The sequence below is a fragment of the Somniosus microcephalus genome, chromosome 13 (genome assembly GCF_052327205.1).
Source record: "Somniosus microcephalus isolate GS21.2 chromosome 13, FLI_Smic_1.0, whole genome shotgun sequence".
Taxonomy (NCBI): Eukaryota; Metazoa; Chordata; class Chondrichthyes; order Squaliformes; family Somniosidae; genus Somniosus; species Somniosus microcephalus.
The window spans coordinates 2,553,080-2,620,201 of record NC_140999.1 but is presented as its reverse complement, the minus strand read 5'-3'; the positions used below and the strand labels follow the sequence as shown (position 1 = coordinate 2,620,201).

The 67,122-nt window shown below is 54.3% G+C and overlaps 3 protein-coding genes across 5 annotated transcripts in view; all 3 read right to left on the bottom strand.

The window, feature by feature from the left end:
• Window positions 1-8,258: 8,258 nt before the first annotated feature.
• Window positions 8,259-23,065, bottom strand: LOC147107968 (C3 and PZP-like alpha-2-macroglobulin domain-containing protein 8). The gene is made up of 6 exons (XM_086005977.1): window positions 22,555-23,065; window positions 21,677-21,828; window positions 21,508-21,530; window positions 13,575-13,740; window positions 11,312-11,364; window positions 8,259-8,300 (listed from the first exon to the last, which is right to left on the bottom strand). The coding sequence occupies exons 1-6, from the start codon at window positions 22,635-22,637 to the stop codon at window positions 8,259-8,261; spliced, it is 519 nt and encodes a 172-aa protein (XP_085862103.1). The 5' UTR covers window positions 22,638-23,065.
• A 20,403-nt stretch (window positions 23,066-43,468) lies between these two features.
• Window positions 43,469-55,687, bottom strand: LOC147107967 (SAC3 domain-containing protein 1-like). Of its 3 annotated transcripts, none has more exons than XM_086004337.1 (3): window positions 55,631-55,687; window positions 53,954-54,584; window positions 43,469-44,795 (listed from the first exon to the last, which is right to left on the bottom strand). In XM_086004337.1, the coding sequence occupies exons 2-3, from the start codon at window positions 54,537-54,539 to the stop codon at window positions 44,317-44,319; spliced, it is 1,065 nt and encodes a 354-aa protein (XP_085860463.1). In that variant the 5' UTR covers window positions 54,540-54,584; window positions 55,631-55,687; the 3' UTR covers window positions 43,469-44,316. The 3 variants fall into 3 exon arrangements, with proteins under 3 accessions (XP_085860463.1, XP_085860464.1, XP_085860462.1); XM_086004338.1 differs by having other exon boundaries at window positions 55,602-55,685; XM_086004336.1 differs by lacking the exon at window positions 55,631-55,687 and adding an exon at window positions 55,341-55,593.
• Window positions 55,688-62,594: 6,907 nt separating this feature from the next.
• The window catches only part of LOC147107966 (uncharacterized), a 14,601-nt gene continuing 10,073 nt past the window's right edge, over window positions 62,595-67,122 (bottom strand). Inside the window, 3 exon segments of the mRNA XM_086004335.1 lie at window positions 62,595-62,712; window positions 62,715-62,994; window positions 62,996-65,730. Of these exon segments, the coding sequence (XP_085860461.1) occupies window positions 62,690-62,712; window positions 62,715-62,994; window positions 62,996-65,730 (3,038 nt within the window). The 3' untranslated portion in view covers window positions 62,595-62,689.

Genomic DNA, 67,122 nt, shown 5'->3' with positions numbered 1-67,122 from the left:
CTGTGATTCCCCCGCACGGTGATGGGACTCGGGTCTGTGATTCCCCCACACGATGATGGGACGGGGGTCTGTGTCTGTGATTCCCCCGCACGGTGATGGGACGGGGGTCTGTGTCTGTGATTCCCCCGCACGGTGATGGGACTCGTGTCTGTGATTCCCCCACACGATGATGGGACGGGGGTCTGTGTCTGTGATTCCCCCGCACTGTGATGGGACGGGGGTCTGTGTCTGTGATTCCCCCGCACGGTGATGGGACTCGGGTCTGTGATTCCCCCGCACTGTGATGGGACGGGGGTCTGTGTCTGTGATTCCCCCGCACGGTGATGGGACTCGGGTCTGTGATTCCCCCGCACGGTGATGGGACGGGGGTCTGTGTCTGTGATTCCCCCGCACGGTGATGGGACTCGGGTCTGTGTCTGTGATTCCCCCGCACGGTGATGGGACTCGGGTCTGTGATTCCCCCACACGATGATGGGACTCGGGTCTGTGATTCCCCCGCACTGTGATGGGACTCGGGTCTGTGATTCCCCCGCACTGTGATGGGACTCGGGTCTGTGATTCCCCCACACGATGATGGGACTCGGGTCTGTGATTCCCCCGCACTGTGATGGGACTCGGGTCTGTGATTCCCCCGCACTGTGATGGGACGTGGGTCTGTGTCTGTGATTCCCCCACACGGTGATGGGACTCGGGTCTGTGATTCCCCTGCACGGTGATGGGACTCGGGTCTGTGATTCCCCCGCACGGTGATGGGACGGGGGTCTGCGATTCCCCCGCACGGTGATGGGACGGGGGTCTGTGATTCCCCCGCACGGTGATGGGACGGGGGTCTGCGATTCCCCCGCACGGTGATGGGACTCGGGTCTGTGATTCCCCCGCACGGTGATGGGACGGGGGTCTGCGATTCCCCCGCACGGTGATGGGACTCGGGTCTGTGATTCCCCCGCACGGTGATGGGACTCGGGTCTGTGATTCCCCCGCACGGTGATGGGACTCGGGTCTGTGATTCCCCCGCACGGTGATGGGACGCGGGTCTGTGATTCCCCCACACGGTGATGGGACTCGGGTCTGTGATTCCCCCGCACGGTGATGGGACTCGGGTCTGTGATTCCCCCGCACGGTGATGGGACGGGGGTCTGTGATTCCCCCGCACTGTGATGGGACTCGGGTCTGTGATTCCCCCGCACGGTGATGGGACGGGGGTCTGTGATTCCCCCGCACGGTGATGGGACTCGGGTCTGTGATTCCCCCGCACGGTGATGGGACTCGGGTCTGTGATTCCCCCGCACTGTGATGGGACGGGGGTCTGTGTCTGTGATTCCCCCGCACTGTGATGGGACTCGGGTCTGTGATTCCCCCGCACTGTGATGGGACGGGGGTCTGTGTCTGTGATTCCCCCACACGGTGATGGGACTCGGGTCTGTGATTCCCCCGCACGGTGATGGGACTCGGGTCTGTGATTCCCCCGCACGATGATGGGACTCGGGTCTGTGATTCCCCCACACGGTGATGGGACGGGGGTCTGTGATTCCCCCGCACGGTGATGGGACTCGGGTCTGTGATTCCCCCACACGGTGATGGGACGGGGGTCTGTGATTCCCCCGCACGATGATGGGACTCGGGTCTGTGATTCCCCCACACGGTGATGGGACTCGGGTCTGTGATTCCCCCGCACGGTGATGGGACGCGGGTCTGTGATTCCCCCACACGGTGATGGGACTCGGGTCTGTGATTCCCCCGCACGGTGATGGGACTCGGGTCTGTGATTCCCCCACACGGTGATGGGACTCGGGTCTGTGATTCCCCCGCACTGTGATGGGACGGGGGTCTGTGTCTGTGATTCCCCCGCACGGTGATGGGACTCGGGTCTGTGATTCCCCCACACGGTGATGGGACTCGGGTCTGTGATTCCCCCACACGATGATGGGACGCGGGTCTGTGTCTGTGATTCCCCCGCACGATGATGGGACTCGGGTCTGTGATTCCCCCGCACGATGATGGGACGCGGGTCTGTGTCTGTGATTCCCCCACACGGTGATGGGACTCGGGTCTGTGATTCCCCCACACGGTGATGGGACTCGGGTCTGTGATTCCCCCGCACGGTGATGGGACTCGGGTCTGTGATTCCCCTGCACTGTGATGGGACTCGGGTCTGTGATTCCCCCACACGGTGATGGGACTCGGGTCTGTGATTCCCCCGCACGATGATGGGACTCGGGTCTGTGATTCCCCTGCACGATGATGGGACTCGGGTCTGTGATTCCCCCGCACGATGATGGGACTCGGGTCTGTGATTCCCCCACACGATGATGGGACGGGGGTCTGTGATTCCCCCACACGGTGATGGGACTCGGGTCTGTGATTCCCCCGCACGATGATGGGACTCGGGTCTGTGATTCCCCCGCACGATGATGGGACTCGGGTCTGTGATTCCCCTGCACTGTGATGGGACTCGGGTCTGTGATTCCCCCGCACGATGATGGGACGGGGGTCTGTGATTCCCCCGCACGATGATGGGACTCGGGTCTGTGATTCCCCTGCACTGTGATGGGACTCGGGTCTGTGATTCCCCCACACGGTGATGGGACTCGGGTCTGTGATTCCCCCGCACGATGATGGGACTCGGGTCTGTGATTCCCCCACACGATGATGGGACGGGGGTCTGTGATTCCCCCGCACGATGATGGGACTCGGGTCTGTGATTCCCCTGCACTGTGATGGGACTCGGGTCTGTGATTCCCCCGCACGGTGATGGGACGCGGGTCTGTGATTCCCCCGCACGATGATGGGACTCGGGTCTGTGATTCCCCTGCACGATGATGGGACTCGGGTCTGTGATTCCCCCACACGATGATGGGACGGGGGTCTGTGATTCCCCCGCACGATGATGGGACTCGGGTCTGTGATTCCCCCACACGATGATGGGACGGGGGTCTGTGATTCCCCCGCACGATGATGGGACTCGGGTCTGTGATTCCCCCACACGGTGATGGGACTCGGGTCTGTGATTCCCCCGCACGGTGATGGGACTCGGGTCTGTGATTCCCCCGCACGGTGATGGGACGGGGGTCTGTGATTCCCCCGCACTGTGATGGGACTCGGGTCTGTGATTCCCCCGCACGGTGATGGGACGGGGGTCTGTGATTCCCCCGCACGGTGATGGGACTCGGGTCTGTGATTCCCCCGCACGGTGATGGGACTCGGGTCTGTGATTCCCCCGCACTGTGATGGGACGGGGGTCTGTGTCTGTGATTCCCCCGCACTGTGATGGGACTCGGGTCTGTGATTCCCCCGCACTGTGATGGGACGGGGGTCTGTGTCTGTGATTCCCCCACACGGTGATGGGACTCGGGTCTGTGATTCCCCCGCACGGTGATGGGACTCGGGTCTGTGATTCCCCCGCACGATGATGGGACTCGGGACTCGGCTCTGTGATTCCCCCACACGGTGATGGGACGGGGGTCTGTGATTCCCCCGCACGGTGATGGGACTCGGGTCTGTGATTCCCCCACACGGTGATGGGACGGGGGTCTGTGATTCCCCCGCACGATGATGGGACTCGGGTCTGTGATTCCCCCACACGGTGATGGGACTCGGGTCTGTGATTCCCCCGCACGGTGATGGGACTCGGGTCTGTGATTCCCCCACACGGTGATGGGACTCGGGTCTGTGATTCCCCCGCACGGTGATGGGACTCGGGTCTGTGATTCCCCCACACGGTGATGGGACTCGGGTCTGTGATTCCCCCGCACTGTGATGGGACGGGGGTCTGTGTCTGTGATTCCCCCGCACGGTGATGGGACTCGGGTCTGTGATTCCCCCACACGGTGATGGGACTCGGGTCTGTGATTCCCCCACACGATGATGGGACGCGGGTCTGTGTCTGTGATTCCCCCGCACGATGATGGGACTCGGGTCTGTGATTCCCCCACACGGTGATGGGACTCGGGTCTGTGATTCCCCCACACGATGATGGGACGCGGGTCTGTGTCTGTGATTCCCCCACACGGTGATGGGACTCGGGTCTGTGATTCCCCCACACGGTGATGGGACTCGGGTCTGTGATTCCCCCGCACGGTGATGGGACTCGGGTCTGTGATTCCCCTGCACTGTGATGGGACTCGGGTCTGTGATTCCCCCACACGGTGATGGGACTCGGGTCTGTGATTCCCCCGCACGATGATGGGACTCGGGTCTGTGATTCCCCTGCACGATGATGGGACTCGGGTCTGTGATTCCCCCGCACGATGATGGGACTCGGGTCTGTGATTCCCCCACACGATGATGGGACGGGGGTCTGTGATTCCCCCACACGGTGATGGGACTCGGGTCTGTGATTCCCCCGCACGATGATGGGACTCGGGTCTGTGATTCCCCCGCACGATGATGGGACTCGGGTCTGTGATTCCCCTGCACTGTGATGGGACTCGGGTCTGTGATTCCCCCGCACGATGATGGGACGGGGGTCTGTGATTCCCCCGCACGATGATGGGACTCGGGTCTGTGATTCCCCTGCACTGTGATGGGACTCGGGTCTGTGATTCCCCCACACGGTGATGGGACTCGGGTCTGTGATTCCCCCGCACGATGATGGGACTCGGGTCTGTGATTCCCCCACACGATGATGGGACGGGGGTCTGTGATTCCCCCGCACGATGATGGGACTCGGGTCTGTGATTCCCCTGCACTGTGATGGGACTCGGGTCTGTGATTCCCCCGCACGGTGATGGGACGCGGGTCTGTGATTCCCCCGCACGATGATGGGACTCGGGTCTGTGATTCCCCTGCACGATGATGGGACTCGGGTCTGTGATTCCCCCACACGATGATGGGACGGGGGTCTGTGATTCCCCCGCACGATGATGGGACTCGGGTCTGTGATTCCCCCACACGATGATGGGACGGGGGTCTGTGATTCCCCCGCACGATGATGGGACTCGGGTCTGTGATTCCCCCGCACGATGATGGGACTCGGGTCTGTGATTCCCCCACACGGTGATGGGACTCGGGTCTGTGATTCCCCCACACGATGATGGGACGCGGGTCTGTGATTCCCCCGCACGATGATGGGACTCGGGTCTGTGATTCCCCCACACGATGATGGGACGGGGGTCTGTGTCTGTGATTCCCCCGCACGATGATGGGACTCGGGTCTGTGATTCCCCCACACGGTGATGGGACGGGGGTCTGTGATTCCCCCACACGATGATGGGACGCGGGTCTGTGATTCCCCCGCACGATGATGGGACGCGGGTCTGTGATTCCCCCGCACGATGATGGGACTCGGGTCTGTGATTCCCCCGCACGATGATGGGACGCGGGTCTGTGATTCCCCCGCACGATGATGGGACGCGGGTCTGTGATTCCCCCACACGGTGATGGGACTCGGGTCTGTGATTCCCCCGCACGGTGATGGGACGCGGGTCTGTGATTCCCCCGCACGATGATGGGACGCGGGTCTGTGATTCCCCCGCACGATGATGGGACGCGGGTCTGTGATTCCCCCGCACGATGATGGGACTCGGGTCTGTGATTCCCCCGCACGATGATGGGACGCGGGTCTGTGATTCCCCCGCACGATGATGGGACGGGGGTCTGTGATTCCCCCACACGGTGATGGGACTCGGGTTTGTACCTTCGATTCCCCCGCACGGTGAGTTTCTGATTTGAATCATGGTGCTATGAACTGTAACCAATTTTAACCGTGCACTTCCTGAGAGAGAGAGAGAGAGAGAGAGAGAGAGAGAGAGAGAGAGAGAGAGAGAGAGAGAGAAAGACTGCAACCTGTAGATCGAGGGAGAGATGGAGCTCCAAGTGGAAGAGATTGTGGCATGTGCAGAGTCCTGGGTCACAGTCTGGATATTGTTGGTCTCCAGTAACCGTTTACTGCCGTGTGACAGACCCGAGTGTGGGTGGGAGACACGTGATTCAGAGGCAGCAGCAAAATGGCTGGTGTCCGTCCTTAGTAGCAGAATCATTCATTATCTAACTGTGGCACACTGAGGCCGAGCGAGAGAACAAAAGAGAAAGATATAGAGAGAGAGAGAAAAGCAAGTGTGTGGGAGACAGAAAGAGGGATGGACAGACTGTGGGAGAGAGAGGGAGGGATGGACAGACTGTGGGAGAGAGAGAGGGGGATGGACAGACTGTGGGAGAGAGAGAGAGAGCGATGGACAGACTGTGGGAGAGAGAGAGAGGGATGGACAGACTGTGGGAGAGAGAGAGAGAGGGATGGACAGACTGTGGGAGAGGGAGGGATGGACAGACTGTGGGAGAGAGAGAGGGGGATGGACAGACTGTGGGAGAGAGAGAGAGAGCGATGGACAGACTGTGGGAGAGAGAGGGATGGACAGACTGTGGGAGAGAGAGAGAGAGAGGGATGGACAGACTGTGGGAGAGAGAGAGAGAGAGATGGACAGACTGTGGGAGAGAGAGAGATGGACAGACTGTGGGAGAGGGAGAGAGCGATGGACAGACTGTGGGAGAGAGAGAGAGGGATGGACAGACTGTGGGAGAGAGAGAGAGAGATGGACAGACTGTGGGAGACAGAGAGAGCGATGGACAGACTGTGGGAGAGAGAGAGATGGACAGACTGTGGGAGAGAGAGAGCGATGGACAGACTGTGGGAGAGAGAGAGAGAGGGATGGACAGACTGTGGGAGAGAGAGAGAGGGATGGACAGACTGTCGGACAGAGAGAGAGAGATGGACAGACTGTGGGAGACAGAGAGAGCGATGGACAGACTGTGGGAGAGAGAGAGAGAGAGATGGACAGACTGTGGGAGAGAGAGAGAGAGAGATGGACAGACTGTGGGAGACAGAGAGAGAGGGATGGACAGACTGTGGGACAGAGAGAGCGAGATGGACAGACTGTGGGAGACAGAGAGAGCGATGGACAGACTGTGGGAGACAGAGAGAGAGAGGGATGGACAGACTGTGGGAGAGAGAGAGAGGGATGGACAGACTGTGGGAGACAGAGAGAGCGATGGACAGACTGTGGGAGAGAGAGAGAGAGATGGACAGACTGTGGGAGAGAGAGAGAGAGAGAGATGGGCAGACTGTGGGAGAGAGAGAGATGGACAGACTGTGGGAGACAGAGAGAGAGAGGGATGGACAGACTGTGGGACAGAGAGAGCGAGATGGACAGACTGTGGGAGACAGAGAGAGAGAGAGGGATGGACAGACTATGGGAGAGAGAGAGAGAGGGATGGACAGACTGTGGGAGACAGAGAGAGCGATGGACAGACTGTGGGAGAGAGAGAGAGAGAGATGGACAGACTGTGGGAGAGAGAGGGATGGACAGACTGTGGGAGAGAGAGAGAGGGATGGACAGACTGTGGGAGAGAGAGAGAGCGATGGACAGACTGTGGGAGACAGAGAGAGGGGGATGGACAGACTGTGGGAGAGAGAGAGAGCGATGGACAGACTGTGGGAGAGAGAGAGAGCGATGGACAGACTGTGGGAGACAGAGAGAGGGGGATGGACAGACTGTGGGAGAGAGAGAGAGCGATGGACAGACTGTGGGAGACAGAGAGAGGGATGGACAGACTGTGGGAGACAGAGAGAGAGAGAGAGATAAGGGTCACAGAGACAGAGAAATAGTAGAAAGAAAGACTTGCCTTTCTATAGCGCCTTTCACGACCACCGAACGTCTCAAAGCGCTTTACAGCCAATGAAGTACTTTTTGAAGTGTGGTCACTGTTGTAATGTGGGAAACGCAGCAGCCAATTTGTGCACAGCAAGCTCCCACAGATAGCAATGTGATAATGACCAGATAATCTGTTTTTGTTATAAAGGCTGAGGGATAAATATTGGCCCAGGACACCGGGGAGAACGCCCCCTGCCCTTCTTCGAAATAGTGCCACGGGATCTTTTACGTCTACCTAAGAGGGCAGACGTCTCATCCTCGGTTTAACGTCTCATCTGAAAGACGGCACCTCCAACAGTGCAGCACTCCCTCAGCACCGCACTGGGAGTGTCAGCCTGGCTTTAGGTGCTCAAGTTTCTGGAGTGGGACTTGAACCCACAATCTTCTGACTCAGAGGTGAGTGTGCTGCCCACTGAGCCACAGCGGACTAATAAAAATATGGAATAATGAGAGCAACGCAGAGCGTGAGTGTGACAGAGAGGGAAAGCAAGACAGAATGACAGTGGGAGACAGATTCCCGCTAAATGACAATACAGCCCCTTTAAGAGGATCGTAAACATCACCAGTGTGACTCGGGGCCGGGCGAGTGTTCGCGTGTTGCTGGTCAGATTATCAGTAGTAACCCGGGTAACTCACCACAATGTAAGCCTCGACCTGCAAGAGAGGACAATATCTGAATCAGGATTATTGCTGAACGAGTCGCTTCAGTGACACCCTCTGTTTACGGAGAGGATCAGTCCCCGCTATCAAACCTCACAGTATCAACGCCCGAACCCGTGGGGCCCACAGGCCCATTCTATGGTGCGCGGAGGCTGCAGTCCATCCCCGTGTTCCCATTAATTCCCATATACTCAACTTACTGATCCTAACGGATCGTATTTCTCCAACCATGAGGCAACAGCCCTTTCCAAACCCCCAGCCCACAAAATGCAAACAGGTTCAGCCAGTGAGTGAGAAACAAAGACAAACAGAACCGATTGACTTTAATATCCAGGTTTTCTTTTCATTTCTGCCCTTCCTCTCCTCACCGTCTCTCGGCTCAGTAAAAGTGGCCGTGAATCTGTCGGATTGTCGCAAAAACCCATCTGGTTCACTGATGTCCTTTCGGGGAGGAAACCCGCCGTCCTTACCCGGGCTGGGCCTGCAGGTGACTCCAGTCCCACACCACCGCGGTTGAACTGCCCTCTGAAGTGGCCGAGCGAGTCGCTCAGTTGTATCAAACCTGCTACAAAGATCAGCACACGGACTGCAGCGGTTCAAGAAGGCGGCTCACCGCCACCATCTCGGGCCAATTAGGGTCGGGCAGTAAATGCCGGCCTCGCCCACTGTCATTCTGTCTCGCTTTCCCTCCCTGTCACACTCACGCCCACATCCCAAGGATGGAAAAAAAAAATCAATACTGCATTTGTTGAGCTTTATGACACCAAATTATCAACAAGTATAATGTCAATGACCACAAACCTAACCAGAAATGAAGCGTTCTATATTTATAAAAATCCTTAGCCAAGACAGGAATGCCGAAACCGTCGCCAAAACTTGCATTCTGTAAGAAACCAGATGATAAGTTGGAATGCAGCTTGGAGTGGAGCCAAGACAAACCCGGCTTCACAGCTGGAGGTGGGCCCGGAGCGGTCTGTCAGAAGCCAGCGGTTTAACCGGAAGCGCCTGGTCCCACTCCTGACAAGTCCAGGACCTCAATTAGCCTCCCGGATATTCAGTGCACATCCCCAGGGTGAAGCAGCTTGAGCTTGTTCCAAAGGCCCCATTCCACAATCCGAGACAGGGAATGTCTCCCCTCGGCCTGACCCTACAACACGGAACAGCTCCCGCTGACCCCATGGATTCAGGGACTCGCTGGATGAGTCAGACAGCTCGGGACTGCCCCAGATCCAACGAACCTCAGCTCTCCTGCAACAGGGAGCGGGGAAATCAGCCAGGGTTCTGTGGCGGAACAGGCTTGAGGGGCTGAATGGCCTGCTGCTCCGCCTATGTTCCTGCTCCTAATCGCCATCCAATGACCCACACTGGAAGGAGTGTGTGAGAGAGAGAATGTTCAGTGAGACAGGGCGAGAGAGAGAGGGGCGAGAGAGAGAGAGAGGGGGCGAGAGAGAGAGAGGGGGGCGAGAGAGAGAGAGAGGGGGCGAGAGAGAGAGAGAGGGCGAGAGAGAGAGAGAGGGCGAGAGAGAGAGAGGGCGAGAGAGAGGGGGCGAGAGAGAGGGGGCGAGAGAGAGGGGGCGAGAGAGAGGGGGCGAGAGAGAGGGGGCGAGAGAGAGGGGGCGAGAGAGAGGGGGCGAGAGAGAGGGGGCGAGAGAGAGAGAGGGGGCGAGAGAGAGAGAGGGGGCGAGAGAGAGAGAGGGGGCGAGAGAGAGAGAGGGGGCGAGAGAGAGAGAGGGGGCGAGAGAGAGAGAGGGGGCGAGAGAGAGAGAGGGGGCGAGAGAGAGAGAGGGGGCGAGAGAGAGAGAGGGGGCGAGAGAGAGAGAGGGGGCGAGAGAGAGAGAGGGGGCGAGAGAGAGAGAGGGGCGAGAGAGAGAGAGGGCGAGAGAGAGGGGGCGAGAGAGAGGGGGCGAGAGAGAGAGGGGGCGAGAGAGAGAGAGGGGGCGAGAGAGAGAGAGGGGGCGAGAGAGAGAGAGGGGGCGAGAGAGAGAGAGGGGGCGAGAGAGAGAGAGGGGGCGAGAGAGAGAGAGGGGGCGAGAGAGAGAGAGGGGGCGAGAGAGAGAGAGGGGGCGAGAGAGAGAGAGGGGGCGAGAGAGAGAGAGGGGGCGAGAGAGAGAGAGGGGGCGAGAGAGAGAGAGGGGGCGAGAGAGAGAGAGGGGGCGAGAGAGAGAGAGGGGGCGAGAGAGAGAGAGGGGGCGAGAGAGAGAGAGGGGGCGAGAGAGAGAGAGGGGGCGAGAGAGAGAGAGGGGGCGAGAGAGAGAGAGGGGGCGAGAGAGAGAGAGGGGGCGAGAGAGAGAGAGGGGGCGAGAGAGAGAGAGGGGGCGAGAGAGAGAGGGGGCGAGAGAGAGAGGGGGCGAGAGAGAGAGGGGGCGAGAGAGAGAGGGGGCGAGAGAGAGAGAGGGGGCGAGAGAGAGAGAGGGGGCGAGAGAGAGAGAGGGGGCGAGAGAGAGAGAGGGGGCGAGAGAGAGAGAGGGGGCGAGAGAGAGAGAGGGGGCGAGAGAGAGAGAGGGGGCGAGAGAGAGAGAGGGGGCGAGAGAGAGAGAGGGGGCGAGAGAGAGAGAGGGGGCGAGAGAGAGAGAGGGGGCGAGAGAGAGAGGGGAGATCCAACAAAATTAAATGATGAGCAGTCCTGGGTCACGGGAAGTGTCCCAGCACACAGCGATCTACGGGAAGTGTCCCAGCACACAGTGATCTACGGGAAGTGTCCCAGCACACAGCGATCTACGGGAACTGTCCCAGTACACAGCGATCTACGGGAAGTGTCCCAGCACACAGCGATCTACAGGAACTGTCCCAGCACACAGTGGGCAGTAGGGATCAGGAGCAGGAATCCTGGCATTTTTCCTAATCCCTTATCCAGGGCACTGAAGCGAACGACTGACCCCCAATTGTTGCTGTGTCTGCGATTGGTCAGAGAGGCCAGTTCGATTAGTCACTTTGTTTTTATTGATTTAAATCATTGAACTGCGTGACACCAGAAACTGGCAGAGACAGAGAGCGGGAAATCTTACCTTCTGATTGGTGGGTCGCAGGTCAGGGGTGACGGTGAACACATTTATCAGCACTGTGAGTGGAACAGAGGGAAAAGGCAACAGTGAAAGAAAGTGCAGGTTTCATCTTCGCTTTTACTTATATTTAATAACCCGTGATTCGATTAAATACTCACCCACACATTCTGTGTTTCTATCGTTCTGTGCGGGGCCCAGACTGAATGCAGTACTCCAGACAGGCTCCTCCAGCCCTACAACCCCCCCCCCCCCCCCCCCCCCCGAGATCTCCACGCTCCTCCAATTCTGGCCTCTTGTCCATCCCCCACTCCCTTCGCCCCACCATTGGCGGCCGTGCCTTCAGCCACCGGGGCCCCGAGCTCTGGAATTCCCGCCCTAAACCTCTCCGCCTCTCTCTCCTCCTTTAAGACGCTCCTTAAAACCAACCTCCTTGACGCAGCTCTGCCCTAATATCTCATAATGTTGCTCGGTGTCAAATTTTGTTTGATAATCGCTCCTGTGAAGCCCCTTGGGACATTTCACTACATTAAAAGGTGCTATATAAATGCAAGTTGTTGTTGTTCCATCATGCCAAAATCGACTGGAGTCGGGAGTGAGACAGGAACATGAGATGTGTGTCCCTGTACGCGGCTCCCATCAGCTCTGCTTTTTTTGCTTATTATCTTCAATCTGTGTCCTCTGGTTACCGACCCTCCTGCCACTGGACACAGTTTCTCCTTATTTACTCCATCAAAACCCCTCATGATTTTGAACGCCTCGATTAAATCTCCCCTTAACCTTCTCTGCTCTAAGGAGAACAACCCCAGCTTCTCCAGTCTCTCCACGTAACTGAAGTCCCTCATCCCTGGGATCATTCTAGTAAACCTCGTCCGCACCCTCTCCCAGGCCTTGACATCCTTCCTAAAGTGCGGTGCCCAGAATCGGACACAATACTCCAGCTGAGGCCGAACCAGTGTTTTATAAAAGTTTAACATAACTTCCTTGCTTTTGTACTCTGTTCCTCTATTAATAAAGCCTTACTTTAACAGCCTCCTCAACTCGTCCCGCCACCTTCAAAGACTGGTGTACGCCCACCCCCAGTCTCTCTGTTCCTGCACCCCCTTTCACATTGTAGCCTATAGTTTATGTTGCCTCTCCTCGTTCATCCTACCAAAATGTATCACTTCACACTTTCTCTGTAGAGAGAAAGAAATGAGAAAAAAAAGGTAACGATTGATAGGGAGAGGGAAATAAAGAAGGAAACAAAAGGAAGAGAGAGAAGGAAAGAGAAAAAGGGAAAAGAAAGACAGAAAGTAAAAGAATGAAAGAACGAGAAAGAATTAAAGAAAAAGAGATAAAGAAAAGAAAGTGATAGTGAAAGCAGAGCGAGAGTGCGAGCGTGTGTTTATCCAGCACTTTAACATGGGGCAGATTTAGTCTTCACGGACTGAACCTGAACTACGGGAACAGACACACCTATCCTCAGTTTAATGTCTCATTCGAAAGATGGGCCCTCCAACAGTGCAGCGCTCCCTCAGTACTGCCCCTCCGACAGTGCGGCGCTCCCTCGGTACTGCCTCTCCGACAGTGCGGCGCTCCCTCAGTACTGCCCCTCCGGCAGTGCGGCGCTCCCTCAGTACTGCCCCTCCGACAATGCAGCGCTCCCTCAGTACTGCCCCTCCGACAGTGCGGCGCTCTCTCAGTACTGCTCCTCCGACAGTGCGGCGCTCCCTCAGTACTGCCCCTCCAACAGTGCAGTGCTCCCTTGGTACTGCCCCTCCGACAGTGCGCCGCTCCCTCGGTACTGCCCCTCCGACAGTGCGGTGCTCCCTCAGTACTGCCCCTCCGACAGTGCAGCGCTCCCTCAGTACTGCCCCTCCGACAGTGCAGCGCTCCCTCAGTACTGCCCCTCCGACAGTGCAGCGCTCCCTCGGTACTGCCCCTCTGACAGTGCGGCGCTCCCTCAGTACTGTCCCTCCGACAGTGTGGTGCTCCCTCAGTACTGCCCCTCCGACAGTGCGGCGCTCTCTCAGTACTGCCCCTCCGACAGTGCAGCGCTCCCTCAGTACTGCCCCTCCGACAGTGCGGTGCTCGCTCAGTACAGCATTGGGGAGTGTCAGCCTGGAGGGAGACTTGAACCCATGACTTTCTGACTTACAGGAGAGAGAGCTATGACCGAGTTAATGTGTGGGTAATGAGGGCCACTTCTCTCTGTATGATTAATACACAGGGATGTGCCGTCAGCCCATGTAGTGGGTAATGTCCAGGTGGGTGGAGTAAGGTGTACCTTTTTGCTTCGGTTTGTAGACAGGTTTGTCCGTCTGGATAAACACAGACGACCCCTTGGAGTCGATGGTAACGGTTGTGAAATTGTGGAAGATGTAGCCATCGTCGGTGAGATGCCGATTGCCCCAAACCTTTAACTGAGCCTGTCCACTGAAACCCGGAGGCACCTGGGAGACAAAGGAGAGAGATTAGAAGAGGGAAGGAGATTGATGACCACATTACAGCCCCGCAGACCCCCCCAGATCCCCCGACCCCTCCCCGACACCCTGACCCCTCCCCCGACATCGATACTTCCCCTCGACATCGATTCTCACTGGGATAGTGGTGAGGATGTGACGTTCTCTGTGATCGAATTCTCTCCTGCCTCTCACTGACTGGGCTTGTACCTGGACAGTGGCCACCGCAGAGATCTCAGAGAGTGACCAGCAATCGCGGGACTTTGCCCCGGCGAGTGTCGGCGCCTTCAGGAGACGAGGAGGAGGGAGGGACAGCGGAAGAGGAAAATAAACTTGAAAGAAAACAAAAATGCCAGGGCAACTACCTTTGTTTCTACGTTAGGCTTAATTCTAACAGTCCGGCTCCCATCTTCAAATTAAACAGTAAGTGGATCGACGAGCTGAATCACAACCCAAAACGTTGTATTCCTGGCCGATCCCCCGTGGAACTGTCCTCGAATCGCACACTGCAGGTGACGTGAGGTTTAAGGGCAGTGGGATCATTGGGCCAGGGTAGTATCATAGAATCTTACAGCACAGAAGGAAACCATTCAGCCCATCGTGCCTGTGAAAGATTCTCTCCATCGTAGTCCCACAGCTTTTTCCCCATAAACCTGCAACTTAGTCCTCTCCAAGTACCTGTCCAATTGTCTTTTGAAGGCTGGTGCACTGGTGTAATTCTGTCCCCATTCAAAAGTCCTTATTTTTAAATAATACTCTGATTTTATATTATTTATATCAAATGGCAAAATTTGTGGCAAGTTGGGAAGTGTTGGTTGCAGCAAGAGTTTCTCTGTTACAGGCTGAGGAGCCAAGACTAGCAAATCTGAGGCGCTTCAGCGCCACCACTGGCGGGAGGGTGTAATTGCAGCGTGACATGTTTACGTAGAAAGTTTCCATTGTAAATATATTTGTAGGAATTTATAATGGAAAAAGTCGACAGGAAGTGTGTGTAGACACAGATTTTTAATATACTGTTTAGAGATTAAGGGTCAATTTCTTATTTCACCTAGGGATCCATTTAGACCTGTGCAGCAAATTGCAGCAGTGCTGAGGAACTGGCGCTTAGCCACCAGAGAGAGACCAGCCATTTACTGGCTCACTGGGAACCTCTGTTGGCAGAAGCCAGTACTGCAGCATCACGCCACTAGGAAAATCTCTGCAAATGACCAGAACAGTTTAACTGTCGGATCCTGGGTCAGAATTACAGTTCAGAACTTCGCCTAAAAACATTTATTTTCTTAAATGCAAAATAATCCTTTTGAAAAAGTACAATGCAAAACTATTCATAATGTTCTCGCGGCTGTAGAATTTTGATGGGTGGATGTTGGTATAATCCTGGAACCAGGAACAGGTCAACGAGAGAAAGAGAGGAGAGGAAGTACAGGAGGTAGAAACTACAGGAGGGAAGGAAGGAAAGAGGGGAGGAAGAAAGGAAAAGAAAGAAAGAACTTGCATTTCCATAGCGCCTTTCACAACCTCAGGACGTCCCAAAGCGCTTTACAGTCAATGAAGTACTTTTGAAGTGTGGTCACTGTTGTAATGTAGGAAACGTGGCAGCCAATTTGCGCACAGCAAGCTCCCACACACAGCAATGTGATAATGACCGGATAATCTGTTTTTAGTGATAATATTGGCCAGGACACCGGGGAGAACGTCACTGCTCGTCTTTGAATAGTGCCATGGGATCTTTTACATCCACCTGAGAGGGCAGACAGGGCCTCGGTTTAACGTCTCAGTCGCACTGGTCAGGCTGCACCACGCGTACTGCACTCGGGCCGAGTCACCAAGCCACAAGGGAGACATCTGTCCTGGAAGAGCTTCAGAGAAGGGCCATGCGGCTGATCCCTGGTGTCAGAGAACAGGAGGCCGGAGAACCTTAGAGATACAAAATACTACATGGGAGAGAGAAGGTTAATCTTGAGTCATTCCTTCAGGGCGAGAGGACAGAGGGGCTGACTGGGGAAAGGCGAGGTCAAGACAAGGAGAGAGCAATCACTGGAATGGGCTCCGGGCAGGGACAAGGAATCATTCAAGGAATTGAAGACTGTGATGGGGGATCGTGGGTTGCGATGGATGAGCTTCTCTCATCGACAAGTTATCCTTGGGCCAAGGGTTCCAGCCAATGCGCTGGTAAAAAGTAGAACTCACAGCATGCAGCAAGAGTTCAGCACAAATACTTCCAGCTGGCCAGATCAGTTACACCATCTGTTAGACACAGAGCGCGAGTGTATCAGTGCAATGTGTGAGGGCGAGTGTATCAGAATGTGTGAGGGTGAGTGTACAGCACAAGTATATAAGTGCATCGCGGCGCAAGTGCTGCACTGTCGGAGGGGCAGTACTGAGGGAGCGCTGCACTGTCGGAGGGGCAGTACTGAGGGAGTGCTGCACTGTCGGAGGGGCAGTACTGAGGGAACGCTGCATTATCGGAGGGGCAGTACTGAGGAAGCGCCGCACTGTCAGAGGGGCAGTACTGAGGGAGCGCCGCACTGTCGGAGGGGCAGTACTGAGGGAGCGCCGCACTGTCGGAGGGGCAGTACTGAGGGAGCGCCGCACTGTCGGAGGGGCAGTACTGAGGGAGCGCCGCACTGTCGGAGGGGCAGTACTGAGGGAGCGCCGCACTGTCGGAGGGGCAGTACTGAGGGAGCGCTGCACTGTCGGAGGAGCAGTACTGAGGGAGCGCCGCACTGTCGGAGGGGCAGTACTGAGGGAGCGCCGCACCGTCGGAGGGGCAGTACTGAGGGAGCGCCGCACTGTCGGAGGGGCAGTACTGAGGGAGCGCCGCACTGTCGGAGGGGCAGTACTGAGGGAGTGCCGCACTGTCGGAGGTGCCGTCTTTCGGATGAGACGTTAAACCGAGGCCCCGTCTGCCCTCTCAGGTGGAAGTAAAAGATCCCACGGTACTATTGCAAAGAAGAGCGGGGGAGTTCTCCCCGGTGTCCTGGGGCCAATATTTATCCCTCAATCAACATCACTAATACAGATGATCTGGTCATTATCACATTGCTGTTCATTGAAATCTTGCTGTGAACAAATTGGCTGCCGCGATTCCTACTTTACAACAGTGGCTACAACTTGAAATGTATTCATTGGAAGTGAAGTGACTTGGGAAGCACCGTGGTGGTGAAAGGCGCTATAGAAATGCAAGATCCTTCTTTGGTAACAGAATGATTTCGGGAGATCTCCACAGCTCACTCCAGTCAGGCAGAAAATGGCACCTGTGTCAGACGCTGGTAGGAATCAAAACGTGGCAAATACTTCACAGTGCTTGTTACAACACTCCATGAGACTTGAACGGAAGCTGCTCAGGCCTCCGCTGCACCGGACACTGTGTCCTGTAACTCCTGGCATCATTCCTTTTCAGTTAGGCCTTCATCGAATTGAAATTTGCCACTCGGAGGGTCGTGTTAGTGAATTTCATTCCCCTTGGGGGCAGAAACTTTCTCAGTCCTTGGTCAGAATAAGCCAAGCCTGCCCCGACTCTCACTGGGGTACGGGTTCCACAGGCACTGACTCTCACTGGGGTACGGGTTCCACAGACACTGACTCTCACTGGGGTACGGGTTCCACAGACACTGACTCTCACTGGGGTACGGGTTCCACACACACTGACTCTCACTGGGGTACGGGTTCCACAGGCACTGACTCTCACTGGGGTACGGGTTCCACAGGCACTGACTCTCACTGGGGTACGGGTTCCACACACACTGACTCTCACTGGGGTACGGGTTCCACAGACACTGACTCTCACTGGGGTACGGGTTCCACACACACTGACTCTCACTGGGGTACGGGTTCCACTGACGCTGACTCTCACTGGGGTACGGGTTCCACTGACGCTGACTCTCACTGGGGTACGGGTTCCACACACACTGACTCTCACTGGGGTATGGGTTCCACACACACTGACTCTCACTGGGGTACGGGTTCCACACACACTGACTCTCACTAGGGTATGGGTTCCACACACACTGGCTCTCACTGGGGTATGGGTTCCACACACACTGACTCTCACTGGGGTACGAGTTCCACTGACACTGACTCTCACTGGGGTACGGGTTCCACAGACACTGACTCTCACTGGGGTACGGGTTCCACAGACACTGACTCTCACTGGGGTACGGGTTCCACAGGCACTGACTATCACTGGGGTACGGGTTCCACAGGCACTGACTCTCACTGGGGTACGGGTTCCACAGACACTGACTCTCACTGGGGTACAGGTTCCATACACACTGACTCTCACTGGGGTATGGGTTCCACAGACACTGACTCTCACTGGGGTACGGGTTCCACACACACTGACTCTCACTGGGGTACGGGTTCCACAGACACTGACTCTCACTGGGGTACGGGTTCCACACACACTGACTCTCACTGGGGTACGGGTTCCACACACACTGACTCTCACTGGGGTACGGGTTCCACAGACACTGACTCTCACTGGGGTACGGGTTCCACACACACTGACTCTCACTAGGGTATGGGTTCCACACACACTGGCTCTCACTGGGGTATGGGTTCCACACACACTGACTCTCACTGGGGTACGAGTTCCACTGACACTGACTCTCACTGGGGTACGGGTTCCACAGACACTGACTCTCACTGGGGTACGGGTTCCACAGACACTGACTCTCACTGGGGTACGGGTTCCACAGGCACTGACTCTCACTGGGGTACGGGTTCCACAGGCACTGACTCTCACTGGGGTATGGGTTCCACACACACTGACTCTCACTGGGGTACGGGTTCCACAGGCACTGACTCTCACTGGGGTACGGGTTCCACACACACTGACTCTCACTGGGGTACGGGTTCCACACACACTGACTCTCACTGGGGTATGGGTTCCACACACACTGACTCTCACTGGGGTACGGGTTCCACAGGCACTGACTCTCACTGGGGTACGGGTTCCACACACACTGACTCTCACTGGGGTACAGGTTCCACACACACTGACTCTCACTGGGGTATGGGTTCCACACACACTGACTCTCACTGGGGTACGGGTTCCACAGGCACTGACTCTCACTGGGGTACGGGTTCCACAGACACTGACTCTCACTGGGGTACGGGTTCCACACACACTGACTCTCACTGGGGTACGGGTTCCACAGGCACTGACTCTCACTGGGGTACGGGTTCCACACACACTGACTCTCACTGGGGTACGGGTTCCACACACACTGACTCTCACTGGGGTACGGGTTCCACAGACACTGACTCTCACTGGGGTACGGGTTCCACACACACTGACTCTCACTGGGGTACGGGTTCCACACACACTGACTCTCACTGGGGTACGGGTTCCACACACACTGACTCCCACTGGGGTACGGGTTCCACAGGCACTGACTCTCACTGGGGTACGGGTTCCACACACACTGAATCTCACTGGGGTACGGGTTCCACAGACACTGACTCTCACTGGGGTATGGGTTCCACACACACTGACTCTCACTGGGGTACGGGTTCCACACACACTGACTCTCACTGGGGTATGGGTTCCACACACACTGACTCTCACTGGGGTACGGGTTCCACAGACACTGAATCTCACTGGGGTACGGGTTCCACAGACACTGACTCTCACTGGGGTATGGGTTCCACACACACTGACTCTCACTGGGGTACGGGTTCCACAGACACTGACTCTCACTGGGGTACAGGTTCCACAGACACTGACTCTCACTGGGGTACGGGTTCCACAGACACTGACTCTCACTGGGGTACGGGTTCCACACACACTGACTCTCACTGGGGTACGGGTTCCACAGGCACTGACTCTCACTGGGGTACGGGTTCCAGGGGTGGTATCGGTCCTCCTGGCCGGGCCTGCCCTTTCCATTCATGATGACTGGTTTGTGATGGGGAAGAACTCTCTTGCGGGTCCAGCGACACCCATCAGGGCTGAGCTAACACCACACAGCCAACGTGCAAATGGAGTCTCTTACAGGCTTCACGAAACAGGTTTGCAGCCACACTGCGTCCCCGCAGTCACCGGCGAACAATCAAAGCCCGAGTGAAGTGAAGTGCAGTCCGAGCTGGGTCACCGTGGGGCAAACATTCTCCCTGAGCTTTCAGTGCCCTCTGAAGGGGCAGTGTCTGTCTGCCCCTCTCCCTGCGGCACACTCGGATAATCAGAGAAAGCTGGTGTCAGGAGCAGGGTGGACAGAATCTCTGAGAAATCATGGGGCAAATAAAGAGAAGTGAGAGTATAACCCAGAGAACCGGGAGTCGGCAGAAACTTTACTCTTTGCTCCAATAAGGTGCTGACGTTTCATGAATAACTTCACAAACAGACTCAGGCTGCCGTCCGCGGAATCCTGTTGGTGAAAGCTTCCTTCAGCCAGCTCGGTGTGAGCAGAGTCGGTCTCCATTCCTGAACCAGTGCTGGGAGCAGGCATTGGCGGTCGAATGTCACCAAAGGCCAGCGGGCCAGCACTGGATGGCAGGGGGTGGGCAGGGATTTCTTGACCACAGACGTGTGTTCAGACGTATGGCCGGTTTAACAAACGGGACCCGGAGTAGACAGCGTGGAAGAAAGAAAGGAAGAAAGTCGGGGAGTGAGAACGAGACCTTGTGTCATCGATCCAAATTTGCTCATGATCCAGAGCTGGGTGGGAACGTAAGTTGTGAGGATGTAAAGAGGCTGCAAAGGGTTATAGGCAGGCTAAGTGAGTGGGCAAGAACATGGCGAATGGAACGTAATGTGGGGAAATGAGAAGTTATCCATTTTGGCACAAAAATAGAAAAGCAGAGTATTTGTTAAATGGTGAGAGATTGGGAAATGTTGGTGTTCAGAGGGACCTGGGTGTCCTTGTACACGAATCACTGAAAGTTAACATGCAGGTACAGCAAGCAATTAGGAAAGCAAATGGTATGTTGGCCTTTATTACAAGAGGATTTGAGTATAAGAGTAAAGACATCTTACTGCAATTATATAGGGCCCTGGTGAGACCACACCTGGAGTATTGTGGACAGTTTTGGTCTCCTTACCTAAGGAAGGATATACTTGCCATAGAGGGAGTGCAACGAAGGTTCACCAGACTGGTTCCTGGGATGGGGGGATTGTCCTATGAGGAGAGATTGAGTAGACTAGGCCTATATTCTCTAGCGTTTAGAAGAATGAGAGGTGATCTCATTGAAACATACAAAATTCTTACAGGGCTTGACAGGGTAGATGCAGGGAGGATGTTTCCCCCTGGCTGGGGAGTCTAGAACCAGGGGTCACAGTCTCAGGATAAGGGGTCGGCCATTTAGGACTGAGATGAGGAGGAATTTCTTCACTCAGAGGGTGGTGAATCTTTGGAATTCTCTACCCCAGAGGGCTGTGGAGGCTCAGTCACTGAAGGGCCGAATGGGATATTCCTGCTCCTATTTCTTATGTTCTTATGAGACAGAGCGAGACATTGAAAAGGAGCCTGACAGAAAATGAGAGTGAGCCAGAAACAGGCAGAGAGCGTGCGAGAGACCGACAGAATGAGAGACAGAGAGAGACAGTCAGAAACAGTGAAACAGGAAGGTAGATAAGTGACAGTATGAGGGAGAGGATGAGAAAGTGACAGTATTTGGATGAGAGAGAAAGAGACCATGTGGTGGAATCAGAAAGTGACCCACGCGGTTGTCAATTTCACCACCACAAATAAACTTTGCCAAAAACTGTTGGCTCCCCTTCCCAACTTTTCTGACAGTAAATCATTGTAACCTTACCTTTAATCTGACCGTCCCCTTTTCTGCAAAAAAAACCACACAATTCCATGTTTTTAGTTACTAAAATGCTCGGTAATCAGTTTAACAAAAACATCCTTCATTCAACAAGTTGGGATCAGCAAAAACCTGCAGCAAATATTCCCGAAGCAGAAATAAAATGAGAACTCACCGAGCACCGAGCCCCGACTGTGAGCGACAATTTCTCCTTTAGCCACCAGCTGAACGTGGACCTCGGTGTGTTTGAGAGGTTTGAATATTGTGACACTGATCCGCCCTTCGACCCCTGCTCTGAAAACCGAGGGCGCCGTTACCAGGTAACCCCTAGAACACACAGCGGGGAAGTTAGTGTCAAGCCCGGTCCCTCTGTGGCACCGAGTGTCCTGCAGCCCCACAACTGCCCCTGGCCAACCCCCAGACACACAGACAGCACACACACACAGCGCGCTCACACACAACACACAGCGCACACACACACAACACACAGCGCACACACACAGCGCGCACACACACAACACACAGCGCACACACAACACACCACACACACCGCACACAGCGCACACACCACACACACCACACCGCGCGCGCACACACACAACCACACCGCACACGCACACCACAGCGCACAACACACAGCGCACACACACCGCACACAGACACACACAGTGCACACAGCACACACACACCACACACCACACCGCGCGCGCACACACACCACACCGCGCGCGCACACCACACCGCGCGCACACCACACCGCGCGCACACACACACACACACACAACCACACCGCACACGCACACCACAGCGCACAACACACAGCGCACACACACCGCACACACCACACACACAGTGCACACAGCACACACAGACACACACACACCACACAGAGCACACACACAGTGCACATACAGACACAGACACACAGTGCACACACAGACACAGACACACAGTGCACACACCACACAGCACACACACACACAGACACACACACACCACACACACAGTGCACACAGCACACACACACACAGAGCACACACACACAGCACTTACTGTCTTTGTTGGCTGCAGCAGCAGAGAATGCAGCCCCAGAGCAAACTGGCTAAAATCCCCCAGCAGCGGCTGATGCGCCTCATTTCCAGACTCCGTTCAGCAGGGGCAGGGAAGGCTGATCCAGATGCTGCCAAGTTGCCCTGTGCTCACAGTGGGAGCGGGGTGGGGGCCATCGAGCTGTCGGAACCCCCCCGAGCACCTCCACCGAGACCCTCGCTCTCACCGGGCGCTCTGGGTTCTCAAGTCCGGCCAAGTTTGTGACTTAACTTCTCCCCCTCCTCTCTTCTGGGAATTAACTTCTTCCTCCTTGTAACAAAGTTGGGAAACTTTTTCATTCAAAGTTGGAGGCTGGGAAGCTCCCGCTCTCTCCGCACTCGCGCCTTAGGGAAAGTGCATTCCTTGGAAAGGTTTTTTTTGTGTGTGTGTGAAGATTGAATTCTGCTTTGATGTGGAAGCTTTTGTTTCTCGGGTGTCTCTCTGGTTTTCCCTGGTTCGGTCTGGTTGGCTGTGCCATGAAGGCTCTCTCCGCCCAGAGAGACAGCATTGGGCTGAGGTGCTCACAGTCAGAAACTTCAAACCACCCTCTTCACCAATAACATCTCCGGCTTACAAACAGCGGCCCGCCTCCGCCGCACACCCGCCAACTTCGCTGGACACCAAATGAACAAGATGCGCCTGGGAGAGGAGGACCGGGAATTCCCTGCACAGGACTCGCGGAGCGGCGTAACTCAGGCGGAGCAGGACCTCACCTCCTCATTCCAGAGCCTCAGGCGGAGCAGGACCTCGCCTCCTCATTCCAGAGCCTCAGGCGGAGCAGGACCTCGCCTCCTCATTCCAGAGCCTCAGGCGGAGCAGGACCTCACCTCCTCATTCCAGAGCAAACCAGAGACACAGGCGGAGCAGGACCTCACCTCCTCATTCCAGAGCAAACCAGAGACACAGGCGGAGCAGGACCTCACCTCCTCACTCCAGAGCAAACCAGAGACACAGGCGGAGCAGGACCTCACCTCCTCATTCCAGAGCAAACCAGAGACTCAGGCGGAGCAGGACCTCACCTCCTCATTCCAGAGCAAACCAGAGACTCAGGCGGAGCAGGACCTCACCTCCTCATTCCAGAGCCTCAGGCGGAGCAGGACCTCACCTTCTCATTCCAGAGCAAACCAGAGACACAGGCGGAGCAGGACCTCGCCTCCTCATTCCAGAGCAAACCAGAGACACAGGCGGAGCAGGACCTCGCCTCCTCATTCCAGAGCAAACCAGAGACACAGGCGGAGCAGGACCTCGCCTCCTCATTCCAGAGCCTCAGGCGGAGCAGGACCTCACCTCATTCCAGAGCAAACCAGAGACACAGGCGGAGCAGGACCTCACCTCCTCATTCCAGAGCCTCAGGCGGAGCAGGACCTCACCTTCTCATTCCAGAGCAAACCAGAGACACAGGCGGAGCAGGACCTCGCCTCCTCATTCCAGAGCAAACCAGAGACTCGGGCGGAGCAGGACCTCGCCTCCTCATTCCAGAGCAAACCAGAGACACAGGCGGAGCAGGACCTCGCCTCCTCATTCCAGAGCAAACCAGAGACACAGGCGGAGCAGGACCTCGCCTCCTCATTCCAGAGCAAACCAGAGACACAGGCGGAGCAGGACCTCGCCTCCTCATTCCAGAGCAAACCAGAGACACAGGCGGAGCAGGACCTCGCCTCCTCATTCCAGAGCAAACCAGAGACTTGGGCGGAGCAGGACCTCCCCTCCTCATTCCAGAGCAAACCAGAGACTTGGGCGGAGCAGGACCTCACCTCCTCATTCCAGAGCAAACCAGAGACACAGGCGGAGCAGGACCTCACCTCCTCATTCCAGAGCAAACCAGAGACTCGGGCGGAGCAGGACCTCCCCTCCTCATTCCAGAGCAAACCAGAGACTCGGGCGGAGCAGGACCTCGCCTCCTCATTCCAGAGCAAACCAGAGACTCGGGCGGAGCAGGACCTTGCCTCCTCATTCCAGAGCAAACCAGAGACTCAGGCGGAGCAGGACCTCACCTCCTCATTCCAGGGCAAACCAGATACTCGGGCGGAGCAGGACCTCGCCTCCTCACTCCAGGGCAAACCAGAGACTCGGGCGGAGCAGGACCTCGCCTCCTCATTCCAGGGCAAACCAGAGACTCAGGCGGAGCAGGACCTCGCCTCCTCATTCCAGAGCAAACCAGAGACTCAGGCGGAGCAGGACCTCTCCTCCTCATTCCAGAGCAAACCAGAGACACAGGCGGAGCAGGACCTCGCCTCCTCATTCCAGAGCAAACCAGAGACACAGGCGGAGCAGGACCTCGCCTCCTCATTCCAGAGCAAACTAGAGACTCGGGCGGAGCGGGACCTCGCCTCCTCATTCCAGAGCAAACCAGAGACTCAGGCGGAGCAGGACCTCGCCTCCTCATTCCAGGGCAAACCAGAGACTCGGGCGGAGCAGGACCTCGCCTCCTCATGCCAGGGCAAACCAGAGACTCAGGCGGAGCAGGACCTCGCCTCCTCATTCCAGAGCAAACCAGCGACTCAGGCGGAGCAGGACCTCGCCTCCTCATTCCAGAGCAAACCAGCGACACAGGCTGACAGAGAATTTCCTCCACCCTCTTCTGGAATCCCCTCACCACCAATCAAACTCCAGTCACACCGCTCAGGCGCGCCCGGGTGGCCCAGGAGATGGAGCACGCGGTGTCCGCCGGCACGCTCGAGTACTTCCGTGACCGGTGGGCGCCGCGGGGACTGGAGTGCATAATTGATTTGGACAACCAAATTTTAATTTGATTTGTTAACGTTTATTTAAAGTTTTATTAGTTACAGTTTATTTGTTTATTTTTGATTGGTCCTACCAAAAGAGGAACACCGCTCAGGATCCCACCTAATCATTCACAAGCTGCTCGGCACAGTTAGCAGAGATCAGTACACAGCAAAATACTGCAGATGCTGGAAATCCGAAATAACAACAGAACATGCTGGAAAAACTCAGCAGGCCAGACAGCATCCGTGGAGAGAGAATAGAGTCAACGTTTCGGGTGAAAACTCTATTTTTTCTCCACGGACGCTGCCTGGCCTGCTGAGTTTTTCCAGCAGAGATCAGTTCCGGTCACTCCGCGGGAGTTTAACTTTCTCACACTGTAACTAGGATGACTGACAGGTCCTGGTGGATCCGACGGGCCGCGTTGCTCAGGGCAGGTCCTCTTGACCCCCTGGATCAACCTCTGTTAACTTCTCGCAACTCTCCACTCCTCCCTGATTCAACTCGACAACCTCCAACAATCTGCCTCTCTACCAGCTCCTGGATTCTCTCCTTCCCCACAACTTCCTCCTGACAGGAGATTGGGTCAGCAATGCTCCAAAGTCAACTCCACCCTGCCAACAAGCCAACTTCATCTCACCACAGGACCTTAGACTTTGGACTCGCTCAATATCATCTCCTCCCTGTCCTCTGCTTACAACCAGGACATAGCTATCCTAATCTTTTTCATGTGTATGTAATCTGATTTCCATGTGTCCATTTGTGTCCATATTCTGTCTGCCTCTCTGGTTCCCCAATCCCATCCCTTCTATCTTTCTCTTGGCTGCTCTCGCTCTCTTCTCTTCCATCTCCACCGCTTCCTGTCACCCATACATTTCTCCCCTCTCAGGAACTTAGCCCCCCACGACACCACAATACTTACCCTAAACCATCACTCTCTCTCTTAGGCAGTCCCTCAGAACCGAGGATGACTTGCTTCCACATTAAAAATGAGTTCTCAGGTGACTGATGAGTCCAATGCGGGACCTACAGTCTCTGTCACAGGTGGGGCAGATGGTGGTTCAAGGGGCGGTTCAAGGGGCGGTTCAAGGGGCGGGTGGGTGGGGTGCTTGGGTTGACGTGCGCTCCTTGCGCTGTTTGCGTTTGGCTTCCGCTTGCTCCCAGCGAAGAGACTCGAGGTGTTCGCCGCCTTCCCAGATGCTTCTCCTCCACTTTGTGCGGTCTTGGGCCAGGGATTCCCAGGTGTCGGTGGGGATGTTACACTTTTTCAAGGAGGCTTTGAGGGTGTCCTTGAAGTGTTTCCTCTGCCCACCTGGGGCTCTCTTGCCGTGTCGGAGCTCCGAGTAGAGCGCTTGTTTTGGGAGTCTCGTATCGGGCATGCGGACAATGTGACCCGTCCATCGGAGCGGATCGAGCGTGGTCAAAGCTTCGATGCTGGGGATGTTGGCCTGAGCAAGAACACTGACGTTGGTGCACCTATCCTGCCAATGGATTTGCAGGATCTTGCGGAGGCAGCGTTGGTGGTACCTCTCCAGTGCTTTGAGGTGCCTGCTGTACATGGTCCATGTCCCTGAGGCATACAGCAGGGCGGGTATCACTGCTGCTCTGTAGACCATGAGCTTAGTGCCGGGTTTGAGGTCCTGGTCTTCAAACACTCTCTTCCTCAGGCGACTGAAGGCTGCACTGGCACACTGAAGGCGGTGTTGGGCTTAGTCACTACCTCTCTGCTAGCCCGCAGCGATCCTCTGTGCCCCTCCCATTCTCCGAATGGCCTCTCAAGGCACCCGACCCTGCTCCATCCCCCTCTCACACCAACTTTCCCATCCCACCACTGCCCCCTTTGACTCTGCCAACATATCAACAATCGCCACCCTCTCCCCATTTCCCTCCAGAAAGTCCCTTCACTTGCAAACAATGGCCCTTGCCACCCGTGACCTTATTATGGATGATCCTGGCTTTGACTGATACTTGGCTCATGGTTGGTGACCCCTTGCCCCCCACCTGGCTGTACAGTCCACCACCTGCCCTGTCTGACCTACAGTGGTGGCGGTGTGGTCCTTATCGACAAATCTTACCTTGATCTCTCCATGGGTCATAATTCCTTCTCATCCTCCTCGAGCTCTCTGCAATCTCTGACACTGTCGACCGCACCTCTTCCAACGTTTCTCCTCCATCGTCCAACTGAGTGGGACAGCCCGCACCGCGCCTAGTTACAATCATCTATCAAATCAAAGCCAGAGCACCTCCAGCAAGGGCTTCGCTTCCCGCTCCTGCATCATTACCTCCGAGTCCCCCGAGGATCTATTCCAGTCTACGGAATCACCTGCTAGCAGCTTGTTTCTGCTGCCCGCTCTGCCTGTGAGCTGACCATCTCCGACACAGTGAATTCCAGGAACACCCTTCGTCTCCCCAATGTGACAGAGTCTCCAACAGCTGCTCAAGCTCAGAAACTTCGCGTTCAACTGCAAGTAATTACACAGCATTACACAGAATGTACAGCCCAGAAACAGGCCATTCGACCCAACCAGTCCGTGCCGGTGTTTCTGCTCCACACGAGCCTCCTCCCACCCTCTTCATCTCACCCTATCACCATATCCTTCTATTCCTTTCTCCCTCATGTGTTTATCCAGCTTCCCCTTAAATGATTCTCTGCTATTCACCTCGACCGCTCCCTGTGGGAGCGAGTTCCACATTCTCACCACTCTCTGGGGAAAGAAGTTTCTCCTGAATTCCCCATTGGATTTATTAGTGACTATCTTATATTTATGGCCCCTAGTCCTGCACAAGTGGAGACACTTCCCGTACAACAACAACTTGTATTTATATAGCCCCTTTATTGTAGAAAACAATGCAAGGGGATTCACAAAAGCACATCAGACAAAACACTGACACGGAGCCACACAAGGAGAAATTAGGGCAGGTGACCAAATGCTTGGTCAAAGAGGTCGGTTTTAAGGAGCCTCTTAAAGGAGGAGAGGCGGAGAGGTTTAGGGAGGGAATTCCAGAGCTTAGGACCCAGGCAGCTGAACGGCCACCAATGGTGGAGCGATGGAAGTCGGGGATGTGCAAGAGGCCAGAATTGGAGGAGCGCAGAGATCTCGGAGGGCTGGAGGAGGTTACAGAGATAGCCCCCCAGCTCCATTCTTGTACGCTGTGTGCTGTAGCGCTTCACTCTGGAGAAGCAGGGTGCCCAGGCAGCTGTCAATCCCAGAGCGGGGTACAGACCGTGTCCGAGAGCAGGTTCCGGGGCAGCAGGCAATGCAGTCAACACCATGAGAGTTAGTGTACAGCATCAGTCAGCCCATCCAGCTGGCCCCGGTTCAAAACTGAGATTGATGGATTTTTGTTGGGCGAGGGTATTAAGGGTTATGGAACCAAGGCGGGGAGATGGAGTTAAGATACAGATCAGCCATGATCAAATTGAATGGTGGAACAGACTAGAGGGGCTGAATGGCCTGTTCCTGTTCCTATGTTGCAGAGTCAAAACCTGAGCACAAAGTTCACCCGCTTAATACCGCAACTGATTTTCACAACAAACGCCTGTCCAGCTCCCTCTTACACTTCCTGATGTTATCAGCCATGATCACCCACCCCCGGCCCCCACCCCCCCGGCCCCCTCAGGCAATTCATTCCAAACATTCCCCACCTTCTGTGAAGTAGTTGGACCTGCTCCACTCCCCTTCCCCTCGCCTCTGTACCATCCACAGGACCAATCTTGTTGACCCTTTAATGAACCCTGCCGTCTCCATAGACACACAATGTCCCCACAGTCCCCACCAGCTCCCATCGGGGCTTATCTTTTTATAAATTTATTAATTAATTCTCGGGAGGTGGGCGTCGCTGGCACGGCCAGCATTTATTGCCCATCCCTAGTTGCCCCTTGAGAAGGTGGTGGTGAGCCGCCTTGAACCGCTGCAGTCCGTGTGGTGAAGGTGCTCCCACAGTGCTGTTTGGGAGGGAGTTCCAGGATTTTGACCCAGCGACGATGAAGGAACGGCCGATATATTTCCAAGTCAGGATGGTGTGTGACTTGGAGGGGAACTTGGAGGTGGTGGTGTTCCCATGCACCTGCTGCCCTTGTCCTTCTAGGTGGAAGAGGTCGCAGGTTTGGGATGTGCTGCCGAAGAAGCCTTGGCGAGTTGCTGCAGTGCATCTTGTAGATGGTACACACTGCAGCCACGGTGCGCCGGTGGTGGAGGGAGTGAATGTTTAAAGTGGTGGATGGGGTGCCAATCAAGCGGGCTGCTTTGTCCTCACTGTTACCATATTCTGCAGCACTAGAATGAAACCCTTTAAAAAGGTCAAGTGATTCGAATTTATTTGCCTACTTTGTGTCTTTTGCTGCTATGCTGACATGTGACCTCTAACCTCTAACCTGTGATGTCTAAGCGAATTGCCAGCGGGAAGAGCTCCTGGGATTCACTGGGAGAAGCTTGTGTTCAGGTGGAGCTAACTCACCTGGTGCTCGGTCATGACACGGAAGAGCAATCACCTCTGGTCACCAGCTGGCCCTGCCCTCTGCCTGGCACATCCGCGGGCCTGCTGCACTGGGGAGGGGGTGGATGAGTCATTTGGGATGTCACCAGGTTGGAGCTGATGATCTCGACAGTTGCAGTCTGAGATCTCACGACAGACACTCAGACAAGCTGCTCCACTCTGGACAGCAGCCCCAAGAAGAATTCTGAGTCTGAAGGTTGTGGGTTCAAGTCCCCACTCCAGAGACTTGAGCCCTTAATCCAGGCCGGCAGTCCCAGTGCAGTACGGAGGGAGCGCCGCACTGTCGGAGGGGCAGTACTGAGGGAGCGCCGCACTGTCAGAGGGGCAGTACTGAGGGAGCGCCGCACTGTCAGAGGGGCAGTACTGAGGGAGCGCCGCACTGTCGGAGGGGCAGTACTGAGGGAGCGCCGCACTTTCAGAGGGGCAGTACTGAGGGAGCGCCGCACTGTCAGAGGGGCAGTACTGAGGGAGAGCCACACTGTCGGAGGGGCAGTACTGAGGGAGCGCCGCACTGTCGGAGGGGCAGTACTGAGGGAGCGCCGCACTGTCGGAGGGGCAGTACTGAGGGAGCGCCGCACTGTCGGAGGGGCAGTACTGAGGGAGCGCCGCACTGTCGGAGGGTCAGTACTGAGGGAGTGCTGCACTGTCGCAGGGACAGTACTGAGGGAGTGCTGCACTGTCGGAGGGTCAGTACTGAGGGAGTGCTGCACTGTCACAGGGTCAGTACTGAGGGAGAGCTGCACTGTCGCAGGGGCAGTACTGAGGGAGTGCTGCACCGTCGGAGGGTCAGTACTGAGGGAGTGCTGCACTGTCGGAGGGGCAGTACTGAGGGAGTGCTGCACTGTCGCAGGGTCAGTACTGAGGGAGTGCTGCACTGTCGGAGGCACCATCTTTCAGATGAGACGTTAAACCGAGGCCGCGTCTGCCCCCTCAGGTGGATGTAAAAGATCCCACAGCCACTATTTCGAAGAAGAGCAGGGGGGAGTTCTCCCCGGTGTCCTGGGGCCAATATTTATCTATCAACCAACATCAACAAGAACAGATTATCTGGTCAATATCACATTGCTGTTTGTGGGAGCTTGCTGTGCGCAAATTGGCTGCCGCGTTTCCCACATTACAACAGTGACTCCACTTCAAAAGTACTTCATTGGCTGTAAAGCGCTTTGGGACGTCCTGAGGTGGTGAAAGACGCTATAGAAATACAAGTCTTTTTTATTCTAATTTGGTGGCAGAAATGTCCATTTATTTTAGAAATTTAAACTGTGAAGAGGCGGCTCTGGGAGTTCCACCCATCAATTCTCACTCGCAATGAAAAACTCACCCTCTGCTATCTGTCCAACAATCCCGCCAACCGTCTCCACACTTACTGAAACTATTCAACAGCTTGCTACCTGTGAAGCTCGAACATGACACACCAAATGTGCACGCACACACCTATACACACACACCTATACACACACACGTGTACACACACACCTATACACACACACACCTATACACACACGTACCTATACACACACGTACCTATACACACACGTACCTATACACACACGTGTACACACACACCTATACACACACGTGTACACACACACCTACACACACACATGTGTACACACACACCTATACACACACACGTGTACACACACACCTATACACACACACGTGTACACACACCTATACACACACACCTATACACACACACGTGTACACACACACACCTATACACACACCTATACACACACACACACACACCTGTACACACACCTATACACACACACCTATACACACACACACACGTGTACACACACACCTATACACACACCTATACACACACACGTGTACACACACACCTATACACACACATGTGTACGCACACACACAAACAGGTGAACACACATACACGTGACTATTCCAACACACTACTGGCTGGCCTCCCACATTCTACCCTGTGTAAACTTGAGATCATTCAAAACCCGTTGCCCGTGTCCTAACTCGCACCAAGTCCCGTTCGCCCATCACCCCCTGTGCTCGCTGACCTGCATTGGCTCCCAGTTAAGCAACGCCTCGATTTCAAAATTCTCATCCTTCTTTTCAAATCCCTCCATGGCCCTCGCCCCTTCCTATCTCTGTAACCTCGTTCAGCCCTACAACTTCCGCAGCCCCCCCCCCCCCCCCGAGATATCTGCGCTCCTCTAATCCTGCCCTTTTGAGGATCCCTGATTATAATCGCTCAACCATTGGTGGCCGTGCCTTCTGTTGCCCGGGCCCTAAGCTCTGGAATTCCCTCCCTAAACCTCTCCGCCTCGCTACCTCTCTTTCCTCCTTTAAGATGCTCCTTAAAACCTACCTTTGACCAAGCTTTTGGTCACCTGCCCTAATTTATCCTGTGGCTCGGTGTCAAAATTTTTTTGTCTTAAAATACTCCTGTGCAGCGCCTTGGGATGTTTTACTACGTTAACGGTGCTATATAAATACAAGTTGTTGTTGTTGTTGTGCACACACCCGAGTGAAGCTTTCACAAGCAGGTGCCCAATACCCAGGATCTCCAGTGTCACAGGTTTTACCAAAGCTCCCAGGAGCCGCCTCTCGATGCAGAGAGCGAGGTCTTAATATCGCAGGAGGCTGGGCACCCTGGGTACCGGGGGCTGGGCACCCTGGGTACCGGGGGCTGGGCACCGGGGGCTGGGCACCCTGGGTACCGGGGGCTGGGCACCCTGGGTACCGGGGGCTGGGTACCGGGGGCTGGGCACCCTGGGCTGGGCTCCCTGGGTACCGGGGGCTGGGCACCGGGGGCTGGGCACCCTGGGTACCGGGGGCTGGGCTCCCTGGGTACCGGGGGCTGGGCACCGGGGGCTGGGCACCCTGGGTACCGGGGGCTGGGCTCCCTGGGTACCGGGGGCTGGGCTCCCTGGGTACCGGGGGCTGGGCACCCTGGGTACCGGGGGCTGGGCTCCCTGGGTACCGGGGGCTGGGCACCGGGGGCTGGGCACCCTGGGTACCGGGGGCTGGGCTCCCTGGGTACCGGGGGCTGGGCACCCTGGGTACCGGGGGCTGGGCACCGGGGGCTGGGCACCCTGGGTACCGGGGGCTGGGGGGGCTGAGTAATGGGTACTGGGGCGTGGCCTGGGCATGCTGGGTACTGGGGTACGGGGTGCTGGGAATGCTGGGCATTGGGGGGCTGGGCAGGCTAGGTACTGGGGGGGCTGGGAACGCTGGGCATGCTAGGTACTGGGGTACGGGATGGGGGCTGGGCACGCTGGTTTCCATATTCAGAAGTTGGGGTCAAAGGATGGAGAAAAGTGGACGACAGAGACCTGGAAAGGACCAGGTTCCATTTCTGCTTAGTTCGAGGAGTTAGAACTGGCATCAGCACCCCCCCCGTGTTAGCGAGGGGGAGAATCAGCCTGGGTCCCTGCTCCTAAACTCTGACCTGCGACGACTGCTTGTGAACAGGTTCAGGCTCAGTTGAGACAGCACCAACATAGCGGAATAGCCTGGTCTGACTTACATCTCGGAGCAGGGTGAAAAGTGGGAATATGACTGGGGAACCGGGGAGCCCGCTGCCCACAGCCCAGGGAGGGTCGGTGGAGGTGGGGTCGGGGGACAGGATACCGGGGGCTGTGGTGCAGTGAGCACCCTCCCGTACTGGAGTTAACCCGGCTTCTGAGACTCCCCCAGCTCCCCGTCTGTAGGTGCTGGTGGAGGGGGAGTGAGGCGAGGGGGCGGGGATGGGGAGTGAGGCGAGGGGGCGGGGAGTGAGGCGAGGGGATGGGGAGTGAGGCGAGGGGGCGGGGATGGGGAGTGAGGCGAGGGGGCGGGGATGGGGAGTGAGGCGAGGGGATGGGGAGTGAGGCGAGGGGGCGGGGATGGGGAGTGAGGCGAGGGGGCGGGGATGGGGAGTGAGGCGAGGGGGCGGGGATGGGGGTGAGGCGAGGGGATGGGGATGGGGAGTGAGGCGAGGGGGCGGGGATGGGGAGTGAGGCGAGGGGGCGGGGATGGGGGTGAGGCGAGGGGGCGGGGATGGGGAGTGAGGCGAGGGGGCGGGGATGGGGAGTGAGGCGAGGGGGTGGGGATGGGGAGTGAGGCGAGGGGGCGGGGATGGGGAGTGGAGCGGCCGGTTTAGGAATGCGAGGCATCCAACATGGCTCGCAGCGAAAGGAGAGAAAATAAATTAACAAACAAAAAGGTCGCTCGCCTCTCTCATAACATGAGCCCGGATGAAATGCGAGCGGGGCAGGCAGAGTCACAACTCACTCGCCGTCAGATACCCTGTGGGGAAACCCTCTGGAAGTGATTTCCAGCCCAATCTGCTGTGGCGTTTCCATGGAAATACAAGTGATTGGTTGCCCGAGCTCTGAGCGTGCTTGGTACACACATGTCTTCAATAAGTGGTGCGAGGGAGGAAGTGAACAATCGCCTCTCTGGCCCGTCACATTCTCCCGAACAAACAAGATGGGGAGGGAACAGTTATTTTAAGACCGGACTTTTAGTTACGAATCATTATGACTGTTCATTGACAATAACATTTTTTGCAAGCAGTCGCTTAAAAAAAACTGTTTCTAATTTGTTATAAATTATGCAGTAACCATAAAACATGCCCTTGTCACAGCGAGCATGTGCGAGCTTCCTCCGTCAGGCAACTGTCCCCAGTTAATGTAATCCCATTATTTTACCTCACCCTGTCAGTGAATAATAATTCTATACTTTTTTAAATAATACTATGAGGTATCTGATACAGCACAGAAGGAGGCCATTCGGCCCTTTGAAAGGAGCTGTCCAATTAGTCCCACTCCCTGCTCGTTCATAAGAAATAAGAGTCGGCCATTCGGCCCATCGAGCCTGCTCCGTCATTCAATATGATCATGGCTGATCTTCTACCTCATCTCCACTTTCCTGCACTATCCCCATATCCCTTGATTCCCTTAATATTCAACAATCTATCGATCTCTGTCTTGAATATACTCAACGACTGAGCCTCCACAGCCCTCTGGGTTAGAGAATTCCAAAGATTCACCACCCTCTGAGTGAAGAAATTCCTCATCTCAGTCCTAAATGGCCGACCCCTTATTCTGAGACGGTGACCCCTGGTTCTAGACTCCCCAGCCAGGGGAAACATCCTCCCTGCATCTACCCTGTCAAGTCCTGTAAGAATTTTGTATGTTTCAATGAGATCACCTCTCATTCTTCTAAACTCTAGAGAATATAGGCCTAGTCTACTCAATCTCTCCTCATAGGACAATCCCCCCACCCCAGGAACCAGTCTGGTGAACCTTCGTTGCACTCCCTCTATGGCAAGTATATCCTTCCTTAGGTAAGGAGACCAAAACTGTACACAGTACTCCAGGTGTGGTCTCACCAGGGCCCGATATAATTGCAGTAAGACGTCTTTACTCTTATACTCAAATCCTCTTGTAATAAAGGCCAACATACCATTTGCTTTCCTAATTGCTTGCTGTACCTGCATGTTAACTTTCAGTGATTCGTGTACAAGGACACCCAGGTCCCTCTGAACACCAACATTTCCCAATCTCTCACCATTTAAAAATACTCTGCTTTTCTATTTTTCCTACCAAAGTGGATAACTTCCCATTTCTCCACATTATATTCCATTTGCCATGTTCTTGCCCACTCACTTAGCCTGTCTATATCCCCTTGAAGCATCTTTGCATCCTCCTCACAACTTACATTCCCACCTAGCTTTCTATCATCAGCAAACTTGGATATAATACATTTGGTCCCCTCATCCAAATCATTGATGTAGATTGTGAATAGCTGAGGTCCCGCCCCAACTACATCCGGCCCACAGACATAATTTTACGTCAATTGGCCTTGTTAAGCCCCGCCCTATGGGCTTGCCGGCCAATTAAGAGGAAGCCGGTGTCAGATGACGTCAGTTGATGACGCGTCATCTGCCGGTTTTCTTAAAGGGACCATGCATAATTTTTTTTGACAGTTGATTTTTCAGTGTTTGACAGCATTGAGGTGCTGCAAACACTGACAATCACTGTACAAAGGTGAGCCCTTGCACCCAGGCACTCCAGTGACTCCCTCCTTAGGCTAGAACAGATGGCTGCTGCAGGTGAGGTTACAGAAGTGATCTGTCACTGGTGAGAGAGGTTCTCCCAATGAGATGGGACTACACATACAATTCAAAACTTATTACCTACAGAAAAGTCTAAATGCATTAAAAATGAATTTCCTAACATTTTCTTACCTCTGAAACTCACCAGTGCACCATTGCATCCTTCACACCACTTCTGCAGCTGTCATCAATGCAGAAACATCACAGCAGACTTAGAACACGCCACACTTACCTGGCGTGGTGTCCGGACGTTGGGAAGCCCGCAGTAGAAGTGTCAAAATTGGAAAAAGTCTCTTAACTGCCTGTTAACAACCTGTTAGAAAGCAGTTAAGTGGCTATAAACCTCTTCCCGCCGCTAGGTGTTGGGTCCATGTGCAAATCGGGGACCCGACACTTGGGAAGATTGATTGGAGGTGGGTTGACAGCGGGTTTCTGACCCGCTGTCAATCTTTGCGATGTCCCGCCTCCAAACCCGCCCCCTGAGCACCGGCCAAAGTATTTGTTTAATTTCTCTGCCATTTCCTTATTCTCCATTACAATTTCTCCTGTCTCAGCCTGTAAGGGACCCACATTTACTTTCGCTAATCTATTTACATACCTAAAGAAACTTTTACAGTCTGTTTTTATGTTTCTCGCTAGTTTACTCTCATATTCTATTTTCCCTTTCTTTATCAATTTCTTGGTCCTCCTTTGCTGAATTCTAAAATTCTCCCAATCCCCAGGCTTACTACTCTTTTTGCCAGCATTATAAGCCTCTTCCTTTGATCTAATACTATCTTTAACTTCTCTTGTTAGCCACGGATGGACCACTTTTCCTGTGGGGTTTTTGTGCCTTAGAGGAATGTATATTTGTTGTAAATTATGTATTAATTCTTTAAATGCTAGCCATTGCTTGTCTACTGTCATACCTTTTAATGTCATTTCCCACTCTACCATCGCCAAATCGCCCCTCATACCTACGTAGTGTGCTTTGTTTAGATTTAAGACACTAGTTTTGGATTTAACTAAATCACTTTCAAACTTAATATAAAATTCTATCATATTATGGTCACTTTTCCCCAATGGCCCCTTTACTACAAGGTTATTAACCCCGGTTCCTAGTCTCTACTGCTAACCGTCTTCTTAAACCCCTCTCCCTTGTCTCCTCCACCCTCACCTCCGATAACAAGTGTGAGGAGCTCATGGACTTCTTTGTCTCTAAGATTGAGATCATCCGATCAGCTGCCTCTGCCACTTCCCTTCCTTCCCCTAGCCCACTGGGCCAAACTTCTTCAAAGGCTCCCCGCTGCCCTAGCCCTGAACTCACATCTTTCTCCAGTTTCTCTCCGATCTCGCCTCATGACCTCTCCACACTCATCTTGTCCATGAGACCCACTTCCAGCTCCCTCGACCCTATTCCCACCAAACCGCTGACCACCCAACTTCCCTTTTCTGGCTCCCATGTTAGCGGATATTGTTAATGGATCTCTCTCCTCAGGTACTGTCCCCCCTCGCCCTCAAATCTGCCGTCATCACCCCTCTCCTCAAAAAAACAAATCTTGATCCCTCCGTCCTTGCAAACTACCGCCCCATCTCCAACCTCCCTTTCCTCTCCAAAGTCCTTGAACGTGTTGTCGCCTCCCAAATCCGTGCCCATCTTTCCCGCAACTCCATGTTTGAATCCCTCCAATCAGGTTTCCGCCGCTCCACAGTACTGAAACGGCTCTCATCAAAGTCACAAATGACATCCTTTGTGTCTGTGACAAAGGTAAACTATCCCTCCTCGTCCTTCTCGACTTGTCTGCAGCCTTTGACACGGTTGACCACTCCATCCTCCTCCAACGCCTCTCCACCATCGTCCAGCTGGGTGGGACTGCACTCGCCTGGTTCCATTCTTATCTATCTAATCGTAACCAGAGAATCTCCTGCAACGGCTTCTCTTCCCACTCCCGCATCGTTACCTCTGGTGTCCCCAAGGATCTATCCTTGGCCCCTCCTATTTCTCATCTACATGCTGCCCCTTGGCGACATCATCCGAAAACACAGCGTCAGTTTCCACATGTACGCTGACGACACCCAGCTCTACCTCACTACCTCTTCTCTCGACCCCTCCGCGGTCTCTAAATTGTCAGACTGCTTGTCCGACATCCAGTTCTGGATGAGCAGAAATTTTCTCCAATTAAATATTGGGAAGACCGAAGCCATTGTTTTCGGTCCCCGCCACAAACTCCGTTCCCGAGCCACTGACTCCATCCCTCTCCCTAACATCTGTCTGAGGCTGAACCACACTGTTCGCAACCTTGGTGTCATATTTGACCCTGAAATGAGCTTCTGACCACATAGTCGCGGCATAACAAAGACCGCCTATTTCCACCTCCGTAACATCGCCCGTCTCCGCCCCGCCTCAGCTCATCCCCTGCTGAAACCCTCATCCAGGCCTTTGTTACCTCTAGACTTGACTATTCCAACACACTCCTGGTCGGCCTCCCACATTCCACCCTACGTAAACTTGAGGTCATCTAAAACTCGGCTGCCCGTGTCCTAACTCGCACCAAGTCCCGTTCGCCCATCTCCCCTGTGCTTGCTGACCTACATTGGCTCCCGGTTAAGCAGCACCTCGATTTTAAAATTCTCATCCTTGTTTTCAAATCCCTCCGTGGCCTCGCCCCTCCCTATCTCTGTAATCTCCTCCAGCCCCACAACCCCTGAGATATCTGCACTCCTCTAATTCTGCCCTCTTGGGCATCCCTGATTATAATCGCTCCATCATTGGTGGCCGTGCCTTCTGTTGCCTGGGCCCTAAGCTCTGGAATTCCCTCCCTAAACCTCTCCGCCTCGCTACCTCTCTTTCCTCCTTTAAGACGCTCCTTAAAACCGACCTCTTTGACCAAGCTTTTGGTCATCTGCCCTAATAATCTCCTTATGTGGCTCGATGTCAAATTTTTTGTCTTAAAATGCTCCTGTGCAGCACCTTGGGACATTTTACTACATTAAAGGCGCTATATAAATACAAGTTGTTGTTGTTATTAATTAACCCTGTCTCATTGCACAATACTAGATCTAAAATAGCCTGTTCCCTAGCTGGTTCCTCAACATACTGATCCAGAAAACTATCTTGCATACATTCCATGAATTGGTCCTCCACACTATTACTGCAAATTTGGTTTGTCCAGTCTATATGTAGATTAAAGTCCCCCATGATTAATGTATTACCCTTGTTACATGAGCCTCTAATTTCCTGATTTATTCTCTGCCCCACATTACAACCACTGTTTGGGGGCCTATAAACAACTCCCACCAATGTTTTCTGCCCCTTGCTGTTTCTTAGCTCCACCCAAACTGATTCTACTTGTTGATTTTCGGAGCTAAGATCCTTTCTCTCTACTGTCTTTACCCCATCCTTTATTATCAGGGCTACCCCTCCTCCTTTTCCATTTTGCCTATCTCTTCTAAAAGTTAAGTATCTTGGAATATTTAATTTCCAATCTTGGCCACTTTGCAACCACGTCTCCATTATGACTGTTAGATCAAACCTGTTAATTTCTATCTGTGTTATTAATTCATCTATTTTGTTGCGAATGCTTCACACATTCAGATATCGGGCCTTTAGCTTTGACTTATTTCTATTTTTCCCTGATGTCACCTCAGTCACTGATGCCCTATGACCTTTGTTACTCTCTGTCCCTTCCTGACCCACTCTGCTTATTTTTACCCCAAACTCTACTCTGCTCCAGAGCCTTGACATTTCTCTCACTGCTTTTAAATTTACTCTTTCCTGAATCCTCCCACACCCACCTTCATTAGTTTAAAGCCCTGTCTACTGCCCTAGTTATTTGGTTCGTCAGGACACTGGTCCCAGCCCAGTTTAAGTGGAGCCCATCCCAACAGAACAGCTCCCGCTTTCCCCAGTACTGGTGCCAGTGCCCCATGAACTGAAACCCCTTCCTCCCACACCACTCTTTGAGCCACGCATTTAAACCTCTAATCTGTTTGGTCTGATGCCAATTTGCACGTGGCTCAGGTAACAATCCAGTGATTATTACCTCTGAGGTTCTGCTTTTTAATTTGGATCCTAGCTCCTCAAACTCCCTCAGCAGAACCTCATTCCTAGTCCTACCTATGTCGTTGGTTCCTACGTGGACCACGACAACTGGATCCTCCCCCTCCCACTGCAAGTATCCTTATCCCTGGCACCTATAACCTTGCAAATTCTTCCTTTTCAAGTATGTCTTTGATCTTGATCTCTGGAATTCAAATAGGTTGGGGAACAAAGAGGTTTCTGCTCACTCTTGGCCCCGTTGGTCGGGCTGGTGACCTTTGCCTCTGGTTGGGAGCCTTTGTTGTTCTACTGTCTCTCCTGGGAGCGGTTTGGGTTAATGGGGGCGACGGGGCAAGGAGGGGGGGGCGGTGGTTATACTTTGTGCCGAGTGAGACTGAAGGTACAGAAAGCAATTTCTGTCGAGCCTGATTTTTCGTGCGTTATACGGGTGTAGCACTGACAGGTTTAGCAATGTATTTATGGCCCCATGTTTTGGACCCCCCCCCCCACTCAGGGGTTGAAGGACCTCACTGGGAAATGAGTCCCCGAGGATTGGCAAGGAGCCGGTCTGTACCCAGCATGTCCCCAGCTATAGCCCTAGCTCTGTCACTGTTGCCTGATGCTCCCAGCATTTGGTCACTCGGGTGTCTGTCATGGGCTGAAACACATCACTGCACCGACAGACCAGAGCATCCACAAATCCACACGGGTACAGCTCCTGCTCGCCAGCGAGGGAGGGCACACTCTCTCCGTGCAAGGACACACGCCCATCTACAACAACCTGCATTTATATAGCACCTATAATGTAATAAACTGTCCCAAGGCGCTTCACAGGAGCGATTATCAAACAACATTTGACACCGAGCCACATAAGGAGATATTAGGACAGGTGACCAAAAGCTTGGTCAAAGAGGTTGGTTTTAAGGAGCGTCTTAAAGGAGGAGAGAGAGGCGGAGAGGTTTAGGGAGGGAATTCCAGAGCTTAGGGCCCAGGCAGCTGAAGGCACGGCCACCAATGGTTGAGCGATTATAATCAGGGATGCTCAAGAGGGCAGAATTAGAGGAGCGCAGATATCTCGGTGGGGGGGGGGTTGTGGGGCTGGAGGAGATTACAGAGATAGGGAGGGGGCAAGGCCATGGAGGGATTTGAAAACAAGGATGAGAATTTTGAAATCAAGGTGCTGCTTAACCGGGAGCCAATATAGGTCAGCGAGCACAGGGGGTGATGGGTGAACGGGACTTGGTGCGAGTTAGGACACGGGGCAGCCGAGTTTTGGATGAGCTGAAGTTTACAGAGGGTGGGAGGTGGGAGGCCGGCCAGGTCACTGTTGGCACAGGGTCTGAGAGCCGAGGCTCAGGAGCCTCCCCAGTGCACACCGGCTCCACTTAGAACCACACTGTACGCCAGCTAGAGATTCTCACTACTGCTGGTCCAGCCAGTCACCCTACCCCTTAGGGCACTGCTGAGCAAAGTCTGCGAGTTAGGAGACATTAACCAGACCTGATCTACGATTTAACGTGAAGACCAGGGTTCCTTGCAGCAGGAGGTGTATTTCATAGAATCAGAGAAACTTACAGCGCAGGAGGCCATTCGGCCCATCGTGCCTGTGCTGGGTCTGTGAAAGAGCCATCGTGCTCAGTCCCCCCCCCCCACCGCCGCTTCTTGTCCGTAACCCTGTGAGCTCCACATCCTCCAGAACCCGTCCAACTCCCGTTTAAATTATTGATGGAATCAGTTTCCGTCACCTTTTCAGGTCGAGTGTTCCAGATCCCCACAACACTCGAGTGAAAACATTTCTCCTCGTCTCCCCTCGATCTTTCACCAGTGATTTAAATCTGTGACCTCTGGTTATTGACCCACTCTCCAGAGGGAGCAGTTTTTCTCGATCTACTCGATCCAAACCTCTCATCATCTGAAAACCTCGATTCGGTCACCTCTTAACCTGCTCTGTTCCAAGGGGAACAGTCCGAACCTTTCCAACCTCTCCCCATAACTGAAGTCCCCCGTCCCTGGTAACATCCTGGTAACCCTCCTCTCTACCCGTTCGAAGGCCTTTACATCTTTCCTGAAGTGTGGGGCCCAGAATTGTCCACAATTCTCCAGCCGAGGCCTAACCAGTGATTTATAAAGTTCCAGCCTGATCTCTCTGCTTTTATATTCTATTCCCCTATTTATAAACCCATGTAACCCATATGCTTTTTTAACCACCTTATCACCTTCGGTAAGTTGAAGTTCTGGCTGGTTCCTGGGGAGACAGCACCACCCACTGGCGGCGACAGGAACAGCCGCCCCTCAGTGGCGGAGACGGGATTATTATTTCAGGAGGGCATTTAGATATGAACTGGCCAGAATAAACAAAACAACTTCAAGAGGTCTACATATCAAACGGGAATTTCACACCAACGTGCAACTGGAAACATTTTTACACCCATTAATCTAACAATTCAAAAAAGCAAGTTAAAAGTAAAAAAACAGCCTTGTTGGAGAAAAATCTAAAGCACAAAGAGGAGGCCATTCAGCCCCTCGAGCCTGTTCCGCCATTCGATCAGATTGTGGCTGATCTCAATCTGAACTCCATTTACCCGCCTTGGTTCCGCGACCCAACAAAGGTCAATTGACTTTTTGGGGAAGAGTTCCAGATTTCCACTACCCTTTGTGTGTAGAAGTGCTTCCTGACATCACCGCTAGTCCGTCAATAACTTTGCTCGGATTCACTGCAATATCTCGGTGGACAACTTCAAGCAGAAGGCTAACTAACGGGTCTTCACTGGTCGAACTGACCCTCTCGAGAAGAACGTCGCTTGTCTTTCTAGCCCATGATCCGAGGCCGTTCTTTCGAAAGACAGAGCGGTCAAATAAAAACAATTTCAGAAATTTCGGGAGCTGTTGGAAGCCCCTGAACACACTCTGTTTAACTTGGGATGGTCACAATATTGGGATTTATTATATAAAGGAAAGAACTTCTATTTCTGTCGCGCCTTTCACCACCTCAGGACGTCCCAAAGCGCTTCACAGCCAATGAAGTACTTTTGAAGTGTGGTCACTGTTGTGCTGTGGGAAAGACGGCAGCCAATTTGCGCACAGCAAGCTCCCACAAACAGCAATGTGATAATGACCAGATAATCTGTTTTAGTGATGTTGGTTGAGGGATAAATATTGGCCCCAGGACACCGGGGAGAACTCCCCTGCTCTTCTTCAAAATAGTGCAATGGGATCTTTTACATCCACCTGAGAGAGCAGACGGGGCCTCGGTTTAACGTCTCATCCGAAAGACGGCACCTCCGACAGTGCAGCACTCCCTCAGCACTGCACTGGAGTGTCAGCCTAGCATGCCTTTCTATAGCGCCTTTCACAACCTCAGGATGTCACAAAGTGCTTTACAGCCACTGTCGTAATGTAGGAAACGCAGCAGCCATTTTGTCTTTCTTTTCTGTTTACACCTCTCGGAGCTCAGCTTTCAAGAAGTCAGTCAGAGAGAGGTGAGAGGTCAGCTCTGGTCATCAACATATCATCACACTTAGAATCCAATAAAATAAAATAAAACCTTAATTTAAAAAAACGTTTCAATATAAAATTTATACAAATAAAATACAGTGAAGAAGACAACAAACACTCCCAGGGCAGGTACAGCACGGGTTAGATACAGAGTAAAGCTCCCTCTACACTGTCCCCATCAAACACTCCCAGGGCAGGTACAGCACGGGTTAGATACAGAGTAAAACTCCCTCTACACTGTCCCATCAAACACTTCCAGGGCAGGTACAGCACGGGTTAGTTACAGAGTAAAACTCCCTCTACACTGTCCCCATCAAACACTCCCAGGGCAGGTACAGCACAGGTTAGATACAGAGTAAAGCTCCCTCTACACTGTCCCATCAAACACTCCCAGGGCAGGTACAGCACGGGTTAGATACAGAGTAAAGCTCCCTCTACACTGTCCCATCAAACACTCCCAGGGCAGGTACAGCACGGATTAGATACAGAGTAAAGCTCCCTCTACACTGTCCCATCAAACACTCCCAGGGCAGGTACAGCACGGGTTAGATACAGAGTAAAGCTCCCTCTGCACTGCCCCCAGCCTCAGTACAGCGCCCCCTGCTGCTCCTCTTAGTGCACCAGCCGTCCTGTGGCCTCCCACAGTCAGACAGCCAATTCAGTGCAGGTTCGGGGCAGTTTTGTGCAGTGGGAAAGCTCTCTCACTCCCCTCCCCCTCCCCCCCTGCCCAGTAGGGCCCTCACAGAAGCAGACAGGACAGTTTCCCACCCACCCCCTCCATTAGACTGGGCGGACTGGAACACAGGTCCCAGGCTAACCCGTTGTCCCAGGCTAACCCAGGCCTTTTAAAGAGCACCAGGTGTGGAGCAGGTGATGTTATGGGGAGGGGTGGTGTCTGCCTGTCTGGCGCTCAGTCTGGTGATGGTCTGTGGCCGTGGATGATGTTCGACTTCGTTCTGTCTCCTTGCTTTTTGCTGATGAGACCCAGTGCTGGGGGTCCGGGGCTGGATCCGGGGCCGGGGTCCCTGTAGCAGCTCCTCTGGAAACGCACCGAGCCACCGGTCACCTCCAGGCCGTGCAGTTGACAGAGTTCAGCGGCCAAGTGCTGGCTGTCCACGACCAGCAGGTCCGCCAGGGTCTGGAGTGGGTAGCGGCAGTTGCGGCTGCTGTAACCGTGGCTATAGACACGGAGCAGTCCGCGCCGGAGCGCCTGGATGTGCCGGTGAACTGCGCAGCTGCGCAGGAAGGGCAGGTGGCGCACTGCGCGCAGGCAACGCACGTAGTTTCCTTCTTCCGAAGCTCGGTTCACGCTGAAGGCCAGCTGCATGTCAGGTGCATCTCTGATGTGGTTGGGCAGGAGCAAGACGTGACGGAGAGCTTTCAGTGACCCTGGGGACACAGAGGGAGAGTCTGGGATCATTACACAGCGAGAGAGAGAGTCTGGGATCATTACACAGTGAGAGAGTGTCTGGGATCATTACACAGCGAGAGAGTGTCTGGGATCATTACACAGCGAGAGAGAGAGTCTGGGATCATTACACAGCGAGAGGGAGTCTGGGATCATTACACAGCGAGAGGGATTCTGGGATCATTACACAGCGAGAGAGTGCCTGGGATCATTACACAGCAAGAGAGAGAGTCTGGGATCATTACACAGCAAGAGGGAGTCTGGGATCATTACACAGCGAGAGAGAGAGTCTGGGATCATTACACAGCGAGAGAGAGAGTCTGGGATCATTACACAGCGAGAGGGAGAGTCTGGGATCATTACACAGCGAGAGGGAGTCTGGGATCATTACACAGCGAGAGAGAGTCTGGGATCATTACACAGCGAGAGGGAGTCTGGGATCATTACACAGCGAGAGAGAGAGTCTGGGATCATTACACAGCGAGAGGGAGTCTGGGATCATTACACAGCGAGAGAGTCTGGGATCATTACACAGCGAGGGAGAGTCTGGGATCATTACACAGCGAGAGAGAGAGTCTGGGATCATTACACAGCGAGAGGGAGAGTCTGGGATCATTACACAGCGAGAGAGAGTCTGGGATCATTACACAGCGAGAGGGAGAGTCTGGGGTCATTACACAGCGAGAGAGTCTGGGATCATTACACAGCGAGAGGGAGAGTCTGTGATCATTACACAGCGAGAGGGAGTCTGGGATCATTACACAGCGAGAGAGAGTCTGGGATCAGTACACAGCGAGAGAGAGAGTCTGGGATCATTACACAGCGAGAGAGTCTGGGATCATTACACAGCGAGAGAGGGGGTCTGGGATCATTACACAGCGAGAGAGAGAGTCTGGGATCATTACACAGCGAGAGAGAGTCTGGGATCATTACACAGCGAGAGAGAGTCTGGGATCATTACACAGCGAGAGAGAGAGTCTGGGATCATTACACAGCGAGAGAGAGTCTGGGATCATTACACAGCGAGCGAGAGAGTCTGGGATCATTACACAGCGAGAGAGTCTGGGATCATTACACAGCGAGAGGGAGAGTCTGGGATCATTACACAGCGAGAGAGAGTCTGGGATCATTACACAGCGAGAGAGAGTCTGGGATCATTACACAGCGAGAGTCTGGGATCATTACACAGCGAGAGGGAGAGTCTGGGATCATTACACAGCGAGAGAGAGTCTGGGATCATTACACAGCGAGAGGGAGAGTCTGGGATCATTACACAGCGAGAGAGAGTCTGGGATCATTACACAGCGAGAGAGAGTCTGGGATCATTACACAGCGAGAGAGAGTCTGGGATCATTACACAGCGAGAGAGAGTCTGGGATCATTACACAGCGAGAGAGAGTCTGGGATCATTACACAGCGAGAGAGAGTCTGGGATCATTACACAGCGAGAGAGAGTCTGGGATCATTACACAGCGAGAGAGAGTCTGGGATCATTACACAGCGAGAGAGAGTCTGGGATCATTACACAGCGAGAGAGAGTCTGAGATCATTACACAGCGAGAGGGAGAGTCTGGGATCATTACACAGCGAGAGAGAGTCTGAGATCATTACACAGCGAGAGAGAGTCTGGGATCATTACACAGCGAGAGAGAGTCTGGGATCATTACACAGCGAGAGGGAGAGTCTGGGATCATTACACAGCGAGAGAGTCTGGGATCATTACACAGCGAGAGTGAGTGTCTGGGATCATTACACAGCGAGAGAGTCTGGGATCATTACACAGCGAGAGAGAGTGTCTGGGATCATTACACAGCGAGAGGGAGTCTGGGATCATTACACAGCGAGAGAGAGAGTCTGGGATCATTACACAGCGAGAGAGAGTGTCTGGGATCATTACACAGCGAGAGGGAGTCTGGGATCATTACACAGCGAGAGAGAGAGTCTGGGATCATTACACAGCGAGAGGGAGAGTCTGGGATCATTACACAGCGAGAGAGAGTCTGGGATCATTGCACAGCGAGAGAGAGAGTCTGGGATCATTGCACAGCGAGAGAGAGAGTCTGGGATCATTACACAGCGAGAGAGAGAGTCTGGGATCATTACACAGCGAGAGAGTGTGTCTGGGATCATTACACAGTGAGAGAGAGAGTCTGGGATCATTACACAGCGAGAGGGAGAGTCTGGGATCATTGCACAGCGAGAGAGAGAGTCTGGGATCATTACACAGCGAGAGAGAGAGTCTGGGATCATTACACAGCGAGAGAGAGTCTGGGATCATTACACAGCGAGAGAGAGTCTGGGATCATTACACAGCGAGAGAGAGTCTGGGATCATTACACAGCGAGGGAGAGTCTGGGATCATTACACAGCGAGAGGGAGAGTCTGGGATCATTACACAGCGAGAGAGTCTGGGATCATTACACAGCGAGAGGGAGAGTCTGGGATCATTACACAGCGAGAGAGTGTGTCTGGGATCATTACACAGCGAGAGGGAGACAGTCTGGGATCATTACACAGCGAGAGTCTGGGATCATTACACAGCGAGAGAGAGAGTCTGGGATCATTACACAGCGAGAGAGAGTCTGGGATCATTACACAGCGAGAGAGTGTGTCTGGGATCATTGCACAGCGAGAGAGAGAGTCTGGGATCATTACACAGCGAGAGAGTCTGGGATCATTACACAGCGAGAGAGAGAGTCTGGGATCATTACACAGCGAGAGAGAGAGTCTGGGATCATTACACAGCGAGAGGGAGAGTCTGGGATCATTACACAGCGAGAGGGGGTCTGGGATCATTACACAGCGAGAGAGAGTCTGGGATCATTACACAGCGAGAGAGAGTCTGGGATCATTACACAGCGAGAGAGAGTCTGGGATCATTACACAGCGAGAGAGAGTCTGGGATCATTACACAGCGAGAGAGTGTGTCTGGGATCATTGCACAGCGAGAGAGAGAGTCTGGGATCATTACACAGCGAGAGAGTCTGGGATCATTACACAGCGAGAGAGAGAGTCTGGGATCATTACACAGCGAGAGAGAGAGTCTGGGATCATTACACAGCGAGAGGGAGAGTCTGGGATCATTACACAGCGAGAGGGGGTCTGGGATCATTACACAGCGAGAGAGTGTGTCTGGGATCATTACACAGCGAGAGGGAGTCTGGGATCATTACACAGCGAGAGGGAGACAGTCTGGGATCATTACACAGCGAGAGAGTGTGTCTGGGATCATTACACAGCGAGAGAGAGAGTCTGGGATCATTACACAGCGAGAGAGAGTCTGGGATCACTACACAGCGAGAGAGAGTCTGGGATCATTACACAGCGAGAGGGAGAGTCTGGGATCATTACACAGCGAGAGGGAGAGTCTGGGATCATTACACAGCGAGAGAGAGTCTGGGATCATTACACAGCGAGAGAGTCTGGGATCATTACACAGCGAGAGAGTGAGTCTGGGATCATTACACAGCGAGAGTCTGGGATCATTACACAGCGAGAGAGAGTCTGGGATCATTACACAGCGAGAGAGAGAGTCTGGGATCATTACACAGCGAGAGAGTCTGGGATCATTACACAGCGAGAGGGAGAGTCTGGGATCATTACACAGCGAGAGAGAGAGTCTGGGATCATTACACAGCGAGAGTCTGGGATCATTACACAGCGAGAGAGAGTCTGGGATCATTACACAGCGAGAGAGTGTCTGGGATCATTACACAGCGAGAGAGAGAGTCTGGGATCATTACACAGCGAGAGGGAGAGTCTGGGATCATTACACAGCGAGAGAGAGTCTGGGATCATTACACTGCGAGAGAGAGAGTCTGGGATCATTACACAGCGAGAGAGAGAGTCTGGGATCATTACACAGCGAGAGTCTGGGATCATTACACAGCGAGAGAGAGTCTGGGATCATTACACAGCGAGAGAGAGAGTCTGGGATCATTACACAGCGAGAGAGAGAGTCTGGGATCATTACACAGCGAGAGAGTGTCTGGGATCATTACACAGCGAGAGGGAGAGTCTGGGATCATTACACAGCGACAGAGAGTCTGGGATCATTACACAGCGAGAGAGAGTCTGGGATCATTACACAGCGAGAGGGAGAGTCTGGGATCATTACACAGCGAGAGAGAGTCTGGGATCATTACACAGCGAGAGAGAGAGTCTGGGATCATTACACAGCGAGAGAGTGTCTGGGATCATTACACAGCGAGAGAGTGTCTGGGATCATTACACAGCGAGAGTGTCTGGGATCATTACACAGCGAGAGGGAGAGTCTGGGATCATTACACAGCGAGAGGGAGAGTCTGGGATCATTACACAGCGAGAGAGTGTCTGATATCATTACACAGCGAGAGAGAGTGTCTGGGATCATTACACAGCGAGAGAGAGTCTGCGATCATTACACAGTGAGAGAGTCTGGGATCATTACACAGCGAGAGGGAGAGTCTGGGATCATTACACAGCGAGAGAGAGAGTCTGGGATCATTACACAGCGAGAGAGTCTGGGATCATTACACAGCGAGAGGGAGAGTCTGGGATCATTACACAGCGAGAGAGAGAGTCTGGGATCATTACACAGCGAGAGAGTGTGTCTGGTATCATTACACAGCGAGAGGGAGACAGTCTGGGATCATTACACAGCGAGAGAGTGTGTCTGGGATCATTACACAGCGAGAGAGAGAGTCTGGGATCATTACACAGCGAGAGAGAGAGTCTGGGATCATTACACAGCGAGAGAGTGAGTCTGGGATCATTACACAGCGAGAGAGAGTGTCTGGGATCATTACACAGCGAGAGAGAGTCTGGGATCATTACACAGCGAGAGAGTGTCTGGGATCATTACACAGCGAGAGGGAGTCTGGGATCATTACACAGCGAGAGAGAGTCTGGGATCATTACACAGCGAGAGGGAGAGTCTGGGATCATTACACAGCGAGAGAGAGTCTGGGATCATTACACAGCGAGAGAGAGAGTCTGGGATCATTACACAGCGAGAGAGAGACAGTCTGGGATCATTACACAGCGAGAGAGTGTGTCTGGGATCATTACACAGCGAGAGGGAGAGTCTGGGATCATTACACAGCGAGAGGGAGAGTCTGGGATCATTACACAGCGAGAGAGAGTGTCTGGGATCATTACACAGCGAGAGAGAGTCTGGGATCATTACACAGCGAGAGGGAGAGTCTGGGATCATTACACAGCGAGAGGGAGAGTCTGGGATCATTACACAGCGAGAGAGAGACAGTCTGGGATCATTACACAGCGAGAGGGAGAGTCTGGGATCATTACACAGCGAGAGAGAGACAGTCTGGGATCATTACACAGCGAGAGAGTGTGTCTGGGATCATTACACAGCGAGAGGGAGAGTCTGGGATCATTACACAGCGAGAGGGAGAGTCTGGGATCATTACACAGCGAGAGGGAGAGTCTGGGATCATTACACAGCGAGAGAGAGACAGTCTGGGATCATTACACAGCGAGAGGGAGAGTCTGGGATCATTACACAGCGAGAGAGAGTCTGGGATCATTACACAGCGAGAGGGAGAGTCTGGGATCATTACACAGCGAGAGAGTGTGTCTGGGATCATTACACAGCGAGAGAGAGTCTGGGATCATTACACAGCGAGAGAGAGAGTCTGGGATCATTACACAGCGAGAGAGAGTCTGGGATCATTACACAGCGAGAGAGAGAGTCTGGGATCATTACACAGCGAGAGAGAGTCTGGGATCATTACACAGCAAATAAGGTGCCACACAAGAGGTTTTTGCACAAAATTAGGACTCATGGTATTGGGGTAATATGGATTGAGGATTGGTTAATGGACAGAAAACAGAGAGTAGGAATAAACGGGACTTTCTCGGGTTGGCAGGCTGTAACTGGTGGGGTGCCGCAAGGATCAGTGTTGGGGCCTCAGCTATTCACAATCTATATTAATGACTTAGGTGAAGGGACCGAGTGTAATGTATCCAAGTTTGCTGATGATACAAAGTTAGGTGGGAAAGTAAGTTGTGAGGAGAACACAAAGAGGCTGCAGAGAGATATGGAAAGGTTGACTGAGTGGGCAAGAACATGGCAAATGGAATACAGTGTGGGGAAGTGTGAAGTTATCCACTTTAGTAGGAAAAACAGAAAAGCAGAATATTTTTTGAATGGTGAGAAACTGGGAAATATTTGCACTCAGAGGGACCTGGGTGTCCTTGTACACGAATCACTGAAAGTTAACATACAGGTACAGCAAGCAATTAGGAAAGCAAATGGTACGTTGGCTTCTGTTACAAAGGGATTTGAGTATAAGAGTAAAGACATCTTACTGCAATTATATAGGGTCCTGGTGAGGCCACACCTGGAGTATTGTGTACAGTTTTGGTCTCCTTACCTAAGGAAGGATATACTTGCCATAGAGGGAGTGCAACGAAGGTTCACCAGACTGGTTCCTGGGATGGGGGGATTGTCCTATGAGGAGAGATTGAGTAGACTAGGCCTATATTCTCTGGAGTTTAGAAGAATGAGAGGTGATCTCATTGAAACATACAAAATTCTTACAGGGCTTGACAGGGTAGATGCAGGGAGGATGTTTCCCCTGGCTGGGGAGTCTAGAACCAGAGGTCACAGTCTCAGAATAAGGGGTCGGCCATTTAGGACTGAGATGAGGAGAAATTTCTTCACTCAGAGGGCGGTGAATCTTTGGAATTCTCTGCCCCAGAGGGCTTCGCCGGGATCAAGCGGAAGCCAAGCGCAGGCAGCGCAAGGAGCGCACGTCAACCCAAGCACCCCACCCACCCGCCCCTTCAACCACCGTCTGCCCCACCTGTGACAGAGACTGGAGGCCCCGCATTGGACTCATCAGTCACCTGCGAACTCATTTTTAATGTGGAAGCAAGTCATCCTCGGTTCCCAGGGACTGCCTGAGAAGAGAAGAAAGGAAAGAGCATACCATCGTGCAAAGAATCGTGTAGATTCAGGGGACTGGGAGAGAGAAAGACCAGCAAAGGAAGACAAAAAGATAGTAAGAGCTGCAAAAAGGGAATATGAAAAGAAACTTGCGAGGGATATCAAGATTAACACAAATGGTTTTAACAATTATATTAGAAGAGAAAGGGTAATGTGGGCCCTTCCAAATCAGCTGTGGGTAATATTGCAAATAAAAATAAGGAAATGGCAGACTTGTTGAATAATTACTTTGTGTCAGTCTTCACAGTAGAGGAAGAGGATAATAAATCTGACATTCCAGGGAAACTAATAACGAATCATGGACTGGAACTCACTAAAGTTAACGTGAGCAAGAAAACAGTATTAGAAAAAATAATGGCACTAAAGACTGACAAATCCCCAGGACCAGGTGGTGTCCACCAATGTTCACTCTAAGCTGCGGTTCTGCAGCTCCCGCGCAGCCGGCTCACCGGCTTTTAAAATAGGACATACATTTAGAAGGGGCGACGTGCCCAAAAAAATTTTGAACCAAAAAAGGATAGATCCGAGTATTAGCTAAATGGTCAAAAGCCTAAAGCTCCCTCTACACTGTCCCATCAAACACTCCCAGGGCAGGTACAGCACGGGTTAGATACAGAGTAAAGCTCCCTCTACACTGTCCCATCAAACACTCCCAGGGCAGGTACAGCACAGGGTTAGATACAGAGTAAAGCTCCCTCGACATTGTCCCATCAAACACTCCCAGGGCAGGTACAGCACGGGTTAGATACAGAATAAAGCTCCCTCTACACTGTCCCATCAAACACTCCCAGGGCAGGTACAGCACGGGTTAGATACAGCACGGGTTAGATACAGAGTAAAGCTCCCTCTACACTGTCCCATCAAACACTCCCAGGGCAGGTACAGCACGGGTTAGATACAGAGTAAAGCTCCCTCTACACTGTCCCATCAAACACTCCCAGGGCAGGTACAGCACGGGTTACATACAGAGTAAAGCTTCCTCTACACTGTCCCATCAAACACTCCCAGGGCAGGTACAGCACGGGTTAGATACAGAGTAAAGCTCCCTCTACACTGTCCCATCAAACACTCCCAGGGCAGGTACAGCATGGGTTAGATACAGAGTAAAGCTCCCTCTACACTGTCCCATCAAACACTCCCAGGGCAGGTACAGCACGGGTTAGACACAGAGTAAAGCTCCCTCTACACTGTCCCCATCAAACACTCCCAGGGCAGGTACAGCACGGGTTAGATACAGAGTAAAGCTCCCTCTACACTGTCCCATCAAACACTCCCAGGGCAGGTACAGCACGGGTTAGATACAGAGTAAAGCTCCCTCTACACTGTCCCATCAAACACTCCCAGGGCAGGTACAGCACGGGTTAGATACAGAGTAAAGCTCCCTTTACACTGTCCCATCAAACACTCCCAGGGCAGGTACAGCGCAGGTTAGATACAGAGTAAAGCTCCCTCTACACTGTCCCATCAAACACTCCCAGGGCAGGTACAGCACGGGTTAGACACAGAGTAAAGCTCCCTCTACACTGTCCCCATCAAACACTCCCAGGGCAGGTACAGCACGGGTTAGATACAGAGTAAAGCTCCCTCTACACTGTCCCATCAAACACTCCCAGGGCAGGTACAGCACAGGTTAGATACAGAGTAAAGCTCCCTCTACACTGTCCCATCAAACACTCCCAGGGCAGGTACAGCACGGGTTAGATACAGAGTAAAGCTCCCTCTACACTGTCCCATCAAACACTCCCAGGGCAGGTACAGCACGGGTTAGATACTAAGTAAAGCTCCCTCTACACTGTCCCATCAAACACTCCCAGGGCAGGTACAGCACAGGTTAGATACAGAGTAAAGCTCCCTTTACACTGTCCCATCAAACACTCCCAGGGCAGGTACAGCACAGGTTAGATACAGAGTAAAGCTCCCTCTACACTGTCCCATCAAACACTCGCAGGTCGAGTACAGAATGAATATTTGAAGTGGGGGTACGGGAAGAGCAGAGCAGTGGAATTAATTCTGGAATGCTCTAACAGAGAGTTGTCAAAGATACAATGGGCTGAATGGCCTCCTTCTGTGCTGTAAACTTCCATGATCGTTGGAAGAGGCCCATCGGAGGGTCCGATTGATGGGAACACCTCGCACCCACCCCCCACGAGCTCGCTCCGTGACAGTGTTTTCTGCACACGGACATACCCAGGTTATACAGCAGGGCGAGAGCCTGAAACTCGGCTTCATTCTCATAATTCCCAGTGGAATAGCTGGCGAGTAGGCAGCTGAAACACTCCTGTATGTGAACGTCATTCATCTTCGGATCGAAGACCTGGATGGGCTCTTTGCACAGCCAGTACGCGGCACAGAGGAGGAAACGCAGACACTTCTCCAGAATGGTCACTCCGATTTGGCCGCTGACCCGTTGGATGGTCATGTCCTGACGGACACTGCGCAGACGGTCAAACACGTAGTCATAGACCTCTGCCCAGGGCTCCTCGCGCCTGGGAATGATTTCATCGATCAGGTAGTGGACAGTTTGCAGCAAGACACCGGCCGGGCGAAGCTCACACAGTCGAGCAGCCTCCTTCCCAGCCGCTGGCCGTGAATATTCCTTCACCGTTCTCTGCGGGTCAGCTTCGGGTGGCTGGTTTCTCGCCGTTCCCACTAGGATTTCAAACTTGTGAAGTCTCTTCTGCCTCTGTCGCTCATCCCTCTCTCGATCCGGACACATGCCGAGGCAGGTTCCCACCTGGACCACATCCGGCTCCGCACACTTTGCAGACGTCATATCCGCGTTCGGCAAACCAGCATTCCCGAAGAGGAATATCCTGGCCTGAAGAAGGAAAGAGGAGATACATAGGAATATGAGCAGGGAGATATCCTTCGCTCCCCTGGCGATTCAGTCAGTTAAGATCATAGGCCATTCGTCCCATCGTGCCTGTGCCGGCTCTTTGGAAGAGCAATCCAACCAGGGGGCATAGATTTAAAGTAATTGGTCGGAGGTTTAGAGAGGATTTGAGGGGAAATGTTTTCACCCAGAGGGTGGTGGGGTCTGGAACTCACTGCCTGAAAGGGTGGGAGAGGCAGAAACCCTCACCACATTTAAAAAGTGCTTGGATATGCACTTGAAGTGTCGTAACCGACAGGGCTACGGACCGAGAGCTGGGAAGTGGGATTAGGCTGGATCGTTCTTTGTCGGCCGGCACGGACACGACGGGCCGAATGGCCTCCTTCTGTGCCATAACTTTCTATGATTCTATAATCAGTCCCACTCCCCGCGGTTTCCCCACAGCCCCGCACTATTCCCCCCCACAGCCCCGCACTATTCCCCCCCACAGCCCCGCACTATTCCCCCCCACAGCCCCGCACTATTCCCCCCCACAGCCCCGCGCTATTTCCCCCACAGCCCCGCGCTATTCCCCCCCACAGCCCCGCGCTATTCCCCCCCACAGCCCCGCACTATTCCCCACAGCCCCGCACTATTTCCCCCCACAGCCCCGCGCTATTTCCCCCACAGCCCCGCGCTATTCCCCCACAGCCCCGCGCTATCCCCCCCCAGTATTTATCCAATTCCCCTTTTGAAAGTTACCATTGAATCTGCTTCCACCGCCCTTTCAGGCAGCGCGTTCCAGATCACAACAACTGAGGCAATGGGGGGAGGCCCCCAATGACGGGCAATCAAGAGATAAAAAACCCTGAAAATTAACAATTAAATTAAAGTTTGGTTACTGGGGTTAATGAAGCTCCAGGCCCTGCGGGAGGCCCCGAGCGTCAGTGACAGCCCGCCCGAAAACAACAAGACAAATCCCCGGCCCGGCCTCTCCCCGAGCCCCGGCCCGGCCTCACCCACCGCAGGCCCCGAGCTCCGGCCTCTCCCACCGCAGGCCCCGAGCTCCGGCCTCTCCCACCGCAGGCCCCGAGCCCCGGCCTCACCCACCGCAGGCCCCGAGCCCCGGCCTCACCCACCGCCCCGGCCTCACCCACCGCAGGCCCCGAGCTCCGGCCTCACCCACCGCAGGCCCCGAGCCATCGGCCTCTCCCACCGCAGGCCCCGAGCCCCGGCCTCTCCCAGAGCCCCGGCCTCACCCACCGCAGGCCCCGAGCTCCGGCCTCTCCCAGAGCCCCGGCCTCAGCCACCGCAGGCCCCGAGCGCCAGCCTCTCCCAGAGCCCCGGCCTCAGCCACCGCAGGCCCCGAGCTCCGGCCTCTCCCACCGCAGGCCCCGAGCCCCGGCCTCACCCACCGCAGGCCCCGAGCCCCGGCCTCACCCACCGCCCCGGCCTCACCCACCGCAGGCCCCGAGCTCCGGCCTCTCCCACCGCAGGCCCCGAGCCCCGGCCTCTCCCACCGCAGGCCGCTGCTCCCCGCGCCCTCCGGCGGTGGGAATGCCCTGGTTATTTGCCCCTTTCCCCCAAGTCCCCCCAAAGCCGCAGCGTCTCCCCCACTGGCCCCATTCGACCCCATTGCCCCTCACTTTCCCCCCCACTGAACCCATTCCCCCTCACTTTCCCCCCACTGACCCAATTCCCGCTCACTTTCCCCCCCACTGACCCCATTCCCCCTCACTGACCCCATTCCCCCTCACTTTCCCCCCACTGACCCCATTCCCCCTCACTTTCCCCCCACTGACCCCATTCCCCCTCACTTTCCCCCCACTGACCCCATTCCCCCTCACTTTCCCCCCACTGACCCCTTTCCCCCCACTGACCCCATTCCCCCTCACTTTCCCCCCACTGACCCCATTCCCCCTCACTTTCCCCCCACTGACCCCATTCCCCCTCACTTTCCCCTCACTGACCCCATTCCCCCTCACTTTCCCCTCACTGACCCCATTCCCCCTCACTTTCCCCATTCCCCCTCACTTTCCCCATTCCCCCTCACTTTCCCCATTCCCCCTCACTGACCCCATTCCCGCTCACTTTCCCCCCCACTGACCCCATTCCCCCTCACTTCCCCCCCACTGACCCCATCCCCCCTCACTTCCCCCATCCCCCCTCACTTCCCCCATCCCCCCTCACTTCCCCCCCACTGACCCCATCCCCCCTCACTTTCCCCCCACTGACCCCATCCCCCCTCACTTTCCCCCCACTGACCCCATTCCCCCTCACTTTCCCCTCACTGACCCCATTCCCCCTCACTTTCCCCCCCACTGAACCCATTCCCCCTCACTTTCCCCTCACTGACCCCATTCCCCCTCACTGACCCCATTCCCCCTCGCTTTCCCCTCACTGACCCCATTCCCCCTCACTGACCCCATTCCCCCTCACTTTCCCCTCACTGACCCCATTCCCCCCCACTGACCCCATCCCCCCTCACTTTCCCCCCACTGACCGCATCCCCCCTCACTTCCCCCTCACTGACCCCATTCCCCCTCACTGACCCCATTCCCCCTCACTTTCCCCTCACTGACCCCATTCCCCCCCACTGACCCCATTCCCCCTCACTTTCCCCCCCACTGACCCCATTCCCCTTCACTTTCCCCCCCCACCCCTTCACTTTCCCCCCCCACCCCTTCACTTTCCCCCCCACCCCTTCACTTCCCCCCCCCACCCCTTCACTTTCCCCCCCCACCCCTTCACTTTCCCCCCCCCACCCCTTCACTTTCCCCCCCCCACCCCTTCACTTTCCCCCCCCACCCCTTCACTTTCCCCCCCCCCACCCCTTCACTTTCCCCCCCCCCACCCCTTCACTTTCCCCCCCCCACCCCTTCACTTTCCCCCCCCCACCCCTTCACTTTCCCCCCCCCACCCCTTCACTTTCCCCCCCCCACCCCTTCACTTTCCCCCCCCCCACCCCTTCCCCCCCCCCTTCACTTTCCCCCCCCCCTTCACTTTCCCCCCCCTTCACTTTCCCCCCCCTTCACTTCCCCCCCCACCCCTTCACTTCTCCCCCCACCCCTTCACTTTCCCCCCCACCCCTTCACTTTCCCCCCCACCCCTTCACTTTCCCCCCCACCCCTTCACTTTCCCCCCCACCCCTTCACTTTCCCCCCCACCCCTTCACTTTCCCCCCCACCCCTTCACTTTCCCCCCCACCCCTTCACTTTCCCCCCCACCCCTTCACTTTCCCCCCCACCCCTTCACTTTCCCCCCCACCCCTTCACTTTCCCCCCCACCCCTTCACTTTCCCCCCCACTGACCCCATTCCCCCTCACTTACCCCCCCACTGACCCCATTCCCCCTCACTTTCCCCCCCACTGACCCCATCCCCCCTCACTTCCCCCATCCCCCCTCACTTCCCCCCCACTGACCCCCATCCCCCTCACTTCCCCCATCCCCCCTCACTTCCCCCCCACTGACCCCATCCCCCCTCACTTTCCCCCCACTGACCCCATCCCCCCTCACTTTCCCCCCCACTGACCCCATCCCCCCTCACTTCCCCCCCACTGACCCCCTCACTTCCCCCCCACTGACCCCATCCCCCCTCACTTTCCCCCCACTGACCCCATCCCCCCTCACTTTCCCCCCACTGACCCCATCCCCCCTCACTTTCCCCCCACTGACCCCATTCCCCCTCACTTTCCCCCCCACTGACCCCATTCCCCCTCACTTTCCCCCCCACTGACCCCATTCCCCCTCACTTCCCCCCCCCCACTGACCCCATTCCCCCTCACTTCCCCCCCCCCCCACTGGACCCATTCCCCCTCACTTTCCCCTCACTGACCCCATTCCCCCTCACTGACCCCATTCCCCCTCACTGACCCCATTCCCCCTAATTTCCCCCCCACTGACCCCATCCCCCCTCACTTTCCCCCCACTGACCGCATCCCCCCTCACTTTCCCCCCCACTGACCCCATTCCCCCTCACTTTCCCCCCCCACTGACCCCATTCCCCCTCACTTTCCCCCCCACTGACCCCATTCCCCCTCACCTATCCCCCCACTGACCCCATTCCCCCTCACTTACCCCCCCACTGACCCCATTCCCCCTCACTTTCCCCCCCCACTGACCCCATCCCCCCTCACTTCCCCCATTCCCCCCCACTGACCCCATCCCCCCTCACTTTCCCCCCACTGACCCCATCCCCCCTCACTTTCCCCCCACTGACCCCATTCCCCCTCACTTTCCCCCCCACTGACCCCATTCCCCCTCACTTTCCCCCCCACTGAACCCATTCCCCCTCACTTTCCCCCCCACTGAACCCATTCCCCCTCACTTTCCCCTCACTGACCCCATTCCCCCTCACTGACCCCATTCCCCCTCACTTTCCCCCCCACTGAACCCATTCCCCCTCACTTTCCCCCCCACTGAACCCATTCCCCCTCACTTTCCCCTCACTGACCCCATTCCCCCCCACTGACCCCATTCCCCCTCACTTCCCCCCCCACTGACCCCATTCCCCCTCACTTTCCCCCCACTTCCCCCCCCCACTGACCCCATTCCCCCTCACTTTCCCCCCCACTGAACCCATTCCCCCTCACTTTCCCCTCACTGACCCCATTCCCCCCCACTGACCCCATCCCCCCTCACTTTCCCCCCACTGACCACATCCCCCCTCACTTTCCCCCCCACTGACCCCATTCCCCCTCTTCCCCCCCCACTGACCCCATTCCCCCTCACTTTCCCCCCCACTGACCCCATTCCCCCTCACTTATCCCCCCACTGACCCCATTCCCCCTCACTTACCCCCCCACTGACCCCATTCCCCCTCACTTTCCCCCACACTGACCCCATTCCCCCTCACTTTCCCCCCCACTGACCCCATTCCCCCTCACTTATCCCCCCACTGACCCCATTCCCCCTCACTTACCCCCCCACTGACCCCATTCCCCCTCACTTCCCCCCCACTGACCCCATTCCCCCTCACTTTCCCCCCCACTGACCCCATTCCCCCTCACTTTCCCCCCCCCACTGACCCCATTCCCCCTCACTGACCACTGACCCCCCACTGACCCCATTCCCCCTCACTTCCCCCCCACTGACCCATTCCCCCTCACTTCCCCCCCACTGACCCCATTCCCCCTCACTTCCCCCCCACTGACCCCATTCCCCCTCACTTTCCCCCCCACTGACCCCATTCCCTCACTTTCCCCCCCACTGACCCCATTCCCCCTCACTGACCACTGACCCCCCACTGACCCCATTCCCCCTCACTGACCCATTCCCCCTCACTTTCCCCCCACTGACCCCATTCCCCCTCACTTTCCCCCCCACTGACCCAATTCCCTCACTTTCCCCCCACTGACCCCATTCCCCCTCACTGACCCCATTCCCCCTCACTTTCCCCCCACTGACCCCATTCCCCCTCACTGATCCCATTCCCCCTCACTTCCCCCTCACTGACCCCATTCCCCCTCACTGACCCCATTCCCCCTCACTTTCCCCCCACTGACCCCATTCCCCCTCACTTCCCCCATTCCCCCTCACTTCCCCCCACTGACCCCATTCCCCCTCACTTCCCCCCACTGACGCCATTCCCCCTCACTTTCCCCCCACTGACCCCATCCCCCCTCACTTTCCCCCCACTGACCCCATTCCCCCTCACTTTCCCCCCCACTGACCCAATTCCCCCTCACTTTCCCCCCCACTGACCCCATTCCCCCTCACTGACCACTGACCCCCCTCACTTTCCCCCCACTGACGCCATTCCCCCTCACTTTCCCCCCACTGACCCCATTCCCCCTCACTTTCCCCTCACTGACCCCATTCCCCCTCACTTTCCCCCCACTGACCCCATTCCCCCTCACTTTCCCCTCACTGACCCCATTCCCCCACACTTTCCTCTCACTGACCCCATTCCCCCTGACTTTACCCTCACTGACCCCATTCCCCCTCACTTTCCCCTCACTGACCCCATTCCCTCACTTTCCCCCCACTGACCCCATTCCCCCTCACTGACCCCATTCCCCCTCACTTTCCCCTCACTGACCCCATTCCCCCTCACTTTCCCCATTCCCCCTCACATTCCCCCCAGTCCCATTGATCCGTCGCCCAGTGAAACGTCCCGAGGCTCCTCGCCGCGCCGCCACAGCGTAAATCGGACAAAGATTTGACCCGAGCCACAGACGGAGATATTGGGCCGGGCAACCAGAAGCTGGGTCGAAGCGGTGGGTTTTAAGGAGCGTCTCACAGGAGGAGAGAGGCTCAGGGAGGGAATTCCAGAGCTCGGGGCCCCGGCGGCTGAAGGCACGGCCGCCAATGGTGGAGCGATTAAAATCGGGGATGGACAAGAGACTAGAATTGGAGGAACGCGGAGATCTCGGAGGGGAAGTGCAACGAGACCTAGGTGTCCTTGTGCACCAGTCGCTGAAGGTAAGCATGCAGGTGCAGCAGGCGGTTAAGAAGGCAAATGGTATGTTGGCCTTCGTAGCGAGAGGGTTTGAGTACAGGAACAAGGATGTCTTGCTGCTGTTGTACCGGGCCTTGGTGAGACCGCACCTTGAGTATTGTGTGCAGTTTTGGTCGCCTTATCTGAGGAAGGATGTTCTTGCCATGGAGGGAGTGCAGCGAAGATTCACCAGACTGATACCTGGGATGGCAGGAATGACGTATGAGGAGAGATTGGGTCGATTGGGCTTATTCAATTCAATTCAATTCAAATCGCTTTATTGGCATGACAAGTTACATCTTATGTTGCCAAAGCATTGGAAAACATTCATGTTTGTTCACAAAAATACAGACCTATCCATACAGTGTATAAACAGATATATCCCTGAGTGTATAAATATACTTTCATATAATTTATATATACTCTTATCTTATCTTTAGTGGTTGTCCCTCTGTTTATGGCAAGCTGTAACATAGTGTGCCGCTAGTGTTATGCAACTTCTCTCTTCCCCTAGTAGGTATGGGAGTTTTTGGTCGTCATTCAATTTTCTGAATTCCGGGCATATTTTTGTAAATTTTGGGTAGAAATTCTCCCTTATGCCCTGATATTTTCTACAAGCTGTGAGGAAGTGCATCTCTGTCTCCACCATTCCCTGACTGCAGTGAGAGCATATCCTGTCCTCCCTTGGTAGCCGGGTCTGCCTGTGTCTACCTTTTTCGATCGCCAGGCTATATTCACTAAGTCTGTACATTGTCAGGATTTTTCTCAGTTTGCTGTCCTTTACCATGGTCAGGTAATCAGCTATGTTGTATTGTCTGTTTAGGGCCAAGTAGCAATTGAGTTTGCTTTGGGTCTCGCTGGAGTTTAGAAGAATGAGAGAGGATCTCATTGAAACTTATAAAATTCTGACAGGACTGGACAGACTAGATGCAGGAAGGATGTTCCCGATGGTCGGGGAGTCCAGAACCAGGGGTCACAGTCTAAGGATAAGGGGTAGGCCATTTAGGACAGAGATGAGGAGGAATTTCTTCACCCAGAGAGTGGTGAACCTGTGGAATTCTCTACCACAGAAGGCAGTAGAGGCCAATTCATTAAATATATTCAAGAAGGAGTTAGATATATTTCTTAAGGCTAAAGGGATCAAGGGGTATGGGGAGAAAGCAGGGACCGGGTACTGAATTTGGATGATCAGCCATGATCGCATTGAATGGTGGAGCAGGCTCGAGGGGCTGAATGGCCTCCTCCTGCTCCTATCTTCTATGTTTCTGTGGTTGTGGGGCTGGAGGAGATTACAGAGATACGGAACGGTTGGGTTAATGCATCAGGTCTATGAGCCATGAACCTAAACGTTTTCCTTTCTCCACAGAAGCTGCCTGCCCTGCTGAGTGTTTCCGGCATTTCCTGGTGCAGCAGTTTTTTTTACTTCTTTCTTTTAAAACCCAAAGTTTGACGTCACCGAGCTATGCCTCGCCTTCTCTCCTACTCTGTCCAGCCTTGGCTGGATTCAGCACTGTGGCTATCGGCCCTTCTCCCGCGTACCTCAGTGAAAAACAAACTATAACAACGGCTCCTTTATTTAAGTTGTTTGTTTATTCCAAATGCTGTTTAAATGTTAAACTTGCATTGCTATCTTTAGAAAGGAATAAAGTACTAAGAGAGGGCCCCCTTCACTCTAAATCTCTCCCCAGTTGCACTTTGTGTCTGGTAAACACTTTCATATTGCAGCACAGGGCTTGGGCAGCAGACGTCAATAGTGCTGTCCTCATGAACTAAGCTGTCGGTTCCATAACTCCCCGGGCTGACCATTATCATGCTGACTGGTGATTCCAGCCAGTCCTCTGTTGAATCTGCATCACTCTCACTGTAGTCACTGTGTGAAATTTCTTCCAGAAAGACTTCTGGATAGTCGGAGTTTAGCCAGTCCTCATCCTCCATGTAGTTTAGTTCATCTATTTCATTCTCACTGGTACCCCCCTTTTAGAAACTTTCTGATCTGGTAGCCACGATAGGCTGCTTGGATTTTGACGGCAGCCTCTGCCTGTTTCCGGATCTGTGACCGGATCCGGTAGCCTTTCCAGGCAGCCTGGATCATCAGAGCCGCATTCACCTCCTCTTGGTAGCGTTTACGGGTCTGCAGTGACCTCTTTTGACACTCCTGGTGCTTGAAGTGACCCGATTTGGAGCGTAGCTTGTTCGAGACTATCTCAGTGTTGTAAGCGGCTGTTCCATTCAAATTCTTCTGGGATGCAGACACTATTGGTCTCGGGATATCCATGCACAAAGTCCCGTCGGTTAATGTCATTCCCAGTGAAGACACCACTCTCTGGCGGAGCGATGTGGATGAGTATGAAGCCATCATTTTGTCAAGACCTGTAGCAGTTTCCTTGCGTTCTCGATCAGTGTCTCCGTCCGGTAGGTCGTGAAGGTAGGGCTTGCAGTAAATGCCTCTCTGCCATTCTCCATGTGGCCTCTCCTGAGAGTTGGTGGGACTTAATTCCAGGTGACCCCCGGGGACAGATGGCTTGTACATAAAGGCACTGTCACCGTAGTCGAGACCATTGTAAGTGGCCTGTTGATTGTCTTTGTCCGGGCTGGCTGAGCTCAATGGGCACGGCATTGTCGGTGACCCATAGGCTGAGACCGGCTGCATTGTTGTTGCAATTTCAAGTTGTTTGGCTTTGTTGATGAAGTTGGAAAGAGTTGATGGCTGTTCCTCCAGTGAGCTGGTATAGTTGATCAGTTTCCTGTTGGTCTCAGGGCTGGTTGATGTGGGGGACACCGTGTATTCTGATTTATTGGTAATTCTGAGCACAGGTTGAACAGGCACCTGAGAAAGGTGAGCAATGCTTATGTTCAACAGATGCATTTCCTCGTCTTCCATATCTATATTTGTGCCATAGCTGTACCGTGGCCACCTTGAATGGGGCGGCCTCGCTCCTTGATGGGTTACCTTCACCTGAGAAGAAGGAAACCCATCATTGGTCTCGGGCAACCTGTCATCTTGTTTTGCCTCAAACTGGGTTTCGAAAGCGAACCCTTTCCCCCATCCTTCCAAACTCTTTGGCCCTCCCGTTGTCAGGCCACCTTGACCGTATCCATCTGTTCCGTTCACCATAGTGCTGAGAGATTCCGGACTGTTCCAAGTCTCTGGAACGTTGATCGCTGCACTGCTTTTTTCCCTTGAACTTTTTCCTGTTCTTGCAGGATATTCAGATGACAAAGAGATGTCTGCAAGTCCACTCGGTATCTGCTCTGCGGCAATATCAGACTTGGACACGGCAAGTTCAATATCCGGGCTCTGCATTATCTCTGCTTTAATGTTGCTCAGCTCCTTCACAGCTGGTTCAACCTTCAAATGTTCCCTGGACAAACTCTTGTGCTTGATGTGTTTTCTCTTGACCTCAGGACTTGTCATGTTAGATATCACAGTGTACTCCATCTCCTGTGAAGTTCGCAGGTCGGGTTCTGCAGGCATGTAGTGGGAGCCTGAATATTTATCAGGATCACATCTGATCTCTTCTCCTTTGTCCATGCTGGCTCTGTAGCTGTACATTGGGCGCCGCGATGAGGGTCTGATGTAGGGATCCCCGCAGTTTTCACATTCCACCGAGAAAGGTCTCTGGTTTTCAGCGACTCCATGTCTCGGCTCTGGGTGCATGTCAGAGAGAGAAACCTTCTCCGTCTGTTCTAGAATCTTCTCCCCGCCTCCCTTGCTGTCTCTTTCACCCCTGGGCTGGGTCTGACCACTGGGATGTTTGTCATCTCGTGACGTCCCCTTTGACTCCGTCTCTGCTGCCATTTCTCTCGGAGACGCGGACCTGGTCTTCACAAGTTTGCTCAGTTTGTCGTCCCGCATGTTCAGAGCCTCCTCATCACTAGTCTGGACCACCTGGGTGCTATTGCCACTCGCATGTTCGTCTTTTGAGGTCCTTCTGGACTTCCTTTTGCCATGTCCAGATGGAGACCGACTGTCCGCCAGTGGATTTAATGTCTGGTTCTTGGTTTCGAAGGGATGAGGAACTAACTCGGACATATAGAGATGGACATTGGGACTCTGCCTGCTTTCTCCTCGCCTCCTGCTTGAGTCTTTGGATTCGGGCCTGGGCGGTTTGTCTGAGCTGCGATGCTTGCTCTGGCTCACCTTTGGGTCAGGGTTGCTGATATTTGAATGCATGATGTGGGCAATTCTACAGCTGGGCTCTGTCAGGGACTCTGGGGAGGAACAGTAGTGCTTCTCATGGTGATGTTTGACCTCCTCTTCCCCTTTGGCTCTGTAGATATACTTTGGGCGCCGCAATGAGGGGCTGATGTAAGGATCCCCCCAACTTTCCCGTTCCACTGAGAAAGGTCTGTGGTTTTCAGCGACTCCATGTCTCGGCTCTGGGCGCATGCCAGAGAGAGAAACCTTCTCCGCATGATCCAGAATCGTCTCCCCGCCTCCCTTGCTGTCTCTTTCACCCCTGGGCTGGGCCTCACCACTGGCATGTTTGTCATCTTGTGACCTCCCCTTTGACCCCGTCTCAGCTGTTGCTCCTCTCGTATGCGCCGAGGCGGATTTGACAGTTTTCCCTGGTTTGTCCTCCTTAATGATCAGGTTATCCTCGTGACAGCTCAGTGGTGTCTGAACGATGACAACAGCATTGCTGTTATCCTCGTGACAGCTCAGTGGTGTCTGAACGATGACAACAGCATTGCCGTGATCCATTATCTGACCTGCGAACACAACAGAAAGCATTTCATTGACAAATGTTATTTGACTTTTCCCAGCAAGAAAGATAGACTTGCATTTCTAAAGCACCTTTCACGACCCCCGGACGTCCCAAAGTGCTTTACAGCCAATGAAGTACTTTTTGAAGGGCAGTCACTGCACGGAATGTACGAAATGCAGCAGCCAATTTGCGCACAGCAAGATCCCACAAACAGCAATGTGATAAATATTGGCCCAGGACGCCGGGGAGAACTCCCCTGCGCTTCTTCGAAATAGTGCCATGGGATCTTTTACGTCCACCTGAGAGAGCAGATGGGGCCTCGGTTTAACGTCTCATCCGAAAGACGGCACCTCCGGCAGTGCAGCGCTCCCTCAGCACCTCACTGGGAGTGTCAGCCTAGATTTTTGTGCTCAAGTCTCTGGAGTGGGACTGGAACCCACAACCTTCTGACTCAGAGGAGAGGGTGTTACCCACTGAGCCACAGCTGACACTGAGCCAGGCATCACAGAACAGCATAGAGTGAGACTCACTCCGCAGAGTAAGTAAATCAAGGGGTTAAATGGTGTTCGGAGATTACAAGGCCTGAATTTAGAGGCTGACAATTGTTTCATTTCTTGCTCACTGACAGCGATTGCTCAAAATATGGTTTAAATGCTGCAAAGTTTCTAACTGAAAGCTAAAGTTGTGATACGATCAGCAGTGAGAAACTTCTCATTGGAACTGAGCAGGTTAATGGTGATCTGACAGAGATCTCCAATATTATGAAGAGTTGTGATAGGATGAATGGTGAGACTGTTTCCACCAATCACAGATGGATTAACAAGAGTGAGCTTAGACTGGGTGGGATATTAAAGGGTGCGGGGAGTGAGGGGAGAGCGGGATTAGACTGGGTGGGATATTAAAGGGTGCGGGGAGTGAGGGGGAGAGCGGGATTAGACTGGGTGGGATATTAAAGGGTGCGGGGAGTGAGGGGGAGAGCGGGATTAGACTGGGTGGGATATTAAAGGGTGCGGGGAGTGAGGGGAGAGCGGGATTAGACTGGGTGGGATATTAAAGGGTGCGGGGAGTGAGGGGGAGAGCGGGATTAGACTGGGTGGGATATTAAAGGGTGCGGGGAGTGAGGGGGAGAGCGGGATTAGACTGGGTGGGATATTAAAGGGTGCGGGGAGTGAGGGGGAGAGCGGGATTAGACTGGGTGGGATATTAAAGGGTGCGGGGAGTGAGGGGGAGAGCGGGATTAGACTGGGTGGAATATTAAAGGGTGCGGGGAGTGAGGGGGAGAGCGGGATTAGACTGGGTGGGATATTAAAGGGTGCGGGGAGTGAGGGGGAGAGCGGGATTAGACTGGGTGGGATATTAAAGGGTGCGGGGGGTGAGGGGGAGAGCGGGATTAGAC

Excerpts from the sequence above, each read along its gene's own strand:
- LOC147107968 (XM_086005977.1), bottom strand. The coding sequence starts at position 22,637 with ATGAGGCGCATCAGCCGCTGCTGGGGGATTTTAGCCAGTTTGCTCTGG. Across the intron at positions 21,531-21,676 it reads CAGTCGGGGCTCGGTGCTCG|AAAAGGGGACGGTCAGATTA; the intron begins GTGAGTTCTCAT and ends TTTTTTTTGCAG. Across the intron at positions 11,365-13,574 it reads CTACAAACCGAAGCAAAAAG|TGCTGATAAATGTGTTCACC; the intron begins GTACACCTTACT and ends TTCCACTCACAG.
- LOC147107967 (XM_086004336.1), bottom strand. Across the intron at positions 44,796-53,953 it reads CGCCCTGCTGTATAACCTGG|GGTCACTGAAAGCTCTCCGT; the intron begins GTATGTCCGTGT and ends CTGTGTCCCCAG.